Source organism: Symsagittifera roscoffensis, chromosome 7 (assembly GCF_963678635.1).
Source record: "Symsagittifera roscoffensis chromosome 7, txSymRosc1.1, whole genome shotgun sequence".
Taxonomy (NCBI): domain Eukaryota; kingdom Metazoa; phylum Xenacoelomorpha; order Acoela; family Convolutidae; genus Symsagittifera; species Symsagittifera roscoffensis.
Window position 1 is genome coordinate 24029546 of NC_087068.1, and position 61723 is coordinate 24091268.

Consider the following 61723-nt stretch of genomic DNA (forward strand, 5'->3'; position numbering starts at 1 on the left):
TGAAAAAAAATCAGCGTTTGCCGAAAGAAACATTCGAGCGCTGAAAAGTATTATCTACAAGTACTTGGAGTTTGAATGGACTAACAGTTATATTGAAAAAATACAAAGTTTTGTTCAAACGATTAACTCACGCGTCAATAGAGTAACAAAATTGGCTCCAAACAAGGTCACAAGAAAACATGTACCTGCTTTAGTTTCATTAATTGCAAACAGTCCATCGAAGTTGGTACAGAAACCAAAATTGCATGTTGGTGACTATGTGCGAATAGCGAAAACTGACTTGCCTTTTAGAAAAGGTTACAAGCAGATTTTTACAGACGAAATTTTTGAAATAGTTGCCATTCCTACTGTAAACCCTCCAACATAGTCTCATTGATGCGGAAAAGGAAGAAATCAGCGGAAAATTTTATGAAAAAGAACTTAGTTTAATTGGAAACAAAGCTGATTATAACGAAAATGGGCAGTGATGAATTTACTGTACATTTGATTTCAACAGCATCAATGGATTATTTCCCAGACAACACTTTCGACAGTTTTAGAAATTTTTGTAAGGAAGAAATAGCTTTAGACGGAGATTGGAGAGTTGCTCTCTCAGAAATAATTTTCCCCACAAAATTAAACAAGGTTACTGATGAGGAATTTACGTGCTTTAGAGCATCCGTAGTAGCCAGTAAATCCAACGCTGGCAATCGGAATACAAAGCTGGCAATCGGAATACAATTTCCAGACCTTACTATGGCGAAAAGTTTTTATCAAATCAGGAGAGTACAATTTTATAGAACAATTGATTAATGAGATAAAAACAAAACTCAAAGACAAAATTAATTTCGATGCAAGTCCTCAAGAAACCACGAATAGCATGAGCATTTGGATGAACTCAAAGGAAGGAATCTCATTCCCAACTCCCCAAATACCCAGTCTGTTAGGCTACAATGCAAAGCTTGATGAGAACGGTGAATATCACATTGGTTATAAAATGATACCCTCCTTCGATGCATCTTATGAGGGAAACGAACTGTCCGAATCTCATTTCCCATATGACTTATCAAGTGGGACAAGTCTAATTTTTGTCTATATTGACATTATTCAATACCAAACTGTTGGTGATGCAAAGGCCCCATTGTCACGCGTCATTGATTCAAATAGACGAATCAAAAATGGTAGTGCCTGCAGCATTGAACCTAATCATCGAAAAAACTTCACTAATTTAGGCTACAAAAAATTATTCACTTCAACTGTACAATCAAAATCGGTACAGTTGCGCACAGAAATTGGAAGACTAGTGCCCTTTGCAGGAACTGGTAAAGTTGTGTTGACTCTAAAATTCAAGCGCTTTAATTGAAAACCAATGGAACAATATTATGCAAAGCAAGCTTCACTTCCTCATTTTTCTGGACACTACCGACAACGCGGCAGTGGATTTGGCGCTTTGGCTGCTGATATTGGTCGTGTTGCTATACCGTTTGCACGACGGGTTATTCTACCAGCTGCGAAGAAACTGGGCAGAGAACTTTTGATGAGTGCAGCGCCAGAACTGATTGCTGTCGCTATGAAAAAGAAGTCTCCTAAACAAGCATTGAAAAACACTGTCACAAAAACTGCAAGAAAACAACTCGGTGGTGGTAGACGTCGTCGAAAGACACCAATTAAAGGATTACGAAGAAGAAGGCCAGTAGGGGCTCGAAAAGAAAAACAACCATTCGAAGAAAAACCAGACCAGTGAGAAGTCGAGCAGATTTTTTCTCAAACATAAAAAATGATCGCTAATTTGTTACCCAATGAAGCTACTCAAAGCTCTCTGGATTTGTTTGAAACGCAACCCCTTTTGATTACTTTTGAAAACGCTTTCGATCAAAAAATTGGACTTGTCTATTCACCTAATGGACCAATGCTTGAATTTGAAATCACCGGTGACCGTAATAATTTTGTTGACCTGCAAAAAATTTATTTGGAAATACGATGCAAAGTAACGCAATCAAATGGAGCTGATCTGCGATACGACAACACTGATCCTACTGTGTCTGATTCACCGTTCCTCGTAAACAACTCCCTGTATTCCCTTTTCTCTGACTGTACCCTCTCTGCTAATGGACTCAAAATCTCAAATGCCAACAGTAATTTGCGCATAAAAGCTTTATAGGAACAGAATTTTCTAACAGCAAAAGACTCGTGGCTTAAGTGTCAGACATATCGTTTTGAAAACGATCCCGCTGCAATAGATGCAGCTGGTTTCACACCTCAGCGAGAACTGGTCCGTGAATCGAAGGAAATTTGGTTCTATGGACCCGCTGGAGTTGATTTTTTCACATGTGACAAGCATTTGTTGAGCGGTGTTACCCTCTGACTTTCCTACAGACGTTCTCATGAAGACTTTCTCATTATATCTGAAGATGCTGCCAAGCATTACAAGCTGCAAATACTCGAAGCGAACCTATATGTTAGAAAAATGACTGTGACCGACCATGTGCTCTCTGCCATTGAATCAACTTTTCTCAAAACTCCTGCGAACTACCCATATCAAGAAGAAATTACAAAAGCATTTCTTGCAACAGCTGGTCAGCGCAGCTGCCACAAGGAAGATATTTTTGCTCGTGAACCGGTGAGACAAATTGTAATAGCATTGAGCACAAATAATGCATTTCTAGGAACAAACCGAACGAATCCTTTTCATTATCAAAAGTTTGGATTGAAGCAAGTTACCTTGAGACGGAACGGTTTACCAATAGCAAGTACACCAATTAGTACACAAGATCATAAACGTCTCTTCTTCAACACACTATCAGCGCTGGGTTTGTTGCACGGCGGGCTGGGAATCACTCTGGATAACTACCAACAGCACTTTATTATGTGTTTCGATCTCACTAGCACACAGCAGGCAGCTCATGATTTCTTGCATCCAGAAGTTACTAACTGCTCAGTTTCACTCGATCTTCAATTCTCAAACGCTTTGACAGCAAACCTGGAAATTTTTAGTTGGGGTATACGCTGACCGTAAAGTTACAAAGAACGTCCTTCCAATTTCGACCGTCTAAAAATGGATGAAATCCAGTTGCAGGATCTCATTCACAACTGTAAACATCTGAAATATCAGTTTCTTGGAGTATTTGCAGCGGACAATTTTCCACCTCGCATCCCAAACATTATCTTTATGATTGTGAACACTTCAAAATCAGATTCTCCGGGGACACATTGGATTGTGATTTGCAACAGAAGAAATGTTTTATACTTCGCTGATCCTCTCGGTCTTCCTCTTTGGCAGTACACCAATCTATTTACACGATTGAACGAGAAATTTCATCAGGTCACTGAATTAATGACCAAATATCCCATGCAAGACTCAAACTCTACCATGTGCGGTTCTTTTTGCATTTATAATGCACATTTGATTTATAATAAAAACTTAAATGGTGATGCTTCTGATTTTGCTTACTTAAATGATCATGTTTTGAAACGTTTTCTAACTCACATGCTTTCTCATCAACTAACTATTTTATATGGCTATTTTGTACACTTTTCAATTTCATTTTAAACACTACATTTTTTTTAGTAATTGACACTTTTACTCAATTGTTAAACTAATAGCAAAAATCCGAGAAGTTAGATCACTATCAAAAAAATACAAAATCGATCTATGGGGGGATATTACCATACCAGCAACATAGGCCCACTTTCAGTACAATTTCCGGACGGGTTTCGAAACGCCGCCTTTCGGCTGAGAGTCGAGCGCCATGCGTTTTCCTCTACTCGACCCCAAGAAGTTTTATTCTTTCTTAAATTTTATAGTAACAATTAGGTACAAGTTTTGAAAAAATTTCTACACAAAAACAGATCAAACATACACAATACTCGAATGTTTCCTAACCTATATGCTTTTTCATTAAACTATAATTTAGTTCTACATGACTGTTTTCGTATACATTTCAATCAACTTGTCAATAAAATTAAGCTTCTGATTTCCTTTACAATAATGATTCTATTTTGAAACGTTTTCTAACTCACATCCATTTTCATTAGCTTTAAGCGACACTTACTTCAGAAGATTGTAAGTATAATTCAATCATTTCATTTCATATCTATTTCACCAAGACCATAGAGTTTGTAGAAACATTGAAAGAACCAATTCGCAAAGACCTTCAACCGCAAAACGCATTGAATAGTTTTAGTTCAATTGGAATACAACATAGCTTGCCGAGCTATAGGTGGCGGAAAGAAATAATATATCGCCAGAACAATTTTGTTTTAACCAACACAACTTTCACATAAGGATCATTAAGTATAAAAATTATACATTGGGATCATTAGGGATCAATAATTTTACATAGGGATCATTTGCTATAAAAATTATACATAGGGATCATTAGGTATAAATATTTTACATAGGGAACATAAGGTATAAATATTTTACATAGGGATCATTAGGTATAAATATTTTACCTAGGGATCATTAGGTATAAATATTTTACATAGGGATCATTAGGTATAAATATTTACATAGGGATCATTAGGTAAAATCTATACCCAATGATCCCTGAAGGGATCAACAACTCCCCCCATCCCAGTGCCGTATATCTATACTACTTCTCTCTGCAGTAGCAAGGGTTTTCGACCCCTTAGGCATCTTAGCACCATTTGTCATAAAACTCAAAATTCTTCTGCAAAATTTGTGGAAGTCTGGTATCTCTTGGGACGAAACCGTGCCCAGTGACTTTGTTCCGATAATTGACAAATGGGTCGACCAATGCAAACAAGTACCCCCTGTTAGGCTGCCGCGCTGACTTGGTCCACAGCTGTCACCTAAAGATCTACAGCTTCATGTTTTCTGCGACGCGTCGCAAGACGCAATGGCTACGTGTATCTACTTCCGAACTGCTTGTAGCTCTGGCATACACGCTTTTTTTCGATTGGCACAACAAAGGTAGCACCACTGACCCAAGAGAGCATTCCTCAACTGGAATTACAAGCCGCCCTTATGGGTGCTCGGCTATGCAAGTTCGCTACTGATGAAATGCGATTAAAGCCCCACTCCACTCACTTTTGGACGGATAGCACTACTGTTTTGTCCTGGATCGCATCACCTGGTAAACTGAAAAATTACTGCGCAAACAGAGTTGATGAAATACCTACTTTATGCAAAGCCGAACAAGGGAAACACATCCCTGGTAGACTCAACCCAGCAGACAGTGCTACACGGGGAATTGAACTTAAAGACGTAGCAAAGCTCTGGTTGGATGCACCACAATTTCTACTCAACAATGAGCCTATTTGGGGGATCAACGAAATAATGGAACAAAGTAATGCTACAACGGTTAGCCCCTCAACTACACCCTTACTCGATTCTTCCAGGTTTTCAGACTGGTTTCGATTAGTTCGGGTCACTGAAGGGAAACGGTAAACGTTCTACCACTATGGAAGACCTAGAAAAAGCTAAGCTCCTCCTTTATCAACAATCCCAGCAAGAAACTTTTGGTGACACCTACAACCAACTACGAACCAAGCAGCAAGTTGAAAACAAAAACAAACTGCAAGAGCTGTCACCTTTTCTCGACAACGGTATTATTCGCGCGCGTGGACGACTACGAAACTCACCTTTACCGGACGTAACAAAGCATCCAATAATTCTTAAAGCAAAGGACCCAATTGTGCGCATGATGATCGAGAGCGCTCATCGCCGCTGCATGCATCACGGCACTGAGTACTTTCGCAACTACCTGAAACAAAGTTTAGTCACCATTGGGCTACGAAAAACACTCAGGCAGATAAGACATTACTGCTTTCTCAGCAGAAGATTCCAAGGCAAAGGGCTACATCCACTCATGGCCGACTTGCCGCCAACTCGTTTCGACGATCCGTCTGACGACCCATTTCCGTAAAAAAAAAACACAGGAATTGACTATATCGGGCCATTCTACATAGCAACAAAGGATACAACTGAGTAAAGCTATAATTGCCTCTTCACATGCCTCTCTACTCGCGCGGTTCACCTGGAATCCACAGAGAACCTTACTACGAACAACTGTATAACGGCAATTAGACGTTTCATTGCTAGGAGAGGCACACCTAAGCTTTTAATCTCCGACAACGCTACTTACTTCGTCGGCGCGCGTAAACAACTACGCTCAGAACCAATCAACTTCAACGAAACCACCCAAACTGAAATGCTACAAATCCCCAATGTTGAATGGCGCCTAAATCCTCCGGCTGCCCCACATTTTGGCGGCGTGTGGGAGCGACTCGTCTCAAGGATAAAACGAGCATTCTTACTAAATCTCGGTTCTGATCGACTATCAAGATATCTGTTTGCTACTATCGTAGCCGAGACCGAGGCAATTCTCAACTCACGTCCGCTAACTCATGTCAGTAGTGACCTTGACGACGACCTTCCACTGACACCCAACCACTTCTTAATGGGTCGTCCATTCGTCTACGCTCCAGCAGCAGCCTTCTATGAAGCATCTACCAGTAAACTGTCCAAAAAGTCCTGGAAGCGAGTAAAAGATAGACTTGACAGCTTCTGGAGGCGTCTACTTAAAGAGTACGCTCCGACTCTCATTAGAAGGACTAAATGGACGCAACCCGAGGAACCACTCAAAAAAAATGACCTCGTGGGGATACTTGAGGACTTTACACCACGAGGCATCTGGCCACTGGGTCGAGTGTTCGAAGGTTTTACCGGCTCGGATGGCATCGCGCGCTCGTTTAAACTGAAAACAGCCCTAGGTACTATCACGAGACCAGCGGTGAAACTTGCCCTCGTATCCCCAAAAAATAAGATTTAAGACCACTTTAATTGTACAACAACAACAACAAAAAAAACTTGGCTCAACTCCTTCCCCTTCGGTTCCAAATAAGATCTCCCTCCCCCGAGGATATTCATGACATGAATTGTCTCACATTAATTATAGAAAAATGCGGTAAAATCTTTTAATAATAGCATGATTTTTTCCGATTTAATGAGTAATAAATTTGACTTCAACAAAGTGACTTTTAAGATATATGTTCATCAAATTGTCTTAAATAAGTGAAGCGTGACAACGCCACACTTTTCAATGAAGTATCCCGAAATTTCTATTCTCAGCATAATCCGTTCTTCAAAAAATGAAAGAGCTTTGGAAAAATTTTGATCCTTTTGTAATTCGTAACAAGGAAAGCAGATCGAGATTTTTAAATTGGAGTAATGAATGCGCAATTCCGGAAGGTGAACATGTGCGAAAACTCAGACTAGACTAGAAAAGTAGACACGGTTTTCTCCCAGGTATCTTCTGGGCTAACCAGGTGTGGTCGCAAGCTGGACACGTTCCACAAGCAGTCGCTCAGGGTGGCTAAGCGCTTGTATGATCACCAGCTGAGTTTAAGAGGACAAACTGCCTTCTCATATCTGCCTATCCTACTATCTTACACTTTAAGACTTATTTTTCTAGGACAAGCTTCTTCACCGACCGCGAACATGACCTGGATGTTTTTAGTTTTGTGAGTTTTTATTTCAAGCGTGTCTCTGTGAAAGCCGAGCTCCGACCCTTCAATTCCTGCAATCACCGTAGCACCAAATGCATTTCTGATGATTGATTCTTCCAAGGAAAAACTCGTTTTAGTAACTACATTGCATAACACACAGACAGCATATATCCTCCCCCCTCTCAGTTCAAGTATTTTGTGTTTCACAGAAGAACCAATGCTCATGACGTTTAAGTGTAATTATCCTGCTTACAGACTAATGTGTTTAATTTGATTCATGCCTTGTAACTATTTCAAAGGAAGTTAGATCTTTTAGTAGCAGTAGAAGGACAAAAACCTAAGCAGTGAACGGCTTAAGCCCGGGGAAAACGCCACCGGAATTTACTGGAACTGTTGCGGTAATAACATCTTCATCATCTTGATCACAAAAGACAACACCTGATTATATGGGATCGGGAACTGAAAATCATATTGACTACCCGTCAGCAGGGATTTTAGCTGAAATCTACAATAGGTTAAATGGTCTCGGTCTCAAGTGGAGTATCTCTAATGGGATTTTTTTAGAAACAAGACCTTGCATGTTAAGAAAGCGCACATCCTCAAAACGTCATCACAAAAACACCTGCTGATTGCAGACTCACAAGCGAGGAGACTAGTGTTTCCAAACATCAACATTTTGTCAATCCCTGAGGTAGAATCTTCCACGTACCAAAATCATTTACCGGCGGAAGATCAGTACATCATCTGTTTATTTATTGGCCGATACGACGCCTTCAGCGGTACAGTGCCATCTGCACGAGTATCAGAGCACATTCGGAAGGAACTAGCGAAACTTGCCTGGCAAGTATCTGATCTCTGCAATAGGGTTTACGTACTGGGCATCCCCCACGAGTCAGTGAACTGAACAACAAAATTACTGAAATTAATACTAAAATAAAGCAAAATCAAACTTAAATCTAATAAGCTCGCACCAAAAAATGGGAAAGCTTCTCATAAGGAATATGATGGCATATGTATAAGAGGTATACCAGAATCAAGGGCAACAGACGCCTGGTCAAGAGCAGACGAGGATATGCAAAAAATGGTAAATCTTCTTGGTTTTATGGAAATCAAAAGCCCAATAAATGATTTACGAGGGTCGGAAAGTTCGCTGAAAATAAAAATCGACCGTTAATTATGAACGTTTCAGCACCACGGGAGAAACGTAGAATGCTGCTCTCTGTACAAGCTTAAAAAAATGAAAACAAAACCTTCATCAGTGAAGAGTTATCTGCGTAACAATCTGCTTGAAACAAGGCTTGATGCTACTCAACCAAACAAGTACAAAAGCACAGATCTGTGACTAAAGGATCTAAAGTTGAGGAGAAAACTGAAATCTGCTGGGTAGAGACTAAATGCTTAAATAATTCAATCTGGCTAAACGCTCAGATGAACAGTATTAACACTTATTGTACGAAAAATAATCAAGATGTCACGAGGAACTTGTATGGCAAATGCAATCTCTCGTGCATGTAATAACGATATCTTATGCCTAACCGAAAAATGGCTAACAGCCGAAACAAAATCGGAAAAACTTTATTATCAGAGTTTGAAATCTACAGATGTGATCGACCATCTTAAACTACCAGATGAAACATGGCGGGGCTTTAACTGCCATCAGAAAACACTCAAAACATCAGCCTGTACATTATCTCAATTGTTGAACAAGTTTCAATAAGAATAACAGATTTCAAAAAAAAAATCCATTATCATATGCTGTCTTTATTGCAGGCCCGAAGAAAGCTCACATAGATCAACAGCCATTTTGATTGTAGAATTTATATTAACACTGCAGGAGACTTGAATTGTTGAAACATTATAATCACTGGAGATGAAAACTTCGCGAAACCTGACTGGAAAGCAATGGCGTCAGATGATGCTGATAAAAAATTAATTATTGAAATCCTAATTGATAACAATTTTGAACAAATCTTATCACCTGAAAAATCTGAAAGTCTTGACGCCCTTTGATCGTGAACACCTTCAAAAACAAAAATATGTTTAAGATGTACTCAATCAATGACAAAGATGTACACAATCAATGACAAAAACAAAAATTTTTCACACAATAGAGATAAGCCAAACTCTCAATGAAAAAAAGCGATAAAAAATCAGATATGCTTTCAAAAGAGTAGATTGGACTGCAACGATTACCTCAATAGTCAACAATCCATTCACAACGTTTTGCCACAGCAACTGATTTCCTAAAAAAAACAATGGTATGCTTGGCTATGGAAAAGTCTGGAAGAAAACTTCGCTTCTTTGTAAAAGCAAAGAAACATTATTTCGAATACAGCAATTCTTTCAAAAACCACAAATTGTCTCAATAATTACAAATTAAGAACTAATACAAATTTCTGCCGATTAAGATCTAAAAAGCCATGGGCTTAAAGTTTTTGCACCACGTAAATCTAGCACTATGCGAAAGTATCTACGAAACGCTAGCAGTCTAACAAGATTGCAATCAAAAATGAAACTCGACGGCAAACCGATAAAGAGAAAGGCGATGCTTTTAATCAATTCATCTGTAACGATTTCACAAGAACCACAAATGACAGAATAGTAGTCATTTCGAAAAGGCTATATATAACCGTATCGAGCTGAAAAAAGACTGCATTGAAAAAATTATGAACAAACTAGATGTCAATAGAGCATTCCTTTAATATTGAACGTTGGTTAAATTAAAAGGGTCGATTTTGATAGTATTTTTGCTAGAATTTTATAAACAAGATTTCCCAAATTATCTGGCGCTGATAATTTGGAAAATCTTGTCTACAAAAAATCTAGCAAAAAACACTTTCAAAGCCGACCATTTTAATTTTGCCAACGTTCATAAATAAAAGAATCTTCCCTGAAGACAGGAAAATCAGCAAAGTTTCAAAGATGAGGACAAATCAGACATAAGAAGATACAGATCGAGAAATTCATTATGCTACATCTTCAAAAAAATAACAAATGACTTCACATAAGAAACGATTCGAGACATCTTCTTCATAGTTCTCAATAAGATTTCCAAAAAAGCATTCAGCAACATTCAACTTCTTGCATAATTACATCAATTACACTTAAGCCATGACAAACAAACCTCCCCAAATATAACTGCGCTCTATCTGGACTTCAAAATAACTTTCGATTACTTCTGACATTTCCTACTCAAAAAATTAAAGTTTTGATTTTGGTGGAAAACTATTAAAACTCATTGCTTCATATTTATGGCTAAGAAAATAGTATGCTCGACTGAATAAAGCAAAGTCTACAATATGTTATAATACAAGTAGTGTCCCTCAATGTTCTCTAGTGTCATAATATACATCAATAGCCTACCAGAAAATATTAACTTAGAGAATTCTTTCGGATATGCCGACGACTTCTTTCGGATATGCCGACGACTAAAAGCAAAAGGGAATTAGATAATGCTACTGCGTTAAGCAAAAATAGGTGTAATAATAACTTAACATTCTCAATGCTTGAAAATGCACTATGGTCAATTTCAAAAATGAGTTAGAAGGCCACATCAAAAGAAACAATCTCAAAATTGAAAAATAACAAAAAGATGAAGAAATATTTGTTATCCGAACTTTTTCATGGAATGTAAGTGCATCTGAGCAGTGTCATAAGTAATTATTCGCCTTTTACTCAATGAAACAGTATCTGCCATCAGATTGTCTCATAACTTCAAAGCTCAAAGCGTACTCAGGATATGTTGTACCAATAGTAGTTTATGGCACGTCATAACCCACTACTCCAAACCTAATCTCAAATTCATAGAAAAAGTCCAGCGGACAGCAACGAAATGGATACACAACTCAAACACTCTATATAAAGAAAGACTGCAGAAACTTAGACTTCTCCCCCTGTCTTTATAAATCGAAATGCACGAACTTCTACTTTTCACATCCATTATTCGAAATAATTATGAAATTTACCAGTATGCCACGTACATCCGAGGTTTAACGAGACGAAACGATAGAAATGAATTCCTAGTTCCAAAACTCGCTTAATGAAGACCAACGCTGACTCCTTCGTTCGATTCCCAATACTCTTCAACATCACCTCCAAACAGTTATCGGAGATTTTTAAAAAATCTGACAGAGGAGAAATTTATTGGAAGTTCTTCGGAAAAAAAATCAGAAAAGGACAGCTGCACAGAGAAAATGTGTCAATGAGGAAACTGTAACCCAAACGCAAAACTCAGAACTCATTAAACTATATTTTGGGAAAAAACCGATTGGATAAAAACCCTAATTACTATACTAATACTACTACAATTTTTGTTTAATTGAATCTCCTCCCATTGAATAAAAATCAAAACAGCTAACAGACTGTTGGAAAAGAGACAAAGAGCGGAAGAAACCAAAAAAACTGTCGAATTTCAAAGTAAACAAAAAATGACTTCAAAGCCCTCATATGAACAATTTCTTCTACAACTAGCTCTTCTGAGACAATTAATGATTGACACTTTTTTGATACAAGTAACTCAATTCCGGGAAACTGGATCAATAGGTAAAATTTTTACGCCGCTGGGAAATTATAGGTTGATTACGTTTCTCGTCTTCGCAGTTTTGCTGTTGGATGGTGCGTTCCTTAAGATTGAGTAATCAAAAATTAAATTGCGAAAAATCAAATTTTAGCCTGAATAAAGTTTAGTGACTTTTCCTGAAAAAAAAACGAACATCATGACATATATAAGAGTCTTCAATACGTTCATCGGCTCTCAAAAAAATTATTTTAAAAATTGCATTCTCATGTTTTAATTGGCTTCTTGAATTACGTTGAATTAATTTACTTGTACAGCAATCTGGACTTTGAAAAACCCACGGTTTCAGGTTGAATAAACCCAGTCACTATTGACGCTTTCTGCGTGAGACCCTGAAGATCGCAAGGAATTTCACATAGAAAAATCGTACTTTCAAGATGACGTCAGGATATTTCAAAAATTTAAACAAACATGGATTTCCTTTCTTTGATTTTAAAAAAACTACATTAATGTAATTATTCTCCTTTTCTATCATACTCCCCCGATCTATTTTCAAGTTTAAGACTAACGAAGACAGATTTTCATATTCCAGGTGATAAACTGGATCAACACGATCTTGTAGTTGACTGGATTTTATAGAAAATCAACCCAATTTCTAACTTAAGTTGAATTGCAATGATTTAGCTTTTGTTACAGAAAGTTTTGGAAGTGAAACATTCAGAAGTTGAAAAATGAAAGTGATAGCTTCCGTGATCAAAAATCTCAAGACCTATAGACGCAATAAATCAGTTTCTAAATTTACAAAAATACTGCGCATGAGTGCATAATGAATAATCAATAAACAAAATTTCACCTATCAATAAATCAACAGAATCAATGTAATAGACGTGATATTTCCATAGAAGAACCTATTAGATTTAGTACTATCAGGGAAGTAAGGCTAGCAACTTAATCATACAACTGCGAAACTCATCTTCGTCATTGTTTTCGAATTCTAGATCCCAATCGATCAATTCATCCAGCGCACATTCCGAATCCGCGTCGTCGATTCCATGTTTGAACACGAAACCTCTCGATGTCCGAACGGCTTCGGAGGCTGTGACTCGGATCAACTTGATCTTTTCCCTTCCATATTTGGTAATAAAATATTCAATATCCGTTGGCCTTCGAGCATCTGAAACAATCCAAATTACAGAATCATTGTTTTGATTTTTAGTTTCAGCATCCTTGGCAGATAATTCGCAGAAAAACGACGGCTGCTTGCTTCGCTTTTCTTCTCCCCATTTTATCATTTCTTCTCTGTGTAACTCTTTATAATCTGAGCTGTCGAGAAGGCGGTTGAAGTCAAGATCATGTTCTAGAGCGTACTGTTTCTTCAAAGGGGCAGATAAGGTCAAAACACAGCAGTTATCCTTCAATAATCGTTTCAGTTCGTCTTTCAAGAAATCTTTGCCGCTTTTTCTTTTCCCGCTCAAAATCAAAACACACTTTGGCATTTTGGTTTCGGAGGTTGGGTAATGTCAAGCAAGTATCTCATCCATTGAGAATATCAAATTAATGATTGTTTTCTCTTATCTTAAGTCAGTTGCCGACTTTTTTAGCAACAGCTCATTTCTTCGCATAGTTCCTCTGAAGAATCAATATGGTCTAATTTCAAGATTTAACTAACGACGTTTTAATCATGGGGGCTACAACCACATCAGAGCTTAAAACTTGTTTGATTATTTATTGATTTAAACTAAAGTAAAATGAGTCAATCAAGCAAAAAATCTTAGATTATAGGCTGTAATCTAATCGAAGAATCTACCAAAACGTATTCTGGTTCAACACCATAATGGTGCAGTATCACGAATAAATAAGATCTCTCAATTGAGTCATAATATTTTCAAACTCGGACGAGTTATTGTTCCAAAACACCAAATCCCATGTTTCAAAATCATCCAATTCGCATTCAGAGTTATTGTCGTCAACGCCTCGAGTAAAAACAAATCCTCTCGTATCTCGAACTGAATCAGACGCCACAACTCTCACTAATTTCACTCGTTCTTTTCCGTAATTGGCAATAAAATAGTCAATGTCATACTTATTTCTAGCATCTGATACTATCCAAATTTTAGATTCGTCTTTTCGGAATTTCTCCTCAATTTGGTCTATGGCCATAGTGCAAAAACAAGAAGGCTCCATGGCTCGTTTATGCTCCCCAAATTTTATCATGTCTATTCTATATAGCTCTTTATAGCCTACAAGCAGTGATGATCAGAGAAAAACCAGTAATATTAGGAGTTCTGATAGCATATGCAGAATGAGTTTCCATAGCAATAATAGCTAGGGCACGGGCATTTAGAACAAAAAAACCTGAAGAACCCCGAGTATCTTACACCAAGCGAATTACAATTACAAAAACTTTTATGAAAATTTCTTTCGTGACATAAATAATCCAAAATCAAATAGGAAATATTTTTCTGGTTTAAAAAACTTCCCATGTTTATGGGTGTGAAATAGTTCAAAAATATTGTTCTATAGTAAACAATTCCTTTCTGACGAGTTTTTTTTCAGGAGAACTTCCAAAAATTTTAGACAAAAATCCGTGAAAACTTAACTTACTCCCGATAAACAAATAAGTTAAGCCAACTTAAAATTTGAGAAGCCAAATTGACTTCATTCTCATCAGGTCTAAAATTTTTTCGAGGGGGGATATTTTCAAAAAAAAAAACGATATTTTTTCGACCTTTTTTATATCAACCAAATGGAGTTTCCAAACTCTCCCAAATCACTAGGACTCTGTTTTGGCCTAAAAAAACTTTTTGGACACTTTTTGTAGTTTTGACAAAAAAAAACAATGTTTTTTTTTCGGCGCGCGATCTCTCCTCAAAACTAGTACACATTGGCGCCAAAGGCGCTTTTAGAAAAGTATCAAGGCCCGCCATCCAAAAATGAAGATATAAGTACCAAAGGGGGACTCTTTGTGTTGTCAAAGAGTCGAATCACTAAGGGGAGGCGTCCTCCATAAATCCACTACTGGTTGTCTTAAAAAAATTTGAGCAATAAAATTTAAAAACATTGAAATCTTGAAACCTTAACTACCTGAATTTTTCAAAAAAAATCAATCAGGTTTTGCCTTTGAAGCGACAGAAAATAAAGTAACTAAGCCGATAAAACATTAACCGAAACCAATTAGATACAACGTCAGGGCTATTAATTTTGCAAATAACAGGAGAAAATCAAAATACTTGCACCTACGATGAAAATTGTTTGTAGCACAAGAAAAATCTGCTATGTGGCAACTAAGCCGACAAAGATCAGCAGACTTTTTCCATTTCATTAATACCGAAAAAAAATCCGGACCAATTGGGGTTCACTAAAAAAGCAACTTCAAATTCCTACAGATTTGTAAGAAACATTGTTAAAGGGGAAAAATTAATTTCCCAATCACAAGACACTTGACTCGCAAGCGCAATAACAGGGCTATTGAAACACTGCTTCAAACAAGAATTGGAGTAACAAGGTTGCTTCTACAAAAAAGCGAGTATGCTCTCGAATCATGGTTTCGAAATTGTGCCGAACTACGACGTTTTATGATGATACAATTAATTGCGCAATTTTGAAAGATTTCAAAATTATGCAGCCTTCTAGCCTATGAACAAACATTTCCAACTCACCAAGGTTGAAAAACTTGATCTATTGATGTTTTGCAACACGCCGGGAATTTAAAAAAAAAATACTTTTGGAACTGAAAACATTCACGCTATTGGTAGCCATTTGCAATTTTGATATTGGAGTGCGTGATTTACCTTTCATTTGAACAGTGAAAAAAACTGCCAAAATCAAAAATGAAAGCGACATATAATAAATTTGAGAGCGAAGTTAACAACCTTTTCCTTGAAACCAAAACAAAAATCACACAATCTAACAACTTCAAAACACACACCTACACTGGACAAAGTTCAGCGCAAAATCAGGTTTTATCCTTCTGGAAGGCCTGTTTTCAAGGTTGATTTTGGACAAGCTTCACAGGAAATAGACCAAAGCAAGTGTTCAGAGCTACCCTCTATGAAGTTGACAAAAATTGGTTCCAAAGACTTACCAGAGATTTCTGGTTCTGAAAATGCCAGTTTTCACTATCTGCACTAAGTTATTCAAAACGCGTGAAAATGCAAGGAACATCTGCTAAATAATAAAATTTATCGCTCAAAATTTTTCACAACGCCTGAACAATTTTTTTTCTCCACTTATTCGAAAGAGTTCACCCCGATGCAAAATTTAGTGCAGATGGTGAAAACTGTCATTTCAGACCCAGAAAACACTGGTAAGTCATTGGAACCAATGTTTGTTAATTTCATCAAGGGTAGCTCTGATCATTTTTTCTTGGTCTACGTAAAAGTTTTACTGAAATTCGAACGAAATTTTGTCCAAAATGGACATTGAAAACAGGCATTTTAGAAAGAAAAACATGATTTCGCGCTTAATTTTGTCCACTAGTGTACCTTAAAACTTAATCAAAAAAGCCGTGGATAGGCGGTGAGGTGCAATGACGTTGTATAAAATTGCGGCACACCAAAAGAATAGCAAATTAGTTTGAGGTTTGAGGTATTTATGGGACATCCATTCATAAGAATTGACTCGAGTGTGAGGAAAGAATTTCAAAATAGGATTAAGAAATTAACTAAATTTTTCGTTTTTCTTAAACAAAACTTCGATTTCATTTTACCAAATTGCGGAAACTTTCGTAAATTGCGGTAAAACGAGCAGTCTAACTATCTAATGTTTGCTATTTGTGAAAAAATAAAAAACTGAAAACTTGCTGTTCATTCCATTTAATGTAAAATCCTTTTTCTGAACTTCACTGCCTGATGTATCAAGAAGTCGGTTGTAATCTAATCCATGTGTTTCTGCGTACTGCTTTTTCAGAGGTGCAGCTAGTGTCAACACACAGCAGTTATCACCGCCAAAATAATCAGTCAAAGCTTCAGTGAGGAAAGACTTCCCACTCTTTCTTTTACCGCTAAGGATTATAATTAACTTCGGCATTTTCCATCCAAACTGACTAAATCAATCGTCATTCCGCATTTTGTGCAATTTTTCTGAAACGAATTTCTTGGAAATTTATTTTATATTTGATTTTTTTTATTAAAAGTTATATCTTTTTCAGAAAATGGCAATTGCACTAAACCTTAGGTTAAAATAGTCCACGACGTTACTCTGCAAGTTGATTTCAAAGCAAGGCATAACTACCATTTGAAGAAAACACTGCTTTCATTGCTATTGCGTGTTCTCTTCACATTTTTGTGCATTCTATTCACAGTTTTTCGCATCAAAGCACTTCACTTCAGTTACATACTAGTGTATGTATTAAAAACGATAGCAGCACATTTGTTCATCCAATATGTGCCACTCGTTCAAAATTACTTCAAACTAGTTTATTCCAATGTCAACTTTTAGCTCTTGAGGTCAAGAAGCACACTGGCTGTTTTAAATGTTGGCTGTTTTAACTAGATTCCTTGTTGCTTTCTACAGATAATTTAACAGCAAAATTGAGCGGATTAGTTTTCACACATCTAACTTACCATACCTTCTTTCTTCTACCAAATTGGAACCCTATCCAATTCCAAAAAGACGAACAGAGGCTGCCCAGTTTGAACCAAATTACATATATACACCTTTAAGATTTTTACAACAGAAATAGCAGCCGCTTCACATCTGTTGAATGTACTATTGATTACCATGGCGTTTTCAAACCAAAGAGGATCATCGTATTACGCAACTGGAAACAAACAACACCTCGACAATCATGCGTCATATTCTACTGGCTTCAACCATCGTCCAACATCAAGTGGAAATTGCCAAGATATGACGAATCTATCAATTGCAAAACCAAGTCACTGTCATTACGATTTTCTTCATCGTCAGAAAGTACAAAATCTAATAGCCGATGAGAACAACCCAAAAACGATTTCAGCAGAAGTGACTGACAGCATGAGTTATAGGAAAGCTGTTCCCATGATTAGACCAAAAACTGAATTCGAAATTCGAGCCTTGAGAAGAGATATCGATCAGCTAAAGATAGAATCGGAAAGCACCTAATTCAAAAAGAATTTGCCATATTTTTTTAATTCAATTTTTGGAGATTAGGAAGAATCACAACTCACACCTGATTGCAAGTCAAGATAACCACTGAAGCGGAAATTTACGAAAAATTAAATATTGTACTATTTAGTAGACTAAGTAAACAACGCAAAATATCCATCAGATTGCAGAAATAAAGAAAAAATTTTGCTGACTTCAGATGAAAGTTGTTTTTAAATTCTAAAATAGCCTAAATAAAAAAATGGATGGATCAAAACAGCATACGCTTCAACGAGTGAATGACAAAACAAAAACACAAAAAAAACAGTACCACGAGCTGAGTATAAAACTGGCCCTTCGCATCATCCTGCATATCCAGAAACAAAACTTTTCAGACTATGAAGTTTAAATACAAAGAAGCGAAGCTGCGCTTCGCAAACACTAGCCAGAACACGACCAAAAGCACTAGCCAGAGCAGCTCTAGAAAGTGCAATAAGAAAAATAGAAACAAACCAGGAATTAACAAAAAACTCGGCTACGTGTAGAATTCGAATTTGCGACCTACTGCAATCAAGAGATTTTGAGTCTCACGCACTATCCACTCAGCCATCCAAGCGTAACAACCGACAAACACTAGCCACGAATAAAGCAGCTACATATGCTAATAAATTGCCAATGCGATTCACCAAAAATGGCACCAAATCCGAAGCATAAAGCTGCATTATGTATAAATTATGCATATCAAAAAATTGCAAGATATATTGAGTTAGAAAATTTCTGAAATCGAGTTTTCATCATTGTTTCGTTGTTTGAAACAAATCATTTTTTTCGGCTCATCTGATGTATTAAAAATGCATCAACTGTGTTAAATTATTACTATTCGAATGTCAAAGCACATGAAAAAGCTGTGCTGCCCCAAAAGTGGCACCAATATTTGCGACTTAGGTTGGAAAAAAGAAGGCTCGTACTAATACACTCGCTTCGCATGTGTAAATATTAAGATTCCCAAGTGGTAAAATATGTCAAACTTTGAAAAAAAAATCGATTTTCTTTAAAAATCCTCATTTTAGATATGAAAGAAAATGTGTGAGCCTCAATTTTTAGTCTTAAACAACAACAATACACATTGATTTAGACACAATTGTCTATATGAAAAGAAACACAAAATTTGACAACCCAATTTGTTTTCGAACATATTGATGTTTTATGAATATTCTAATGACTAATTTCATGTGGTCTGAAAATAAATTACAAAACCATATATCTTCGAAAGCCAAATATTTTGAGCCTCAAGTTTTTAGTCTGAACTGGTTATCTTATTTAGAATTTTAGTATTAGGTAGCTTTCTATAAAAATATACATATCCTAAGCATAGCCATCAGAGTTGCAAATCTATGAACGCAGGGGAACAGAAAAAAAAATATACTTTTTCCTGAAAAAAAAAACAAGAAAATCATCACGACCTATAGTCTTCACGACGTTCATTGCCTCTTAATAAGTACAAAGGTTAGAGTCGGATTCTTCAGGATAAGTTCACAATTCTATGATTGAGTCCACTAACAGGCGGATATTTAAGTAACTAAAAACCTCAAAGCCCAAAAGCATTCGCTATTTTTTTCAGGTGAGATGAAGTTTTTGACATATGCTAACAAATTTCCATAGGAGATCATGCAACTCAATCTTAACCTTATACAGCCGACTAACAACAGTCAGGTCTAATGAGAAGCAATAACAAGTGGTAAAAATTAGATCATAATTTTATAACCTTTTAAGGTTGTTTATTAACAAATTCCTTCATTCAAGGAAACCAAATAAATAATATAATTTTTTCGAAAATATTCAATAAAAACAAGGGTATGCGGGTACTGTGCAACTAGCACACAATGTTCCGATTATAACCTTAAAAAACACAAATTTTTTTCCTTCAAATTGGTGTCATTTTTTTCTGCGTTGTGATAAAAGGATCTGAACAAAAAAGTACAACTAAGGCATATTCTACAGTCAACGTGAAACATTCAAACTGGATAACAATTTAGGCATAAACGACCTAAAATTAAGCATAAATAAGCTATTGTAAAACGGCCTAAATTGAGCATAAATAAGCATGCTCGCTCGCTTTATTCGATCGAAATGAGACGAAAACCGAAAATTTTCCAACCTGTTTTTCTTGACTTTGGAAAAAAAAATTGGACATTTTTTCATATCGTTCGAATCACGACTGAAAAAATTTTAATATGATATTTTGCGTGGAAAACAAAGAGCAAAAAAAACAAAGAAAAAAACTCAAACACACCCAAATACAACGTTCCTCCACATTTTTCAATCGGTAGGAACAATAAGAATTGCCGTATGATGTCAAACAGCACAAAAGTTACGACCACCAATTTTCTTAAACAACTCAATTTGACTTTTTCCATTTGAGTCACTTTTTTGTGCTGAGGAGATAAACTCGAAGTTTCCTGGAATTTTACTAAGATGTTCAGTTTCCATTGATTAGTTACTTTTGAAAAATTAATAACGAAAAGCAAAACCTACCTATTTTCTAAACAAACTACCATTTTAAAAATTAATTTTTTAAGTCATTTACTAGAGATTTGTAGTAGGGTAAAATAAGAACTATTTTCAAACTTATAATAAATACCTCACAGCTTAATTTAGATTTTATCGCATTACTCGCTCGCTTTATTCCAAAATAGACTGACAAAAAATTAACTGGGGCAATTTTTCATGTCATTCGACTCACGACTGAATGGGATTTAATAAGATATATCACTTGACCTTAAGATATATCACTCAGTCTAATTATATGTGGAACCTAATTTGGCATGAGAACAAAGAGGCCTCTAAATTCGAAGTTCATCTCCTCTTTCAGTGGTCAAAACCTTAACAAAAATTTTATATCGCAAAAGCTTAACAAAGCGAGATTCAAACAGCCAAAAAAAACGGATCATTACCAACATTCATAAATTATGACAAAACAGTTTCAGCAATAATAATCAGCGCCATAGCAAGGAGCTATTGTCAAGATGGAGAGACCGAATTAATGAAAATTTTCAACCAATCAAAATCGTTAAAAAGTCCTATTCGCTAAATGATTTTGGACTAAATCAGAGTCAAAATTAGCAGGAAAAATAGTTTAGACTACAGCCAAATTTTGTTCTACATTTCAAGTAGAGCTTAAAAATATATTTTGTTTTTCTTTTTTTAAAATCAGTATCCTTCAAGTACTGTTTTTTTTTCAATGCGCAATGCGTCTTAGGTCTGACAATATTTAAAAAATTATTTGTCTGCTGTTTTGCAATCGGTCAGTATTCCTTAAGCATTTTGAGTTTTCGATTCTGATTGACTGAAATGTTTTTCCATCATTCGGTATCTCAGTCATAAGAGATGCCACCTCAACAATTCCACTCAAAATCTTCACGCTTCAACATCTGATCCAAAGTGCCTTGCAAAATTCAAATGGTTTCAACTAAAAGAAAGCTGTAACAAATTTTGACCAGAAGCAGAGCTTAACTGTACTTTTTGTTCTCTGGAGTTTTAGACCTTTTCATAAAAATCTATCATAAAAACCTGCTGTATATCGGACAATAAGTTGAGGTCAAACTTCTAATTTGTTTCAAAAACACGATTATTAGTTTTTCATTTCAAACAAATTGACTGTTAAATTTTAAGCGATCTTTCAACTACTTTGCTTATTGCGAAGTAAATTGCTGAGCAAAAAAGATTAATAGAGAACACTTCAATTCCCGTTTTTATATCAAACTTTACAAGACAAATAATGCAATTCAATGCCTAAAAATCACACATTCTAAAAATAAAAGTATTGCAACCAGTACAAAAACTACTACTATCATAACCTCAACTTTGACTACTACTGGGATACTCAGAATCGTCAATTTCATACAACACGTGTTCGTTTGCTCTAATTTCCTTCTTAATTTGACGGTAATTTTTCACAATTTCGTGAAACTCGGGGCCAAGTACTTGGTACTGCGCCAAAGTGTCTGATAAATTTTTACATTCATTTTCCGCCCTTTCGATTTCTCTGTCTAAATGGTCAGAAATAAGTTCAAGTGCATTTGATTTGTCTTCATTGTACGTTTCCCATGTAATCTCTAGTTCCATTAACTGCGCCTTCTTTTCCATAGCGACTGATCGCATGGCTAAAATTTCGGTTTCCAATTCTTCTGCAGATTGTCTCGATTCCACCTCTTCGAACACTCTTTTTTCTTCAACCGAACTGCTTACAAGATATCTTTCAAACTGTCGATTACATTTCTTTTCTTTATGAACTAACTTTCTAATAATTTTATCGCATCTTTGATTGTGATTAAGTGTCTCTGATAACGTTTTTACAGCTTCCCCTTGAGTTTCGCATCCGGTCATTTTAATTATGTTCTTCAAAATCTTTTCCAGCCTTGCTTCTATTCTGTGCATGCTTACTTGACTCTCATCACTGTTTTTCGCATTTTCTCTTGATCTTCTTCGGAGGCACAATTTCTCTTTGACATCATCTGAAAGGCAAGATTCAAGTTGTGCTGATGCTGACGCTTCTAGTAAAGCTGCGCTTTTTTCTTCCTCTTCGCAAGCCAGGGCCACTTCTCTGTAGACACAGTATAGAATTGCATTGGCAACATAGTCGCGCACTTCGTTACCTCCAAAATAGTTATTTTTCTCTTTTTCCGGTGATTCTGCAGGACTGTTTTCCATCACGAAAACTGATTTGAGGTGTGTAAACTAATCAAGAGAAGTCTGAAAATAACAAATCTCCGAATCTGGCAAAAAGAAAAGTTTTGAAAAAGTTCACAAAATTAGTTCAAATTTAAGATTAAGTTTTACAAATACGGTGCATAGCTGTTCCTAACTTTTGCTTGCACATGATTGATTGACTATATGCGTTTATAGTTGAGTCCACTTGCATGCCAGATTATTTATAACAGTTTTAAATGAAAAGCGTCCCATTACTTTTTGACTTGACTCCATATTCTATTTTATTGCATGAGTCATATTGAAATCCAATATTGCAACGTTTTATCTCGCTGATTCTGAAATTGCAATCGGAATATTTTCCTAATATTTCCAAATGGAAACAGCCTTTTCGCAAACGCTATTCACTTTTCCCATGAAAAAAACCTATACAGTTTGAAACGTTAGCGAAAAAGAAGTTTTTAGAAAAAATCAAGAATATCTACTCAAAATACCCGAATTGCTTCAACAAAACTTTCGGAGCTGCGCAAAAAAATGTGTTTTGAGATGAAAGATGGAATGAAAAGATCTCAGATGATAACCTATTCATCAATAATTTTCCTGATGAGCGGATTCAAATGTTTGTCCGCAGATGAAAACACTGAGGGAACTTTAAATCAAAGGACTACAAAAGACATTTATCAATAAGTTTTTTTGAAATATTCTATTCACTTGAAGATAAAGTTTTTTTTGTCGCAGGGACTGTTCGCAAATAACTTTTCCGCCAGAGCATCAAATCATAATTCCATAAACTCGAAAGCCTGGTCACTTTTTGAACTCAACTGTCTTGAACATAAGACTCTAGATCTCTATACCACAGTCAGTACAAAATCCAATTCAGCTCAAAACATCTTTTTTGAACCTTTCAACATTCTTCAATTGCGTTTCTTTGTCCAAAGCCTTCGGTCTATGAATCACAAAGTCATCAAGATCCGACATTCCTCCGACAACTTGTCTCGCAAAGTACCTCGGGAAGAGCGAGCAGTCTTCTATGACATGTGCAAAACCTCCCGGATCAAGTCCAAACTGAACCGTAAAGTAAGATAAGCCTTTCGGGATTGTTCTTCTGACGTCATTATTTTTCAGGTCCACTAACTTCTTGTTCATGCTCCATTCCTCTTCCGATTCCATAATCGCTTTCTTGAAGAACATCGGAGCTTCCGAGTACGAACTCCTTCCGACTGGAATACATTCTATATACATGTGGAAAAACTTCTTCGAGTTTCTAAAGCACTCCACAAAAATCACACGTTTCTTCAACTTTGCAAATTTTTCCACTAAAAATCGTTTCTCTGCTTCAATTCGCTCGAAAACTTCTTCGTCTAAGAGTGTGCTGCAGTTGTAGTGTAGAACAGGGCATATTAGGCAGTGATTTTTGACGAGAGGTGTATCGAATGGTAGAGATAAGTAACAGTACTCGTTTGATCGGACCACGAGACGTTGTTTGCACGCTGCACTGTTGAAGCACAGGTAGCACTCTGAAACAAACAAGACCGCTGGTGCTGAAACCATTAATTATTAATTTGCAGTTTATATTTCACTTTTTCCACGTCAAAAGACTCACTCTTAAGTTGACAAAATGATCCAATAAAATTATGGGCAGAAAGCAATTAGGCTGAAAAATTCTCGGGTAGTTCAACCAACTATGGATTGCGTAATCTATTATGATAAAAGGGCAAATTTACATGCTTACATACATGTGACACTTAACTACTTGCTACAGAAATTTTCATCTGCAGCATGAACTTTTTTTCCGATCTCACAACTTTCAAAACATTTAACACTAAAAAACCTACCATCCATCGTCTGCAAGGCTTTACGCTGTTCACTCTTTGCATCTTCTTCCATCGCCCGATCCTCTACCCCTCCCGACTTCTTCATTGCCTTCGCACTCTCAAACTTATCATCCAGAGTCTCAAAGCCACGCCCCCTTCCGCCCATGAACTTCATCAAAGCTCTATTCTGATTTACAGCTGTCTGCGACTTCTCTCTAACCAGCATATCATTAATAGATTGACCATCATCGTCAGTTCCATAACGAACACGTTTACCATCACTATCATGAGTCTCAATTTTGCCTCTGCGCTTTTTCTGTTCAATGCCAGAAGAATGTGAACTGCTAGATACCGGAAAAACTGCACCTGACGGTCCAATTTTAGTCAACATGACTTGATTTCTAGAGGCTTCATCGCTTTTGGCATCCTCAATTAACTCTTTAAGCTCTTCAATCTTTTTAGAATCGCCCATCAGTTCAGCTTTCAACAAGTCAGCTGAAAGTTTGTTCAAATCTGACTTCGGTTTTGCAACTTCGGTTCTTGAAATTTTGCTGAGCTCTCGAGGGCAACTTTTCACACTCGAAAATCGAGTATCATTATCATCACGTTCATTATCGTCAAGCTCATCTCTTTCATTATGTAGTTTATCAGAACTATTTCGATCTTTATCTGGATTTTTAGCCGAAGGCAGCCCTTTCCCTCCGTTCTTCCAGTACGGGTTCAACTCACGAGATGTTATCGTTTCTTCCAATTCAGTATCGCACAATTTGCTTTTTCTTTTCCCCTCTTCTTTTTCGTCTTTCGGCTTTTGCTCGTTAAGCTCTTTTCTGCTTTTGGCGCTTGATGAAAACATAAGCTCAAACGGATCAATTGTTTCTGTTTGAGATTTTTCTTGTTTAGAATCTGAAATTGGTGTTTCGGATGTTTTTTCAACCCACATTTCTTCACCACTACTTGAGCTTTCACTGCTGCTAGATTTTGTCTTCTTTTTAGACTTTTTCTTTTTCTTTGACTTGTCTTTCTTTCCCATGCCGAACCTGAAGTAGTTTCAATTGAATTACTGAGTACTAGAAGAGCTTTAACATGATATACAATTGGATTTCTGCGAAAACCTAAAACAAAGAGGCGGACCACTTCCGATACATCACACATTGCAAGCAAAGCTAGCTGCAAAAAAAAACGAAAATCACTAAGTCCAAAAAATTAATCTAAAAAAGTGTTGATACATAGAACCACTAAAATTTTTGAGGGAAGACATGTCAAAAAAGACAATTGCCAGCAGACAAACTCGCATGAGAACAAGATTATGAATAAAAAAAATTTGAAAAGACTCAAAATTTTCTAATAGAGCATACCTTCAACCCATACCCCTGCACACACGAATAAGATATTATCGCTCTATAAACTACCTAATACGAGGCGATCGATTAAGCCAATACAAGATTAGCCGAAATTCTTCAAGGTGAATAAACGTTTAAAGCGAAAAAAATAAGGGAAACAAGCACAGCCGGCCGCTGTGAGAGACGCACAGAACGTTCCAATAGCCCAAGAGAACGTTCCAATGTCCCAAGTGCCAAGGAAGCGCCTGCGGCTTCGAAAAATAAAAGCAACACTTTCTGCGGCTAAAAAAAAAGTTTTTTTATCCGAGTACAAAACCTACTCGCTCACATTACTTGCTCAAAATTGAACATAAAATCAAAAATTTCCAACCAGTTTCTCTCATTACTGAGAGCACTTTGGGTGTTTTAAATGTCATTCGAATCACGACTAAGAGGTCTTTAACATGATATAATACTTGACCCATTCTGATGATTATTTAAGGAAGCTGATTTTAGGTGTGAAAAATAAAACACCCGAAAATTAAATTCGTCCCTATGTTCAGCCACTGAAACAAGTATAAAGAACTAGTAATAAAAAATTTTTAAAACTGAGACATGCTCAGAATATATCTGCTGGCTAGAAATGTCTGTCGTTACAATTGATTAAATGATTTTGTTAGGCAAGTTGAAATGTTCCTAATTGATTACGTTTACTAATCGCAAGCGTAACACAGAGGCGAAGCTGCCATTCGTAAACACAAACAAGAAAACGAGAAAACTAGCTCGAAAAATTTAAAAGACCCAGCCTAGAGCCAGTTCAAAAAGTTTCAATGAGCGCAAACACACTGGAAAACAAATTTTGGAAAGTTTCGACAAAATATGGCCTAGAAGGTCTTTAAATTTTGAGAAAATTTTTTGAATGACACTTTTCTGATAGCAGTAACCCAATTTGAGAAAACTAGATCAATAGTAATATATATTATTCCGCTGCAAAGTCTAAGAATTGAAATCCATTTTTGAAATTAGAAGTCGCTCAAGTTTTTCTCGCCATTTCTGCTGTCGTAATCGTCGGAAAAAGTGATTTGCCTTTGTTTTAACAATTGAATTAAATTGAACTTAAAAAGCATCGAAATTCAAAGCACAAAAGACCAAGTTTGTTGACAAAAAAAATATAAGACTTTTCCTGGAAAGAAATTACAACCTGTATAAGTGTCTTCGCAACGTCCAATGACACTGAAAATAATGAACAAAGAAAAAAAGGACAAAATAGTCCTAAAAAGATTTCGTTGAAAAACTGAATCAGGGTACTACGAGTTTGACGTCCTCGCATCTGCGCCATCCCCGCTTGAAAATCTGCAAATACTATGATCAAAAAAGCCGATAGAGCAGATGAAATTAAATTGCTAATGCTTAGCAGCAACTGTGAAATAATCATTTCAATTAAAAGTTAGGCTCGAAAAAAGTACATTCGTAATTTAACACTAGGCTCGCTAGCTCGGCTGTGTAATGAGCTACATTTTATCCTTTTCTGCTATGATTCAAATAAAAACTCTCGGATTTATTCAATATTCATGCAATTATTTCAAATTTAAGAAAATGTTCAAATCAGAGAACTGTCAATTATAAGACATTTGGACAATTTGGACAAAAAAATTGGCTACAAACCAATAAAAATTATTAAAATAAACTCTATATAGAAATTAACACAATATACATATATTCAATCAAAATAGTAATAGTTAAGTTTACAATTTTGACGCGCAGTTCTATCTTCTTTTAGGTACTTTGCTTTTTCTCCTGCTTTCTGAAAACACCGGACTAGAAGCTGCTCTAACTGTCGCTGAATTGGAAGAAGCTAGTGAACTATTCGTAGACACAGTTGAACTATCACTCGAAGTAATTATTGATAAAGCGCTTGTTTTAGACGGAGGTTTCGTTCCTGAACTAGTCGATGAATTATGATTTGAACCGTTACTTGCAGTTCCGTTTTGCAAATGATTTGAATTTGACGACTGACCACTAAGTGATTTACATTGATCACTATTTTTATCTTTAGAAGAATTTAAATCAGTTTTTGCCATTGAAGAATCGCTACTTTCGTCAGAACTTCTTTGTTTTATAGTATAAGATCCAGTTGTTTTTTCAACGTCAAAAAGCCCGTATTTTAAAGCATATGCGAAATATTTCAAAATGAAATCTTGGTAATTATGACTTCGCCGCTTCTGATCGACCACATATTTTTGGCGTTTTGCCATTTCTTCTTTCAAATTAGATCTACAAGTTTCAATTTCTTTGTCAATTAACTCCATAAGCTGGTGAATTCTAGGCGCAGCTAAGAAAAAGTGCCCAGATCCGTCCTTATTGCTATCAGATGTGTTGTTTTCAGATTGGGTATCAACGAATAATTGCTCCATTTTACATGAATTTTGAATATTCAGAGCTGCTATATTGGCTAAGGTTGAAGTAGATTCTGGTTCGACTACTAAGGGACTATTACTTCGCATTTCTCTCTTCACCTCTTTCTGGAGACTACTCAAAGGTAGGTTGTCGCTCAGATCCGATGGACTGATATCAGATGCATCTGATTTCGATTGATTAGCATTGGACTCACTTGATGAAATATTAGTTGGCGTTGTAGTTCTGCTGTGGTCTGAAGCCTGCTCGATCTTGACAAAAATGTTGGTTCCCGAATGATCAGCGCCTGATGATTTTACAGTCTCAGAAGCATCAGACTAGAACACCAGTTAAAAGTAAATAAATCGGTCCTTTTCAGAGAAGACTCGTTAAATACAGGAAATAATGCAGAGCTGTTACTGATCATAAAAATAATTGTTGAGTTGGCACACCGATTTCTGATGATAATTGACTTTAGACATTAATACACGATTGTTAGCTAGAAAATCTTAGCTTGAACATCGGAAAAGATTTAAAAATATTAGTAGTAGAAATCAAGAGCTTCAAAAACAGAAACCAGTTAAGAAATACAGCACTTACAATTTCAGATTGGGGAGACTCCAAGTTGGACTTGATCTCAAAGTAAAGCTGTTTCTCCTGGTTCGAAATCAATGGAGACGCTAAAAAATCAGGATACGTTTTGAACCAGGTAATCTTTTTCTGGAGGTCAAAGAAACCTCTCTGCATGAGGGTTCCTGAATTGGGAGACATCGTTCTCAATTGACCGAGGACTCTCGAGTCGTCTGCATTGCACATCGAGGGATGAAATTTTTTGACCAGCTGTCGCGTGATTTCCATCATGTTTTCTTTGTTAGCCTGAAAAAATATATGGCATCTAATTGCAGCGAGCAAGTTTCCTGCTTGTGTTCTCAAATGTGTCAATTTTCAATTTCACCTTCTTGCATTTACTAAAATGTTCTTTTTATTACTTCCAACTTTAACCAACTTCAAAGAAAATAAATCACTTGTATCTTAGGTTACTCACCTCTAAGTATTGTATCTTGGACCTGAGCTGTCTTCGTTTATCAGGTATTACACTGAGCAGGTTGAAGCACACTTCTGAGTCGAAAGTCAACACTCGGTCCCTGATGACTTGTCTGAATCTATCCACCCATGTTTCCCCTCTGTCTTCCCTCCACCCGCCGTGATTAATCGGGTGGGGTTTTAGACCATCCAACTCATACAGTCTAGAATATCGGAATAGCCAGTCAACACCACAAACCTGGCTTTTTTGCGCGATCGCGAAGACGATAGCCAATAAACAGTTGAAAAGTGTCGATCAACTAAAAAACGCCAAAAAACATGATCTTGAAGCTCTTTGAATTTCAGGACTCTTTTATTTTGGACATTTTTCGATAAAACTAGCTAAAAAAAGAAAAAACATTGTGACCAAAATAACTTTTTACTGTTGTTCATTGATACTTGAAAAAAATTTCATAACTTAGATTTTCTGCCTCAAGACGAAGAAAATTTATCAACTCAAAATGAATTCAAATGTTCATATTATTTTCGAAGTTTCTACAAAAATGAAACGAACACAGTGAAAAATGATTTCAAACGGAAACTGAACCAACCTATTGTTTATTGGAACGAAAGATATGTAGTGGAACTGATCCACAGTTGTTGCTGTCGACACTGCCTCCAGCTCACTCGCATACAAACTACTACTACTGCCCATTTTATTCTGTAACCTCTGTTCAGGAGTCGAGATATTTTTATTTGCGAAGGAGTTGTGGTATTGCTCTAATTTCGCATGTTGGCCAAAGTACACGCCCCTCTGATAGTGAGAGAGGTCTTTCGTCTCTTGATGAATTTGAGCCAGAAGATCTCCGACCTCCATTTTTGACATGCAGTTCATAATTATGCTGTTAACACAAAACTTTGCGTCAACAAACTATTTTGAAAAGAATCTGAGTCTTATACGTAAGCTGCAAAAAAAAATCCCATGAGCAGTAGCGAACCTGCATTCAAAACAGAAAATACGAGTCTGAACAAAAGATCCTCATTGTTTAAATGTCTGCCAAATCATGTATGGCGTGGCATGGTTAGGAAAAAACAACATTGGTTCCACAAAAAACTTTATGATGTGCGAAAACAACTCACCCAGAACCAAGTAGGCTCTGCTGTCTACTTTCAGAACTTAAGACCTAATACAAAGCAAAGAGCAAAAAGAACAATACAGAATGCCTTATTTAACGCGAACAGTTTACATAAACAAATATGCAAGAAAAACTTTCTTAGAGTGACCCTAGATTCTGACTGCGCCCTATGCCATGACGTATCGGCGAAGACGAACAAATTAAAAATTGTTCGTCTTCGCGCGAAGTATTCGATCACATCCATAATCCATATTCTGCTCAAATTATAGCGTAAAAACAAAATCGGTTGTACATTTAGGAAAAAATGCAACAACATTAAACGTATAAACCATATATAGATTGAAGAGTGTAGGCGATAGAACACCACCTTGTGGTACACCTTGTTTAACATTTTTCATTCCAGAATTTGCGTCTCGAAATTTAAATAATGCGAATTGTTTTTGGAGATAGGAGAGCAGCAATCGCTTGATGTTGGTTGTTAAGTCTGAGTTAATGTCATCTATGAGGACGCTGCGATTTACAGTCAAAACCAGCTGTTAAATTAAGTGCAACCAAGCGAGTTCTTTGGCATGGTTTTTCATGATTAAGTCTTCGTTCATGTGATAATGATCAAAGTAAGTGCCCTCACGGTGATTCGGTCTTTCCTAAAATCGTGTTGGTGATTTGCTATTTGTATGTTTAGGCGTAGCTAAGGTATAAGAACCCTTTCCACCAGTTCCGCGACAGTATTGTTTTCCATTTCTCCAGATCCTTGTCCTGTTTGGGGTGAATTATGCGTGATATTTTCATTATTTGTGGTATATTGGGAGTGTTGATAGCAAGGGTAATGATTTGCGCCAGACACTTAGGGCCAATTATTCCGAGATAGTGTAGCCAAATGGGGGCAATGTGATCAGTGCCTAGGGCCTGATTCTTTAGATTTTTTGAAAGCTTCCTGTACCATCAGCGGTGAGAGGGTAATTTGGCAAAGCTCAAGTTTTCTAATTTGGCGCATAACTATTCTTGTCTGTTTTGCCAGGCTTTTATGGGTGGGGGACTGCTCTTGCAGACTATTGGCGCAAAGCTTTGCATTGTAGTATGGGGTCTCGTCAAAAATGATTGGCTTGTTGGGAGTTTTTCGAGGGGTTCGTCCCGACAGAGTTAAAAGTGGACCATACCTTGCTTGATCTGGATTTATTTTCACAATTTTTCCGAAAAGAAATCAACTTTTGTCATTTTGGGTAGGGTTGATTATTTTCATATTGAGAGGACATAAGCTGCGATTATTTCCTCAGTTTCTTCTCTGAACTTTTCCCAATTGGCTCTACGGACCATGATATAATTTCGTCAGGGATATTCTATGATATCTATGGCGCATGTTAAGGTGATTGTTATTGAGAGGTGATCCAAGTCCAGGCAAACTATAAGCTGTGTTTTTCAATTAGAGTTCATTCCAAGGCTGGGCGAAATCGGACTGCTATCGGGCGAGCTTGCGCATGTAACTGTGATGCAGGTTGATTCATTTTCATTCGAAATCATTTAATTTGATTTTTCAAATTTCGTGAGCTAACTTTTCGCCTCTTAAGTCAATATTTAGTTTCGAGTACCAAAAGTTATTGTGTGCAAATAGATCTCTCAATATTATAGCATCTTCTAAGTCAAGCATCTTCTATTATCATAAATCCTAGAACTGGTATCAGGTCTCCAAACATTTCTGATACTATTGAGTTTATTGTAGGAAATCGCTTTCCACATGACGAGAAAAGCCTAGTACCCGAGATGAAGATCGAATGTCGGAGGTCGCACGACGATATTCTTCTGAAGGCTCAGAGGACAAGCAAAATAAATTTCAGGTGGAGGCTTTTATTGAATACAAGCTGATCACTCGCAAATATCTCTCGAGTGATTTTATAATGTCTATAAACCAAGAGTATATGTTATTGCTTGCACTCAACAACCTTATTTAACATAGTTATCAGTAACGTTCAGTCATTTTGTTTGGATCAGCGAGCCTTTTTTGGAGTTGACTGTTTTAGTTCAAATGTTACTTCCTGTTTCTTCCCCCATGGTATTAACTGATCCTCTAATTCGCATCTTCTGTTTTTTGAAAGTAAATTTAGCTCGTAGGCGTTAACACCAACTGGACCTCGAAATCGTTGTTCAGGTCCAATACTGAATCAAAACAATAAATGGCGTTTAGGGATGTGACAGCTATGTATCTTCCGGGAGAAAGTTACAAACGTTTTCTTCACATTATTGCCGTTTTTGAGCGTCCTGTGGTATAAGGATCTGCAACAAGCATAATAATACCTCGGCAAAATCAACGCACTTAGAAATTAGAATAGGAATCAAAACACTCCAACGGGCTTTTTTTCGACACTATTACAGGTACTTGAAAATCTTTTAGCATCCTAAGAATCAGGCTGAAAGGGCTTCGATATGATATAACACTCCACACAGTCCAATGACTACTTGTTGCACCTGCTTTTGCGTGGAAAACAAAAAACTAAAACACACACGAGTAACAAATTCCTCACAATTTACAATGGTCGGACCAAAACTGAGGAAAAGAACTACGATTAAGAGCTTTGAAGTCGCGACCAACGAGATTGAACCCCTGTTCATAGAAACGACAGGCTCGGAGTACGTATTATAATAATAATAACAAAGGATTTAGGAATATATTCCAAGGGTTCGCATAAAACCCAGTCATTGCATTGTTCAAAGTTTAGTTTTCAGTTATAAAAGTAAGTTTCTTCAGGTCTCTACAGTTGTTGCATTCGCATAAAACGCGCCAAGTGCATGTGTCTGATTCGTTGTAGCGAGTTTTGAAAAACTTTGTGTACATTCCTAGAAGTCTGTTTTTGCATTCTGGGTCAAACAATATGTCACATTTGAAGTATTCGTTGTACAGATTGGCATGACGACATGCCCGAAACCAGAAATCTGACTCGCACTTCTTCAGACGCATTTGTTTGCAGACGAAATTTCGTGTCATTTGAGCTCTTCGGTTTCCAACGTCAGTGATGCTTACATGGCTTCTCCAGTCGATGTAAACTTTTCCAGCTAGTATTTTTGCAAACAGCAGTCCAACATGAAGCTCTTGGTATAGAGACAAAGGAAAGATGTTAAGGAAGGATGCTGAGTTTGTCTTTATAGGAGATATGGCTATTGCTTGTCATGAAAATCCACGAGATCGCTTTCCGCTGCACACTTTCTATGATTCCTAAGTCGCCTTTTGATCGTTTCCAGATAGCTGAACCGTAGCACAGAATTGGCACAACGTAACAGATATATGCGTTTTTTCTGGTCGCGAAATTCGCCTTTGAGAGATTCCTTTTGAGTACGAAGAGAGCGTTTAAGGCTTTTTCAGCCCCCTTTTTTGCGTGTTGCGTCTATGAGAGCGTGTCGGTTATCAGGATACCCAGATCTTTCATTTCTTCTGGGTACGTATGTAAAACATAGGGCTGCGTGAAGTTTGCCAAAACACAAGAATACGCAGACGCCAATACTAAGAAACATCTAGAGCTAAACAGTAATACCTTCAGACAAATTGCACAATGGTGTTGGTATGGTGTTAAACCGATTAAAATTCCAAGAAAACGATACCTCAAAAACTTACGGGCGTTTTCGTCAAAGCTATGCATAGGAATGCAACAAACCTGAGCAACGCATGACTGGCACAGGAATTTTCTTTCACTTGGTGAGCAAAGTATACATTATCTAATTCGCTTGCATCCTTCACATAGTTGAAGTGGTAGGCTTGACGTCTTGACGTTCTTGTCTGACCCGAGGGAGACCAACGAAAAAGGAAGATGAACCCATACACTATACCGTTGGGAAACTCCCCGTCGATATCATAAATTTCGTCAACCTGGACTCCCTGCACGCCCATGCGCTCCATGAGGAGCGTGAATACACCTGGGTCGCTTTCCAGTTCATGCCAGACGGAAGTGGACATTTGATTGTGCATTGCATGCTCTGAAATCTTACTCGTTTACAGTGTTTTAATTGTTTTTTTTTAAAATTTTCAACAATGTCATATTATTGTTTTAATAAAGGAACATGGGTAGAGGCAATAAAATATTTCAGTTTTAAATCAGACGGGGAATCCAACTTAACACGCCTTCCGTCATGCCACGGTCCGTGCACAGGTTGGACAGAGCCATACCAACGCCATATAAATACTTTTAGGAATAAATCAAGTCGATTTTAAAGCATCCAGAGAATTGTCAATTAAAATCTACCCTCCTCGATTATAGCACCAATGGAATTGTCTATGTTGTATGTATTTCTAAGTTTTTTGCACCCCTTGAGGCAAACAATTGCACTCCTCAGCTTGCACTTATTTAGAGTCATACGAAGTTTATTGTGTCGGAGTATGATTCGGTCCGTTTTTCGGTTAATTTCTGCTAGTTTCTGGACGGTTTTTGTAGAGCCTGGTGCTGCTCCTCCACTACACAAATACATAGACAAAAATTAGTGGAACAAAGCTGCTGTGTTCCACATCCAGAAATCTTTGATGGTATTTTAATGAATGTGAGGGGGCTTGATAGGGGGGAGGTTACAAAGGGGGGTTGGTAAGATAAAGGTTCGTGGTTAGAAAATGTAAAAAAGTGGGCCTTATTACCGTAACCATACAACCTATTGGAGTAGGAACGGCTATAAAATCTAAATTTTAAATTCAACTGTTGAACTAGATAATCGACTGAATTTGTTTTGAAAATTTGTTGCATTGAGAAGAGTTGAAGGTTTTTATAAACTATTGATATCATATTAACACCTGTATATAGACGAAAATTGTAATTAAAAACAAAAATGAAGAGAACAAGAGTGTCGTTACCAGAAAAAGGCAGAGACGTACAAAGGCACAATCGCCCAATAGGGCAGCCGAGAGATAACACCGGTTAAAACGATGCCAATACTGCAGAAGAAATATGTTTCAGTTAACATGCAAAGCAACAAAGAAAAGAAAAAGGTGATGGACACAACTGAAGGAAAGCTAACGAAACGAAAGAGTGCGTCTGTCACTGAAGTTGATCTAGAGACACCTGAACAAAGTATTGACGATGTCGAGAAGAAAAGAACAGAATCAACGCAAATGCCAAACGCTGAAAAACAAGTTGAGCAAAAACAATTGAGTTCTCGCCAATGAGCGATAGAGCAACAACCCGGAAACGATAAAATACGATTCCCAGATAAAGAGGACATACTTCACGGAGAGATTTGCAGCTATGGTGGGGATTAGGCCGAAAGATAAGGAGGGAATGATTACAAGGCCCGGCAAAAGCAAGACCTTTCGAACAGATTCTACCATTACAACGGAGGCCGGCGATGGAGGGCAACAGAGCAAAGAATCCACAGAGAAAAAAGCGTGCCACTCAGCAGTACCTGTAACAGAATTGAAATTACCACCGGTGGATTTGGGAGACTTGATGCTAAAGTTGGAGCAGAAAGACAAAAAGCTCAAGAGCGGCAAGGAAGACCGAGAGGAGATGACAAGAGAGGTCCGATACAAAAAAAATTGAGAATCTTGACAACTACTCCACCTTAGCAAGAGCAACTGAGGAGAAATTACAACAAATGGCTGAAAGAGTAGAGACAACTGACAAGGAACGAGAGAAGTTCAACAAGAAGGATATGGAGGTAAAGAAAAAACGGTATGAAACTGTAAATGACAAGCTCTGGAGTCTGCAGACGTGAAGGGACACGATGAGCAGAGACCAAGCTGAGAGTTGCTGTGGCATACAGTCTAAATTGGATGCGCTCTTGAGAAATTCTATCAACCAAGATAAAGCAGTAGCAGAGAAAACAGTGAAACATTCAATAAGAAGGGTAGACTTTACGGATCGTAAACGGTAAAGAGAGCAACAAAAGGAGGTGCATCAAATTCAACGAGAATTCCAAGGGAATCGAACGTACACGCGAGTGTAGCACCAGATGCCATGAGATGGGCAAACACTTGGGAAATGATGAACGAGATTTTCAAAGCATTTGCCAAGAGAAAAACGGAGTCAAGCGAAAGAGGAGGTGGCAAGTCGAGAAAGACTTTCAAGAATTCAAAAGAGTTCAAAGGTGATTCGGATGGTTGCATAGACACGTGGGTTGAGGTGATGAGGCTACATCTTGAGCAATACAACTGGAATCATGAAAAACAAGCACGCACGGTGATACTAAGCAATCTGGAGGGCACATCACTGAAGTGCATGGTTGCCAAGAAGGAAAGAACGTGATATAGCGGACAGGACTTTCGAAATTGTATTGAATCGTTTTGGATCTGGATTGAAGGTCATCAACCTTTGATGAATTTTGAGAAAAAGAGACAAAGGGATGGCGAATCGATTGATCGATTTTTGGATGACAGAGAGCTTGAGAAGAAAAAGTGAACCGGAGGAGTCAACCAACAGGAAGAACTTGAGCATTGCTTCAAAATTCATCGATGTTGGCAATCTATTATACGCTATCGAAAGATAACGCACAACCCCTGAAGAGTTGACACAGAAAACCAGAGAACGCATGTTAATGAAACCAAAGAGTTAATCATTTCCAGAAAACCGAAATCTTCAAGGAGTGAGCCAGTAACAACGGTCGACGTGGTACAAGCCGAGAGACGACATGTACAAACGCAGGTCAAGTTCAAATTGTGAGTCGTCAGATCATTACGTAGCGGAGTGCAACTCTTAAAAACAAGTAAGGAAAGCCTGCGTTATGCACCAGACGAGGACGACATGCACCAGATGTAACAAGATGAATTTTATAGTGAAGTGATAATCACGATTGGCGCGAGATGTTTCTTCTACCAGGAAGGTGCTTCAGTATGGATTGCTTTCTCTTTTTCGGAAGCCGTAAAGAATCAAATCACCCGAAACACAAGTTAGCGCTAGCGGCGAAATACCAGAAATAGAAAGGCTGGATACCAAAAATAGACATGCTGAGAGTGACTTGCAGAACAAGGACGTGATAAAAGATGAACTGTCGACGAAATCTGTGAATGTGGTGATCGAAGAGGAAAAAACCAAGGGGCAGAAGCCAAATTTAGGCTGGGGATGAAATATCAGAAAGCAGCAGCAGATGCAATGCATAAAACGAAACAAGATTTGGCAACATAGGAAATTGAACAGAGGCTAAGACAGGAAGTAGAAAAACAACAAAGAGATGAGACGTTGTCAGCAACAAGAGCCCAACGTGAGATAAAAGACAATCTGAAGACCAGGGGCAATTGTTACACCTTAAAAATGGCGACTAGAAACCTTTCGGGATCACGAAGATAGGAGCGAGAATAATGTCAATGATCACCACAGGTGGCCACGAAGTAACGCGGAACTTACGCGAACCAAGTGACCAAACACTGATGTTTACAGACGTATATGCGGACTATTTGCGAACCATTAGTCCTCAAACTCCATCGAAAGCGATCAGAGCACTACTGACAAGAGGCGGTGGAAAATCGATAAGAGTGGACAGCAGGTACACCGAGGCGTATGGTTCATACGAGGTCATACTACATATAGATGGAATCATTATCTACACAAAGAAATTGACAAATTGATAACGTGCGATGATGACCTGGCGGGCCAAATTTTCGTGGGTCGAGAAGACCTCATGGTGAGGGCGATTAAATATTGCGCAACGCTAGCGCAATTGAATATTGCGCAATGGATATTGCGGGAGACGCTATGCATTTGAGCACGGTAGCGGACGTGTCTGCTCATGTAGTAGACATAAATGGAAGAAAGACGCATTGAAAAGAGTTAGTGAGCGTGATACCAAAAGGGGACATGGAGACGGATCGAATTTGACAAAGAAGACCTGAAAGACTCCAGGATCCGGTTGTCAGCGGCAAACATAGGGGCACTAAGGGTACTTGCCAGAACAACGATAGGACCATTAAATTTGAGACAACGCAATATGTGGATGAGTTTTTTTTGCTATGGAAAATCTAGATGAATCGGATCAATTCATTTTGGGCAAGGATTTCACCAGGATCATTGATTTAACGATAGATATAAACAATGCGATGTTCAGGATTCGAAATCTGGAGAGGAAATACGAAGTAAAAGCGGTAAATTTGATAATGACACAGGATTGCAAAGCTCCGGTTTTCTTGAGTAGGAGGGCGAGGTTGAAAGCCAATGAGGCTGCAATTGTAATCTTGAGCATGAAGAACAACAATGAACTCAGTGATAATAAACAACTATGCGTAGTTCCAAATCCAAGTAGCAAAAGTGCTGCTATTTTAGGAAGATCATTCTCGATCACCAAGAGTAGCCTCTGTGTCAGTGTCTTGTTGAATACTCTTGATATATCAATTACAATCCAGATAGGGAGGAAAGTAGGATACGCCTTACCGGTGAAAACTAGATATAAAATGACTGAATATATTAACAATTATGAAATTTTGATTGTGCGAATCATAAGGACAAGAAATGTATCTTGAGTAGATTGAAGCGAATAAAAAATTCATCGGTTGTCATCAATTTATTTAGGTCAGAAACAGAGGATGGACTGTCGAGCTGTTCCAACTTTCCAGAAAAACCCACAACAGAGGAATTGGAATTGGATCAACCGGTTTTACCAGAAAAAAACATGTATGTAGCGAGGAAAAACGGACGGACAGCTCAAAGCCATCAAGGTGGTGTTAGATAGGAATCAGGATGTTTTCTCGGGACACCAGGAGGTATTGGGTGTTGTAATTTTGTTGAACATGAGATAGAGTAAGAGGAGACGGCGGTACCGCACAGGGAGGGGGCGAGTTGCATGACCCCACACACATCTGACGCTTGTAGAAAAGAAATAGAAATGCTTCTAAAATATGACATGTTAGAACCATCCAATTCACCGTGGGCGTGTGGAGTAGTGATGGCCAAAAAGAATGGATATCAACTGAGATTTTGCGGTGACTTTCGATATCTGAGTTCCGTGACGGTGAAGGATGCTTATTCCATCTCGAGGATAGATGAGAGCCTTTCAAAGTTACGGGATGCATTTTTTTTACAAATCTTGATCTGGGATTGGCTTCCTAGCAGGTACCACTTAGGAAACAAGATAAAGGAGAAAACGGGATTTGCTTGCCAGCTGGCTCTGTTTCAGTGTAAAAGGATGCCGTTCGGCCTATGAAATGCGACAGCCATTTTCGAGACATTGATGTCATAAGCACTAACAAGAGTAACGAAACATGGCAATGTGTTGCGTGCAATGCATGATGTGGTGATAGCGACACCGACTCTTCAGGATCATATCAGATCCAGACGCAAGAGAGGCAGTGCTGACTGGGAAGTCACTAAAGACTGGACATCGGTTTATGAGCTTGCTTGGTTTCGCGAACTAATTTAAAGAGTTCATCAAGTGTTACGCGGACACGGTATACCCGATGCAAAAACTCATGAGACCTAAAGGCAAGAAATTTACATGGAGCAACGCAGCAGAGGAGTCCTTTCGGAGAATAAAACGAGAGTTGTGTGAGGCTCCGGTATTGGGTATCCCAACAGAAAATAGCATGTACGTCCTAGATACAGACGGTTCCGTGGTCGGGATTTCTGGTATTCTTCATCAAGAACAAGAGTGGAACGGCAAGAACATCTTGAGATCAAAAGCATACGGGAAAAAAGTCCTGAGCGATATCGAGAAGAAATATGGGGCGCCCAAGGCGGAGATGCTTGTGGCGGTCACCTTTGTGGAGAAATACAGAGCATATCTGGGCAGCGAGCCATTCAAAATACGGGTTGACAACAGAGCACTGTCTTGGCTGAAAAGGGATTCAGTGGATCATAGTTACATAGGAAGATAGATAGTGCGTCCAGATGGCTACGAATGATAATTGAGCACCGGAAAAGAAACAAGCACCAGAATCCGGACAACTTGAGTTAGAAAACAGAGTTTTATGAGAGACAAGAACAGATTGAAGCTGACAGGCCAGAAATAAAAAATGATTTTTCGTTTATGGACAAGGAAACCTATGACAGCTTACCACTCACAAGATGGCCCGATAAATCAGGGAAACCGATCGAGGATCACCCTGAGTTAGCCGTTGAACACCAGGTGACAAAAATCCTAAGAAGGCAATCGGGAATGCCTTTGTAACTTTTGCTAAAGTCGAAACTGGTCAGTGAGACTTCGAAGGCGAAAGGATACGACCTAGAGGAAATCGAGAAAGGGAGAGCAGTAGTAAACTGGCCGACAAAAAGCCCGTGGACATGAATGAGAATTATAATAAATCAGAAATCACGATGATGAGGAGAATCAAACAGGTCCGCGCCGAAATATTCAGTGGGAAGACAGAGAACTAGAGAGTTAAGAAGTGCTGGGGACGTTAGTCGAAAAGTTTTCCCATGAGATACTCATGCAGACCACACTCAGGAGTCAGATGATACGGACGAAAACTCCACGGAAAGCGACGACGAGCAAGAAAATCTTTGCACGATACTGAAACAAACAAACAGTAGGAATCAGGACAGAGAAGTTCATACGGACCCCTCGTCTGGAACGTACAACTTGGACTCCGATGATGCAAGTGGACGAGAAGAAGTAGAGATGTTAGCGGCATCGAGGAAACCCTTCAGGCAGTTGTCAAGCAATTCAATTATAAGGACGAATCTAGAGTTCGAGAGAAACAGGGAAACCTGGAGCAAGATCGTGTATGTCAAGTTGAGTGATGATATCCACAACCCGAGAGAACTGACAGGACAAACTATGGCACTGATGGAGCACGTTGAAGCAAGGTACATGCTGTCAGACCTAATTCGGTGACCGAAAAATGAAAAAATGAATAGCCATCACTCCAGATCGATCAGAACTGGGGAAAAAGAAAAAGAAGATCTGGAACAGAAATAGCTACAAGATCTTGAGCCACCTCTACAAGGAACAGAAGGGGCTATTTTATCACACGGCGGATGGCGCGGTGGCCTGAAAGAGAAGACATGAAGAAAAATTACTTCACAAACACAGCCTCATCATATTACCGCAGCTGTATCAAACAGAAAAGCTGTTCAGGTCAAATGATCAAATGGGACATCAGGGAGTAGACAACAAAAAACTGCAACGGGTCTTTCAGGCAGTGAAAGACCCGAGGAAAATGAACTGTCCACTAAAACTGGTGGAAAGCTCGGAATTCAATGAGGTCGTGCCGATAGACCACAAAAAGTTCTACATGACAGAGACGGAATATAATCAAATACTGGTAACTATAGGCCACTTCACGAAACTGGCGGAAACAGTATCGTGTCAAACGGCTTCGGCTGAAGAAATTTATGATCACTTAATCACGCACCCGATCTCGAGATATGGATGTCCCATGACTTTTCAATCAGACAGCAGATCGGACTTCGTCGGGGATCAGACGAAAGAGTTGATGAAAAGATCCCACATCATTAAAGAAAACTCGACGAGCTACCACCCAGAGACAAATGGACTGTTTGAAAGTCAAAATAAGACACTAGTGAGTATGCTTAGGGTATATTGCTTGAAGTACATGACAGATTGGGACAAGTACTTGCCCCAAATGTTGGGAGCATATAACAGCACGCAACACTCGACAAAGGAGACCAGTCCATTCATGATGCTGACAGGCAGAGAAAGGGCAATGCAGTTGACATAAATTTCCCTAAAAAACGAGGGTCAAAGGGCAACAAGAATTGAATGAACTGTGTAGACGTAACGCAGCTCAAGCGCAGATGAGCCAACGCAAAAAATATGGGCAAATACTAAAGGCAAAACTGTACACTGTGATTGTGGGACTGTATTTTTGGGTGTTTTAAAATGTTGTCTCTCCAAACGGAACAAAATTTTTTTTGAAGAAATGGAGAGAATCGTTCATGATAACAGAGGTACACCAGCAAGGTCGGTTCTATCGCTTGAGCACAGGACGTACCGCGCATTTTGAAAATCAGAAGCCTCAGGTTCCCGGTGACGATGAAAAGATTGAAGTCCACTCAGATTAAGGTTTTTTGCGGAAGACGATTGGAATGAACCAGAGCAGAATGAGGTGCCAGATTGGATAGAACCAGACAAGCCTATGACTATGGAGTTAAGAAGAGGAGGATGCAAAAAGACCAGCTTGAGATACAACAGATATTGTGAGGACTTCTTGATTGAATTGATTGACAAGATAAATCCGGATGAGGTAGGGGCAGTCTTGGTGAAAATAGGTGACCTAGTCCCGGACAAGGAGTGGCAGATCATCGATGATGATGAATATTTCTGGCAGGAGCATCACAGCGCACCAGAACGGGAGATGGATCTAGAGCAAAACGAAAAGAAAAAAAGGTAGCATAAAAACTTGAGGATTCTAGAATGGAAATATGACCTGCCAGCGTGGAAAAAAGCGAGCAACAAGTCGACATATCTGCAGCTAAAGGTGTGAAGGAAAGAAACCCATTGTTTGACTAGATGTATCCTCAGATAACCTAAGCTCGGCACCTTCGACGAGGACGTCGATATTTTTTTTGTCCGGAGAGTGGGGTGGGACTTACCCACACCGAAAACTTTATGATAAAAAACTCTAGGAAACGAAAGAAACCTGCGGATTAGAGGTGGAACAAGAGGAAATTGAGCCCGCTATGGGGAAAAACTTCCAGTCTCAAATTTGATATACCGAATGAATATTCGGATAACATCTTGATCCCAGACAGCGATTTGATCCTGTCAGAAAGGACCAGTGCGACCTGCATAACAGCAGATATGAGCTTCAAGGTTAGGCTCGGGGCGGCTTTCAAAAGAGGATATCAGAATGTGGAGTTACTGTTCAGACAAAGACCGGGATTGGCAGGTCTGGTGGCGTTCCCAACCTCGGCACCACAGGTGCCCGGCAAATACTTGTGCTTTTTGGTAACAAAGGTCAGTGAAAAGAATGTGGTGGATCCTGAACATGTGGTACTGCCCTCACGAGACTAAGGGACTTTTTGGTAGAAAGGGGAATGAAGGAAGTCTCTTTACCAGTTTACAATCTGAACAGAGGCAAATTGAATTCCCGAGAGCTGTATGCTATCTTACACGTGGTCTTCGCGGAAACGGAAACAACAGTACATCTACACAAGATATATTACCAGAGCCTTGCTTGAGTCTCGAGTGGGTACAAGGGTCTCGAATTGGGACTTGAATCTCGAGTTGACACAAGGTTTTTGAGTTGAGGGGCGATGGTACAAGGAGTAGGATTAGGTTTTAACGTACTGTCACGACAGTCAAACTGAAATATCAATCCAAGTCGCACAGTGCTAAAATAAAAACAGATCTGCATGAATTTACAATTAATTAACCATTTGAAATGATGCACGCAAATATGATGTTTCACTCACTGGAGCAAATAATGGACTGATTAGCGAAAAGCTCATTTTATCAAGACTGTTAAAAAAACTTTTAGAAGCTTGTGAACGGGGACTACAACAATGGTAAGAAATGGACAAGTTTAAAACTTGATTTTTCGTTTTCAGATTGAATTTGATTGATAATCAAGAAGAATCAGGCTGAGACGATCGAGTTTGAGGAGCAAGAGTATCAGTGAGGATCTACTAATTCACGCTGCGCTACGGTTTTTCTTGAGCGATATTCTGGTACGGTATGTTCTTGAGTGATTATCTGATACCGTATTTTCTTGAGCTTTCAATAAACTTTAGCAATGGCCGATCGCATCTGGAATTCGATGCCAGTGGCACTGAGAAGCCCACACTTGATGAGTTATACAGGCGTCTGAGGGATCTGGACCGTTCTCAGGTGGACGAGAGGATGGCAATAATGCTGAATTCCATCTTGCAATTAGAATCGCAAGGAGAAGGTAGGGAGTCAGCAATGCAAGCAGTGTTGATTGTGAGACATACAACGTATGGAATGTCAAACCAGGAACAGACTACATGGCTGTAGTGGAACACCGACGGAGGCTTGAGAGGATTTTACCTGGCAAGAAATCCTGGCTTGAGCAATACCACGGAATATGGTGCTGGCGAGTTTCCTCTACCGGCCAGGACAGCAACAAGAGCTGGAGCTCGGCAGACGGGGGAGGCATATCCGGACGTCAAAAAATTGGGGAGAGAGTTGGAGAAGGCCAGAAATAACGGTATCAAGGTACCCTGGATAGGGACTAGGCTACTCGGAACAGGGACCAAGCCACCCTGGACAGGGACAAGCCATTTTGGATAGCGACAAAGCTATACCAGAGAGGGATACGTTGAAGGCCGAGTTGGAACAAACACGAAAGGTGCAAGAGATCGCGGCAAGCCGCGACCAGCTGAAGTCGGAACTTTAGCAATTGCAAAAACGGCCGCAGGATGTGGGGAGCTGCAAGGAGCGAAAGGCAAGGAAATCAATGGATCTCCTGATGACTCGACCCAGACTCGAATCAAAAATGGAGGTAGACGAAGTACCCAGGGCGAGCGGTCGTTTTAATCTCAATAGGGTGGCTCAAGAACAGAGGAGCGAGGATCTCGAGACGTGGACCCCTCCGGAACCCACTCCGTCCTTGAGAGATCTAGAGTTAAGCCGGATCAAACCGTTGATGTTGGATGTGGCACTACCTTTAACTGGCGGTAGTCAGGTTAGTGCCGGAACTTCGCGTCTCAAAGAGGTGCAATAGAACCACTGAACCCCGGAATCAGAACGAAAGCCACACATCTGGAGGAAACAACCAGTGCAAAGCGCCGTTATCTCAAACTATCAGAAGGATGTTGAAGGAAACTACCGCCAACACCACAAGGAAGACTTCAATGAAGCAGTATGGGTGGAATACTTCACGAAACCCAAGAAACCGGGCTCGGTTTTTTTGATAATAGGCGACAGTCTCGTCAGGATTCTGACGAGAATCCCAGTACAATGGCTAGTGGAAATCTTGGTTTTTTCAGGCGCGGCGATGCCTCAAACGCTAGCTTCACTGGAGGTGAGGAAAATAACCACCGTCACCATGATGACGGGAACTAACGACGTTTCTAACAACGAGGCGAGTCGAGGAAGTTGATGAGGTTGTCAGAGAAGGTGAGCTGCCTCTTGCAGTCAGCGAGGATATTCTTGGATCCTACGATACTTACGATCTGACGGTACCATACAATCTGATGCAGGACGAGAATGGAATAAATATGATTGAAACAGTGCGTCAAATCAATGAGGTTGCTTGATGCTGCACACATGATGGAGGATTCTTTACCAAATGGCAGCTCCTCTGATGGCATCCAATTTGATCGATTCGAAGGCATGGAATGGTTGAATAAAATCTTCCAGAGGCACGTCAGCAGTCTAGAGTCCGATTTGCTAGATACTGGTCAATTTATTTTTTGTCCACCTCCGAGGCTTCTTTTTTCCCAGTCGGGCCAGTGGAAGATAGATTAGGGGAAAAGATCGACTCGAAAAGATAGCTCAGCGAGAAGCAGGAGCAGACAGCCGGGCTCGACATTCCTGGAAAAGAACGCAAGGGAGTCCTCAACGCCGCAGAGCTCAGTCGTGACGTCAGTTGTGATAGCAGAGAAAGGTAACAAGAATAAGTTCTTAGCAGAAGGCCCGGTGGAAGCAAGCAAGGCCAGATACCTAGAAAGAGTGAAGAAACTGGACTTAGAAGAGTTGGCCTGTAGGCGAGAGTTGATGGATTCCTAGAGTTCAAGAGCCTTTCCCATTAGGACCTGATCAGTCACTATTGTGTGGACTGGTTGAAGTCGCACGAGGCGCATTTTTCTCGAGAAAGGACCTTGGAGACGGCGGACCTCACAGGCATCACGAGAAGTTCGATCTTTGGTCCTGTCAACTTTCGACCCTTTAAGGAGTCCAGGCATGATCGCGGAGCCACCGAAACACCGCACGGGCGTAGCTAGAATCAGAGAGGCAGTACCGGCGCAATTGCGAGCAGCGGAAAAACATCTTGATCCCAAGAGCATGGGATTCCTGATACCACCTGCGCAGGTCAGAAGTTGGCGGAGGATTCGAGTTACGGAGAGGAGCGTGGAACGTCTCAGTTGGTCAAGGCACTGGCTGCCTATACCTGCTCGCACTCGGGAGCTGCTAAAGTTGTGATCGTCGCGGGATTGAACTTTTTGGCCTGAGAATCTTAAGTGCTCGTTGCCGGGGCCGAGTTTAACCAGATGTTGACTCTGGTTTAAATGGTTAATCACAGATGCCATGTGAACCAGAGTTTTTACTGTTTCCAGGGATGAACGACCACCTGCATGCAGTAAGACCACTGGAGCCCTTGAGGAGTGGAAAGCCCACCACCAAAGAAGATCGATGACAAGGGTGGTATTCACTTCGTCACTAGGATACACCATGCCACCTGCTCTTTAATTCGTGTACGCGTTGTTGGTCCTGATAGTGTAAGGCAGCGGACTGCGTATACTGATGGCAAAACCGGGAGCTGGAACCGAAAAAATTGAGACTCCTGAAATTGGAAGTGGCAGCGGCCTGGCAGGACGTGTCTAATGCGCTGAGAGGCTTCTACGAACTGGCAGATACCTTGATTGTGTTGGATGAAGTAGTCTTATGTCTGAGAGGTTTCAAACCTGTCTAGACAACTCAAGTTCAATCGGAGATAACAGAAGATCATCATGTGATCAGCCACTTGACTCTGGGCTTATGGTTCCGGAGCATAGAGCTCACGATTGTAGGCTTTTTGAGTAGCTCGAGGCGGCCCATATATTAACGAAAGAACGTGGTGTGTGCGGAGAAGCAGCTGGAGTCAATGGTGTATCGCCTAACGCAAGAGAGAGGAAGATGACCATTCGTGAAACCGAGGCTAGAGAGTGTGACTGACAACAGGAAAAAAACGGCACCCTGTTGACAAAGCAGGTGTGGAAGATTATCCAGAACCAACTTGAGCAAGCCGAGAAAAAGCGATTGACAGTGGGAACGTTCGTCTCCTTGGCAAAGGACACAACCATTAATGGTTTTTGGGAAGAATCACGCCACGGGAAACTTGAGAACAAGAAATGCGTACAATCCTGGAAATCTTGAGCCTGTTGGGAAAAAGATACATCGACAGGATGTTCTCCGCGGGAAGATGCTATTCGACACGTTCATTCAGGACCGCTTGAGCATGTCAATCAACTTTTGACTGGCATTGTATCTCGTGTTTCCCAGATGCCTATTCAAAATTGGACCAGTCTTTATGTTCAGCAGAGGGGTGGAGACCCTCAGGATTGATGGGTATTTGACACTTACCCTCCTGAGGCATAGGAATCTGGCGGTATTCCATGATGAAGCATGTGGACTCGAAGTCCAGAGCATGACCAGAGCTCATCCAGGGCGTGAGAAATGCTACTACAAATGTGCTGCAGGATTGAAAACGCTTCCAGTGGAGTACATCTTGACGCAAAATCGACACTTCACAGGGAAAAAAACGAACCCGAAGACCAAGCAACAAGTCAAGCAAGTGAAAGGGGCCTACCCAAAGTTTTGGAACTTGAGCCTCCTAGAGAAAAAAGCTAGAGAAGCCTTGAAGATACCGACTTGGATGGAAGTCTTTGACCTGATGAGAAAGAAGCTAGAGATGATTCTAGATCGGGATGTGCTGCCGGCCACTCTCTCAAAATCTCCCACTGTGAGTCGGATGACTTTTGGAATGAACAATTCTTTGCTGGTGCCGTCAAAGCAAGCCAGAGAGGTCGTGGAGCAACAACAAAGGGTGTTAACACAAGGCTGGGATCCCCTGTTTGTTGGGTACTCTGCAGCTGCATATTTCAACTTGAGCGAGATCAAGATAAACTCTTGGACGACAGAGGCTAAGAAAATGGGGCTCAATGCCGCCGAGGTGCGATGTTCGTGAAGTGAAAAAAGTGCTCGAGAGGGCTGGGTTCGAAAACAAAGATCCATCATATGATGAAGGCGGACTAATAGAGGAAGGGCACCTGAACGCGGAATCAAGATGCAAAACGAGGAAACATCGGCACCCTATGGACTGGAGGAAGTGGAGCTGAAACATGACGGATGCAGGCTTGATTCGGCTGGCGCTCTCTATGTTCCCCTCACAATAAAAACGGAACCCAGTCACGCCTTCGCCTTTGTCGATCGACACTCCTGGAGACTAGAGAAATCTCCCAATAGGGAGCATGTTTGAGGATGCCTTGAAGCGTGAACGCTTCGAAGTGACCGAATGGAAGAAATTGGAACAAGGGGACATGGACACGGGGTTGATCCCAGCTGATGAAGTAGTATCTGGCAGCTATAGCCCTGGCACTACGTGTGCTTTGCTGCAGGACATGAGTGGAGAAGAGTAAGCAGATACGGCAACGCCACCTTTGGGATCCCCTTGAAAAAATCTAGAGTAGCAACTTGGGAGTCAACCAGTAGACATAGGCATGGTATTCTTGATGGGAACTAGACTAGATAAGGAGGCGAGATAGGGATTGCTTAGCAAGATGATCCATATCCCGGAAACAAGGCCGAACACTAAACTGACAGCTCTACTCTTACAAAAATGTAACTAAGAAAGTTAAGACCAAATAAACTGTAAGGATGAACCTATTGTTATAGCTAAAAACATTTTTAAACCTAAGGCAAAAGAGGGAAGAAGGTGCTTGAGGCAAGAGAACGGTGGAAGCAAGAGTCAAAAGAAGAGGATCAAGAACGGGAGGCAGCTTTGGTGATGATCGAGTCTACAACCCAGAACAAAGAGTCAACGTCAAGGAAAATAAAGCGAGAAATGGAGTACGTGAGTCCATCAACGGAGGCGCTGTCGGAGGCGAGCCTGAAATAGACACCTCAGATGGTTTTGGTGAGATTGAAGACTGCGGATTGCAAAGGCAACTCGTTATGTAGTAGAATGGTGGAGGTGATGACCGAAATGGCGACTGCATCTGGTCCAGTGATAGAGGAGGACTTTAAGCCACAAAGGGTGAAGATAAAGAGAGGATCCACCAGTGGGCAAACATGGGAGGTGGACGTCGGCAAGAAATGGGTCTCGAGTCAACACCAGAGCGTCGGACAACAAATCACGAATAATCTTCTTGAGAAGGGACCCACGAGAAACACTGCTCGTTCCTGGTGGATAGCCCTGAAAACGATGAAGGAGATGGAGGATTGTCTAAAGAAGCTGGATCGCGGAGTGTCTAGAAGATGGTGTCCAGAGGAGATTAAACTGGAGGTGAGGAGCCAATTACGGCGAACGATGTAGAAATTACAAATGGAATACTTCGAGAATGAAATGAGGCCACCCTCGTCCGCACAGCCTCTGATGGTGTATCCTTTCACAAAAACTGAGGGCCAGTTGTTGTTTACGTGGTGCTTGGCTGGAGACTTCAAAGCCCTCGAAGCGCGGAGAACTTTTCTATGTCTCTGGCCTGAGGGGAATGTCATACAATCCCTTCTTGAGCACACAAGCTGAAGCTGCTTACATGAATTTTGAATTCACGGAATTGATGAATTGTTGAAATGGACACGATCGAAAGGGAAAAGACGACTCTGAGCTTAATTCTTGAGATTGGACCCGACGTTATCTGTGTGCCACGATCAGAGAGGAAAGTGGAATTGAGGTAAGGAGGCGAGGACAACGTACTGTTCACACATTTGGGGACGGTCTGGAAATTATGGACACCTTCTTGGTGCCAAAATCATCAAGCGAGTTTGAATGAACAGATCAGGGAAAGAATAAGCTTGTCACCAGGGAAAGATGAGGATCTGGCGAATATGAATGGGATACACAAGCTGAATTTGCTTCATCGGGAAGAAACTGAAGAGAAAGATGACAAGTCTAGAGACGAAGCACTAAAGATTTTGGAGCCTAGCTCTTGCCTCGATCTGGCAACCGGTGGTCGAGGACACTCTTGTGACGGACGATCTTGCGTGAGAATCCAGTCGTTCAGAGATTTGGCCAAGTGTTGTGGTGACGTTACAGAGAAGGAGAAAAGCGAGGTGCAGATCATAGCTGATTGTTACGCAAGTACTACTGTGAGCTTGGCGACGGCACTAGGTTTCTTCTCGCTGATAATTGTAGCCTGAAAAAACTAGAGATGCTAGAATCCGAACACCATCTAGTTACGGCATTGAGTGTGGAGTCCTGGCTTGGAGTGTTGCAAATGATTCAGACACATATCACGGGATGGAAGGTCGGCTTGGAAGCAGAAATGGGATTCCCGTTGAGTGAAGCCCATAGTCTGCCAATGAATGCGAAGTCCTTGCCGGGATTGGTCAAGGCGAACTTCTGCGGAAGCTCTCGCCCTCACACATGTCAATGGTGGAATGGTCTAGCCAGAGGGTGATGATTGGTAAGGCCTTCTCGGTACCCAAGTGTGCACGAATGGCAAGACTGTCAAATCACCCACACCAGCTGCTTAAGAAAATGTGGGTAGCAGTACCAGGACCCAGTATAGAGGACTAGAGTGACACCTGGGTTGAAAAGCTCTTGCGTTTGAAGAAGGAGAATTCTATTGCCTTTGAAAAGCAGAGAACGAGTGGTAGAGTACTCAAAAACGCCCAAGCTGTGGACGAGAATGATTCGATAAACGCGAAGATGATGGAGTTCGAACCTTTGCTGGATGCTTCTGTGAAGCGCAATCTCCGGAGCATTAACTTGACACATGGAGACTGTCCGTTCCATTTTTTAGCACAGACTGTCTGGCATCCGGAGAAGTCCAACCTCTGCAGGATATGGGACAGTGAGGAGACGGGCGATAAAGTTATCAGATTATCAACAGAAGGTGACCGTCTTCGTGCGCTCGATGCTAGCACTGAGATGGATTGAAGAGAACATGATGAAGTACAGAGAGTCGAAAACACCAACCGTGGGGCGATACATGCTGTTGAGTATAGCAAGAGGCTTGAATTCTTTGAGACTGCCTGCAAGGTATTCGCCGTACCGATGATAGTGAAGCGCGTATGGAGTCGCATACTTTTTTCTCATAATTCAGGGCGGTAATGACCTCTTGGCTGTTTGTTTTTTCGAAAAACCACATAAATGAATAGGGTTGGAGGCTTTCAAGAGGCCGCTGCTTACTCTCGCAATGGAATAACTACTGGATGGAAGCGGCTTGGTAGGGTATCTAGAGATAACACTAAAGAAAGGGAGTCGATACTGGAGAAAGATCTCACAAAAAATGTGAGCTTGAAACGAAAAAAGAAGTTGAGAAATTGCGGAAAAATTGTTAAAAAATTGTGCTAGAGTAAAATTGCTATTCGTAATTTTACTGAAATCGTCAATTCTAGTAGAGCTGTCCTGTTCCCGGCAAAAACATGAAAATTCTGACGAGAGAGTCATCGTTGGGCAAGAGATAACCCTGATTGAGCAGGTAGACGAAAGAAGCTGCCCAATGGTCCAAACGATGAAACTACATGAGTCAAAACTCATCACTTATAACTTCAGAGATATTTTGGATAAATTGCTTACTAAAATCTAGAGTCTTGTCAATATGTGAGTGTTGATTTAGTTTCTTGAGTATAATTTACACGGTCATGTTGAGATAACGTGGGTTTTAGCTTGATCTATCTGAAATGGATCAAAGGTCCACAGTCCAATAAAAAGTAATGGTTTACTTGAGTTTCCATTCCTGGTTTTATTGGCGTTCGCGTTTTTTGAGTGTTTAAAGACTAAGCCATGGGGAAGTTCTTATTTTGAGAGTGGGGGTGATACTTTGGTAGTGACCTATAAACAATAACATGATTTTGTAGTCCCATTTCTTAAGCGAAACCAATTGGCTCGGACAACTGAGGTATAAAAGCACACGAGATAGTGTCCCTGACCCTTGAGCCAATAGTTAGAGGGCCTATTTTTCTTAACCTCATATGAGACATAAGCGGACAAGTGTTACAGATGCAAAATTTTCGTTAGATTTTTTTCAGGTGAGCAGTTTTTCATAACTTTTGAAAATGTGATAATCTGTCTCTAGGATTAGATATTTCTATTTATCAGAGTTTAGCCCTTTTCAGATATTTCTGGATCACTGTTTTCTAACGGATCACAAATGGCTCGTGACCACTCATAAATGCTGCAAAAGTCCGTGTTATTGAGACGGTCTAATCCTCCCATTTGTTGGGGTAGTGCAAAAATTGTACAAAAGTTATCGTTTGTATATTTTTTTGCCAGTAATACTAGAATTTAGCTGCTGTGTTATGTTTTTCTCAAGTTCGTCCATTTATTTAAATGGTTTCGGAGTTTTTCATGCTAGGAGGTTTACTTTCATTGGAACTCCTTTTGTGTAGCATGAGTACGCGTCATGTGGTGATATATTATCTGTTTTGGAAAGCTTTTTTAGTAGAGTTGTCCTTTTTTCGTTTTCCATGTTTTTAACGCATAATGATGGTGATCCTATAACCAACCCATGTACTCTAAAAACATCTACCATTAGAAAAACTTTGCCTTCGAATACCTTTAATTAGTCATCACCATTGGCTCACCTTGCGTTGTGCCTTCGGTGAATGTCAAAACCGTGTTGTTGATATATAATTTTGAGGGATGTTTATATGAGTTGAACGGCGCACATTGTAGTGCCGGGCAAAAATTTCAATAATTTTAGAGCTAGTTCCCTATTGAGCGAGTTGAATACAGTTTCTGCGTCAAGTCTGGCGCCCGAGCAAGTCTGACGTCCGTTTCCGATTTAATCAAACTCGTTCCTCAAGCTGTAGATATTCGATTCCACAATTCTGACCTAAGAAGAGTTGGAAAATTTTTCCGAGGTTGTAAGGTCTTAAACATTGAGTGATTGTTTTGCCATTTGTTTGTCTCAACAACTCGTCTCTACCAACCGGCCTTACCTCTGGATTTTTTTCCGGAAGTATTCGAAGACACAGGTTGTACACCGTTAGGCTTTCAATGGTGAGAAATTTACTTTCTATTTGCTCGTCAAAAATGTTTTTCTATTCGCACGCATCTAGACCTGAAGGACCGTTGCCTCCGTGCGTTTTCAGGGTTGAGTTTCCAACTGTCTTGGCAGTTATTTGCTTGATTGAGCGGTTCTTTGACATTGTGTCTTCATTTACTTCAGTTTTATAGTTCGTTTGCTACTTTGGCTTGGGATGTTTTTCTTTCAGGATACTTAAGAATGCTTTTCGTTCAATGACTATGCTTAGGGGAAAACTTTTACTGTTTTCTTGTCTGAAAGGCAGTTAATGGCGGCATATATTTTGCTTGCACTCATTATTTTGTCTAATTGCTTAAATTCCTTGTTTTTTTTCGTATTTCTTCCGTTTCGATTGTCTAATTTGGAGAGCTTTTGGTTTGTGAAAAATTCGTCTAGTAGGCCTTGCTTCCTCAAAATTATGCACCTGCTAAGAAATTTGGAATCATGAGCCACCGCATTATGAGCCGCCGTTTGCCTCTGCTTTAGTTTTGAGGAGCTGCCGATGTAAGAGAATCATTGCTGTCTTCATTGCGACAGAAGAATATGGTGTTTCTTCAATTAATGACAACAGAAGCTGGTTCATTAATTCTTTGATTTGGAAACTGGGCTTGTTCTCGCTTAGAACTACGAGGAGTGGTTTTCAGTTAACGACATGTTTATGTATAACGTTTATTTCAATTTGAAGTATTTGGTCGATAAGTTTCCAGGGTTCAGAGGGGACTGTAGTGATTGCTAGGGGCCACTGATTATATTGTGTGGCGTTGGGCGTTAGGTTTGATTCGGGTGTTGCCGTTAATATTTCTGTTTGAGTTGTGATGGGGGCTGTGTTTTGTGGTCTGTTGGTGGAGTTAGACCCATTTTGCAAACTCTCGGTTGTGCATTGTATGCAGGAGAAACCATCGTTATAGAAATTGCTGCTCTCAAGCCCGCTATATGAGGTATGCTTTGCAACTGACACACCAAATGCCTAAGTTGGCGTTTGCAAATATGGCAATGCGTTTGATAAGCCATACATAATTTTAAGCCATAGGTAAATTTATGGTGAGTATATACAAGTTAGCTGAGCGAGGAATAAGTTGAATACGTTATAACCACAGAAAGAAGCCTGAAAACCATCTTTAATAAGTAAATTAGCACTGAAACAAGAACATTTAGATTGAAAAAAAAACGATTCGACCTCCTGAGTGAGAAAACTTTTTATAATACGAAACAAAGAATTTTTTAGAGCTTCAATTTTTCTTTTTATAAAGTACTTTTTTTCGCACAGAGGATAATTTTGGGGATGAAAAACACATTTGGATTAAATTTATGAAAAGTTGGATATATGAAACATCTCCAATCCTTAGCAAATCTGAATCCGTAGATGAGTTATCATTTAGCCGGCTACTATGGTAACACAGGTCAGTTTCTGCGAGTGGTAGCGCGAAACAGTAGCGGCAGGTAGGCTAGCTTTGCGCCTCTGTACAAGTTTGCAACTCTGGGCTATCTTCCTAAAAGCGTACCATTTATGTCATATAACATGAAGCTAATTAAAAAACTTATCACATTAATTAGGACTGATATGCTTAATGAGCAAGCAACAAACACAATTGATGCAATCATATTCTGCGCCGAATCAAATTTGTTGCTTGCTCATTGATAGATTTTCGAAAAAAATGAAACAGAAAAGTGAATAAATTTCATCACCCTTAAACTTTTTTTAAAAGTTTAAGTCCAAATTGAGTGCTTCTCAGCGAGTTTTGGTAAAAAAAATTTTCTTTATGTTTAAATGTAAAAAAAGTTTCTCGAAAACATTAGATTGATTACCAGTTGTTGCAAAACATATGTCGTTCTCTCGCAACACGGGGTCGTTTTTTTGGTTTACTAAAATTATCCGTGCTTTCAAAGCTTTTTGCTAAAGATTTTATTTTTGAAAATCCAATAAAATAGTAAAACGGGCCGTAGCTTTTTAAAATTGCAACTCAAACGTTTTTTTTGCACTCAGGGCTGATCAAAAATATGGCTGAGAGTTATGATCATCTGTAAAAAAAAGGGGCCCATTTTTTTGTAATTTCATCATAAAAACAGCCAATTTTGAAAAGTGAAAATTCAGCAAATTTGTAAAAATGTTTTCAAAATAAGTTGTAGTTCATTCGCCAAAAAAATTTAAAAAAGAAAATTGAAATGCTGATTATTCACATTTTTTAATTGTTGATTATATTACGATTTTCCCGCCGAAATTTTCTTTAGCTAAACCGAAATTTTTTGTACTTATTGAGATTATTCTTTGCGGAGCAGATTATTTAGAATTTTGTATGAACTTGTTGGTGACAATAATTGGCGTGCATTTGGTCTCCTTGTCTTGTAAACATTTCTTACTTAATTTTAAATAAATATTACATAAACTGCAATAAATAGAGCCATAAAAAGACTTTATCAGCCGTATCTTTTTAAATATTATTTTAGTTCTAAATAAAAAGTAATATACATTAAGATCCAGTCACAGTTAAATTCTTATCTACCTCAAGTCATTGCATCCGATGTAACATTGTACGAACTTAAGGGTTTCCATGTTTATTCGAAGCAAAAACAAAAAAGAAAAAAATATCCTGATGAAAAAATTAATGATTAGTTCAATTAAAACTATATTGTCCCTTGCTTCTCGAGGATCTTGTCTGTTATTTTTCTTCATCACTTTTAATTAAAAACAGTATTTCTCAACAAATAACTTAAATTCAAAACAAGATCAGCAAAACTTAATTTTGAGCCTAGATTAATTTCAAATCTTTCAAGTTTCAATCATTTTCTATCAAAGCTTATGTTTGCTTAATTTAAACCTTAGTTTAAGTTATTTAAATCATACCTTCGAGGCTTCCCTTGGATCTTTAAAATTTATCCTGATATCTGAATCCAAATTTTTTTTCAAAACCTAAACTTTAAAATAATTTTAAATCTAAACAATCAAGGTTTTCCTTGGATTGCTTAATAAATTTAACCCCACCTCTCAATATAGTGTCAAACAATCTCAAACGTCAATTGTCTTTCCAACCTTATATATAACCCAGACTTATCTGAATTTTTTTTCTACAAATTAAACATTCAAAATAATCTAAACAGTGAATAACTTCGGTTTGTCATCCTTCATTTGAAACCCTACCTCCCAATTGACCCAGGCCTAGAACAAGTCTTAGCACTAGCACAAACTGAAGTAATATATACATATCTACTTGTGTCATAAATATACCTGAACCATGTGGATTGATTTATCATTCTCTAATCCTCAGCCTCAAATCAATGCCCATTTTAAATTGATTCTATTTACTAATATAAAGACAGCCACATTAATTGAGAGCAGTAAAATATCATTCGATTGAATTGATATACTCTCTTCCAAACCAACTTGCCACAACAATAGAGCCTGATGATTAGGATAACCTAATAAAAAGCACAAGAATTAACAGTTTATGAAAAAAAGTGACGCTTGAATTTCTCATCAATCATTGTAACATTTATGTGAAAAAAAACTAGGAAAAAAACAAGCAGCAGTTTTCCTTATTTATTCCAACATGGATTCTAGATTTGAGCTCGTCATCACACTGCATGAACAATATACAGGCTTTGTCAGATGGAAAAGCAAACAAAAAAGAAGTCTATCTTAAAACAGAAACTTCATTTTTCTACAACACGTAACGTTGTTTCAGAATCAGATCTACAAGTATACAAAAAAGTTGAAACCCTCAGAGACATAATACAGAACGATACATTTCTGAATCAAAAACTACAACAGCATCATCTATAAAAAGTACTTGTAGAGTGAAAAACACTTATTGTCAAAACCAGTCAGATTATATAACTGGAATCAACCATTAGGACACATTGAAAGCTGCACATTAACTGTAATAAAACATAAAAAATGACCCAAAACGACAAAAAATTTGACCTTTACTCCATCCTCCCATTTATCATTGATCCCACCAGTGACCTCCCACAAGGACAAGTACACTTTTGCCACAATCTGTTTATAAAAAATGTTTTGAGTAGGAAATAGCCTCGGCCACCAAGATTTCCCAGAAAGAAAGACAAATAATAGCTCACTACTTACTAAGTTTTAGTATTATAGCCTCAAAATATTGCATGTTCACTATTGAAATTTGCCTGCCATATTCAAACAATCAAACACTACCACAAGGAATACAAACAGATGATAAAGACATGAAGTTCTCGAAAGTTTTTGAAGAATATATCAAAATCTTTTAATATCAAAACTCACAAAGAGAAAAATCAATGTTCGCAAATGTTTTTTTTTCCATTTATCTACAAGAACATTTTAAATCTAGACACCGATGAAACATTCTGTGTATCCCCACCAAAAATATCCCGGCGTTCAGCAGTAAGAACAGAAAAAATCTCTTTTCACGAGTCTTAGATTCAATCCGCGAAGCTAATTTTGATAGAAAATTTTCACGAAATCATGAAAGTTGATTTACAAGAAGAATGACATGGTCCATATTAGATTTTTTAAACACAATATAAACCTAATTGATCAAACGCGAAAAAGTTATTTGACAAAAAAACTATTTTTAGCAGATGAAACAGATTACGTATGGGAACCATAATGGTATAATCTAGGTTTTTAAAAAACTGAATGATATTACCGAAAAACATGAATTTCGCAGAATTAAACTCACAAATTTTACACAAATACCTAATACAGCAAAATCACTTCAATTGACATTGATTCCATACCTCATTCACATACCTGGAATTCACAATAATAGACCCTGAATACTCAGTTGAAGATTATTGAAATGCTCTCAGAGCCAACTTATTATCAAATAAAGGCCCAGAACCTATTGATACACCACTTCATCGAAAAAAGATTTAGAGATGTACAGCACTAATAAAAACCACACTCGACGGCCTAGCCTAAAACAGGTTTTCGTCCTACCTATAGAAATTGAATCCGATTGGAAACTTTTCAAAAAAGTCAAAGAATCCAACAAATTTTTGCAACGAAATACATAGACTCCCAAAATAAACTACGAAACAACTCACTGTAAGAGTAGAAGTTATAGTACCAAAAACAGATTCTCTAACGACACATGGTTATAAGAACTCAAAATTGACAGAAATTTCTCATGATGACCTTAACCCAACAATTTGGGAAAAAAGCAAAAAAAAGAGGGAATCATATCCATCATCAGTTCGCAAACCAGATATAGATTTCCGCAAACACGCAGATAAATTAGAACAAGAAAAAGTCATAATGAAATCAGAAGAAACAGACAATTTAAAAATTCAGTATGTCAATAACATCCAAACACTACGTCACATATAATCAATTTTGAATACTCAGACATTGACTTACTCTGATCTAAAAATCACTCTACTTCTCAAAATTTATATACAGAAAAGAATCCAATTTTTGAAGGAAAATTCTCAATTAAAAAATGATGTATTTGTTTCCTTAGAGACGGACACATTATTGCCGAAAGTAGACAAAAAAATATACACCACCAAACCATTAAGAACCAAATCAGTCTTTCATACCAATGCATGATAATTAACCAAAATCTATCAAACAAATATATTCAGAGTAACAACAGCTAGTAGATTGCTTTAGGAAAACCCCTTCCATCTAAATACAGCAATCACTATATGCCAAAAACTCTTGAGGAAGATCCCCATATCGAACAAACTATCAAAATAATTTCAAAAACAGAAACAGTCGCTCAAATATTCAAAATAGTCTTTTCAAAAACAATTATTCAAGATCCACTCTAACAGAAGTAACCACTCTGATTATTATAGGATCTGCTCATAATCAAAAAGTCGTAATTGATATTACTCAAATGATTGTTCCAGACAATCTTCAAAAAATTCAATGGGAATTATTCAAAATTATACTTAGAAACTAATCAAATAACCTTTCGATTAACAAAAACTATAACAACAGATCTCGTGAAAATGTTATCATTCACAGGAATTAACTGCTACTAAAATGATTAAATAATCTTTCTCAGTCACCACGTCGAAACAACACACAATATTCAAAAAAAGACAAAATCAAAACTATAGAAGCAGTAAGTCAAAACAACTACGACAAATGGCATCAAAGATAGTGAAAATAAAGAAATTTCAGAATAGCAATTATATATCAAAACACAACAGCAAAAACAACTCCGCCTCTAGACAGGTATTTAGACGTTCCTTTTCTTTTAGAAAGGCCAAACTGCAAAAAATGTTTAATCACCAGAACTTGAAACAGATTTTGATTAGACCCGGGAGAAGAACCAAATATCATTAAAATCAATACACGGAATGAAATACATTCATTAAACCTTCAACCTGTACTTCATAAAAGTCTAACGAGTTAGCTACAGCACAAGGTAAAAACTAAAAAAAGTTATGGAAAATCAATTATCTCTCAAACCAGCATAAACAAGGAAATAATTTATTTTTACTAAAACCCTTTATAGAAACATTCAATATCAGAGATATTAAATACCGCATGCCATTCATTACAAAATATATAAAAAAAATATTACATCAAAGAATGATATAAAGATTATAAATATATACACAAGCAATACTTTATAAATTTTTTCCAATGACCTAATAAGCAACCGCCATTTGTTTTCAAAATTCTACCCTTCATACAATGAACAACCAGAGCATTCGAAACCATTAACTGGATATGCGTACTTTTTTAAATCTTTCAAATTCATCAATACAGCAATAATCGAAACAGGCAACAGCTGTACAGTCTGATAATGAATTCAGACCAACGCATAAGTTCTTTCGATCAACAATCTCATGAATCAACTACGCAAAACACACAAACACAGATAATATCGAACAATAAGGATACAACAATTCTATATATAAAATCATACTTTCTTTAGTACTACTAGTATGTTGTGAAACAATTGCAACACTGCATCCATTTCAAGAAAAAGCGTAAATTACATATTTATGGAGTAAAAATTTTTTAAAGCAACTAGACTTTCTTAAATCTACTATACTAAACAAAGAATTATCAATCAATTACATAATAAAAACCAAAACGAAACACCAATTAATTCACAAAATCCCCAAATATATACTTTCATTCCAGATTTCAAAATACACAACAGAACAACATCTATAAAAAGCAATGTGCACAGCAGACTTTAAAAAGCAATGAGCGCATAAGTTTCCTATACATCTACAAAACAAAATAAACAGACTTTTAGATTTTCTCGAAGAATATAAAATTATCTCAACATTAAGCAGAGAACAAGAGGCATTGAAATTTTCATTCTTAAAATCAGGTATTATATAAACCAAAGGAGAATCTCTGAAAAGAGTACTACACGCTAGATGTTTAAGTTCTCTGATCGATGATTCCAAATACAACTGGCCCATCAAACCAATACAATTGAATTTTACAAAAAAATAACCATGTTACACAACAGCAGACATGAACAGTGCGTGCTTACAACCTAGGTCCCTTATATGAACAATCACGCCGCTAGCCATAATTTGTTATTGGATATCAACAAAACGAAGTTATTAGATTATTCTATAGTATTTTCATAGGACCAGTAGCTTTTCCGAGCTCAAGAGTAATTTTTGCGACCATTAATTTAAAGGTAAGTAATTACTCTCATACTTAGACTATGTTTTCCTACAGGTTATAAGCAAAACCAGAAATGTTCGAAGTTATAGAAACATAGCATCAAAATCTACAAAAACAAAAATGAAAGCAGCTCTAGATAAATTAGATTTTTTCCTCACCTGCGTTAACTTCTTAGGATATATCATCAAAAATCAAATGACGAACAATTACACCTCCAAAATCACAAATGCATGTAATTCTAAAATTACAACCACAATCCAAAAAAAATAAAACTCGAAAAATTTCGGAATGTTAAGTTTTACTGCAAATAACTTTACAAAAAGCACATATATCATAGACCATTTTACAACAAACTACGTCAAAAAAAGAATGTTGAACCGGACACTAGAACATCAGCAAAGTTTCAACAAAATTAAAATACTCATAAGCGAGCAAATCTCAATTAGTATCAATTAGCTTTTTTATGCAAAGTGCGACGCAAACAACTTGAGAATCGGCGCGTCACTTTCACAACGCATCAAAGAACAAACAAAAAAATTTTAATATCAGCAGACTCACGGTTTATTACACAAGCAAAGTTACGAATCTCTACACTTAATGAGGTAATGCACAGCAAAAATACATGCTTTAAGAGAATTTAAATATATATTCCTTGGCTCAAAACATCCAACAGCTTCACTTACAGATCACAAACCTAATGTTTTTCTGTGTACACAAAATTCCAAACACAAACCACAGATTTCAATTAGGATTTTAAAGTAAGAATCTTGTTTAACCATATAAACTTAGTAGAAACACACCAACAGAATTGCTACATAAAAAAATTACCTTAGAAGAGCCGCCAAATGAAAATATCTATCTTGTTGAACATGAAACATCGCCACGATTAGATTACGCATCAAAGTAGACTTCGATGACAAACTGAATCAATCACCTAGAAGTTTTCCCCTTTATTTAAAATGCCGAAACAACTATCATGAAGTCAAGTCG

The 61723-nt window shown here is 38.5% G+C and overlaps 4 protein-coding genes across 4 annotated transcripts; all 4 read right to left on the reverse strand.

The window, feature by feature from the left end:
* Window positions 1-12331: 12331 nt before the first annotated feature.
* Window positions 12332-13657, reverse strand: LOC134851500 (phosphomevalonate kinase-like). The gene has a single exon (XM_063867619.1). The coding sequence runs from the start codon at window positions 13462-13464 to the stop codon at window positions 12895-12897; it is 570 nt and encodes a 189-aa protein (XP_063723689.1). The 5' UTR covers window positions 13465-13657; the 3' UTR covers window positions 12332-12894.
* Window positions 13658-13725: 68 nt separating this feature from the next.
* LOC134851259 (phosphomevalonate kinase-like) lies at window positions 13726-17055 on the reverse strand. The gene is made up of 2 exons (XM_063867259.1): window positions 16816-17055; window positions 13726-14208 (listed from the first exon to the last, which is right to left on the reverse strand). The coding sequence occupies exons 1-2, from the start codon at window positions 16994-16996 to the stop codon at window positions 13814-13816; spliced, it is 576 nt and encodes a 191-aa protein (XP_063723329.1). The 5' UTR covers window positions 16997-17055; the 3' UTR covers window positions 13726-13813.
* A 6252-nt stretch (window positions 17056-23307) lies between these two features.
* Window positions 23308-25585, reverse strand: LOC134851121 (CWF19-like protein 2). Its single transcript, XM_063867059.1, has 2 exons — window positions 24574-25585; window positions 23308-24255 (listed from the first exon to the last, which is right to left on the reverse strand). The coding sequence occupies exons 1-2, from the start codon at window positions 25580-25582 to the stop codon at window positions 23615-23617; spliced, it is 1650 nt and encodes a 549-aa protein (XP_063723129.1). The 5' UTR covers window positions 25583-25585; the 3' UTR covers window positions 23308-23614.
* Window positions 25586-27475: 1890 nt separating this feature from the next.
* Window positions 27476-34380, reverse strand: LOC134851070 (ubiquitin carboxyl-terminal hydrolase BAP1-like). Its single transcript, XM_063866974.1, has 5 exons — window positions 34066-34380; window positions 29900-30190; window positions 29311-29512; window positions 28866-29141; window positions 27476-28603 (listed from the first exon to the last, which is right to left on the reverse strand). Exons 1-5 carry the CDS (start codon window positions 34374-34376, stop codon window positions 27638-27640), a joined length of 2046 nt encoding a protein of 681 aa, XP_063723044.1. The 5' UTR covers window positions 34377-34380; the 3' UTR covers window positions 27476-27637.
* Between the last annotated feature and the right edge of the window lie 27343 nt (window positions 34381-61723).

Bases quoted from the DNA above. Each gene is read 5' to 3' on its own strand.
- LOC134851500 (XM_063867619.1), bottom strand. From the start codon at position 13,464: ATGCCAAAGTGTGTTTTGATTTTGAGCGGGAAAAGAAAAAGCGGCAAA.
- LOC134851259 (XM_063867259.1), bottom strand. From the start codon at position 16,996: ATGCCGAAGTTAATTATAATCCTTAGCGGTAAAAGAAAGAGTGGGAAG. The intron at 14,209-16,815 runs GCAGTGAAGTTC...CACTGCTTGTAG, and splicing joins CCGACTTCTTGATACATCAG to GCTATAAAGAGCTATATAGA.
- LOC134851121 (XM_063867059.1), bottom strand. From the start codon at position 25,582: ATGGGAAAGAAAGACAAGTCAAAGAAAAAGAAAAAGTCTAAAAAGAAG. The intron at 24,256-24,573 runs GTAGGTTTTTTA...TGTTTGTTTCAG, and splicing joins AGCCTTGCAGACGATGGATG to AGTGCTACCTGTGCTTCAAC.
- LOC134851070 (XM_063866974.1), bottom strand. From the start codon at position 34,376: ATGCACAATCAAATGTCCACTTCCGTCTGGCATGAACTGGAAAGCGAC. The intron at 30,191-34,065 runs GTTTGTTGCATT...TTGTGTTAACAG, and splicing joins GCCAGTCATGCGTTGCTCAG to CATAATTATGAACTGCATGT. The intron at 29,513-29,899 runs GTTGGTTCAGTT...CCGATATTCTAG, and splicing joins TTCGTTCCAATAAACAATAG to ACTGTATGAGTTGGATGGTC.